Below are 72,089 nucleotides of genomic sequence, written 5' to 3' on the forward strand. Positions count from 1 at the left end.
AAATTCCGTCATGATCGCGCCGTTATTCTCGTCTTTCATCAGACCGGGTACTTTCTTGTTGGCGCGCGGCATACCGTAAGCGTTGTCCTCGGAGTAGTCGCTCGTGTCGAATTTGGATATATCGCGTTTCATATCCCGATACGCGTCCTCGCAGTGCAGAAAGTATATCAGACTGTCGGTATCGGTATACATAATTTTGCAATTGTCGCGGTAGAGAGGCGCCATGTACTCGTAGTGAAACTCGTACAAGCAGGTCTTGGGTATGTCGAGGATGCACATACCCACGTAGATCGGCTTGTCAAATTTCACTTCGAGTTTTCGCAACTCTACGGCCATCAGATCCTCCGAGAACACGCTTCGGCTGTGGAAATTTGGTCTGGCGATCATAGCCTCCGCTCCGTACCGACCCTCTTACTGTGTAAAAAGCCGTACATCCGTGTGATTTCGCACATTCTCCATGGTTTTGCCAAAAACCGCGTTGTTCATCAATTTGTACAAATTTTTTTCGAAATCATTTTTTGCTCGTATCCAAAATTGTGTATTTAATTCTATGTATCTGCGGAGCCATCAAGATTGCACGAATTGCAGTACGCGGTGAATCTTTGCAACTCGCAGACCATGTTGCACGCATTGCTGCAGATTACGGTAGTGAATGACATAACGCTGCTTATCGTACAGCGTTGCGAGTAACTTGAGCTCCCGCTTGCCGGGCGGCTTATCGCGCGTCGGGCAGAACGGCAGGTCGGCGTGCGCGTCGTGAAGATTCACCGGATACTCGAGATCGACTTCCAGCACGTAACCGGTAGCCGAATCGGATGCAACGGACATTACGTCGAAGCTCGCGACATCATCGACCCATCGAAATTTGGCGTAGGGCAACGGTTGACACATCGCCCAGCCGTACAAGTTGTTTACATCAAAGTACATTAAGTACGATGACGGTTCCGATGAATCGTACGATGACATGTATTTGTTGTTGGCGGCTGCGTATCGGTTAGAGCATTGGCTGAGACCGCAGCGTATACCGCGCTCGACAAACAGCACCATATCGATGTCCGTGAGCAACTCGAATTTTACGCGCGTGTACTTCATCATAGCATCCCACGTGTACCCCGGTAAAGTGTAATAATGAGCGGGATTTAAACCATAACTTTTAATACACATGTTTCGGAAATTTTCGAAAATATCCGCCAACAAAAGAACGTCTGTTTTCAAATACAAATTGCTGTATTGACCTAGATCTTCGATCGAAAAAGTTTGCCAGACGTTTGTCGCGTGCGCGTAATCGCTCTCGGATACCGTTTCTCCGGTGAGCGAGCTGTAAAACGATTCGCGCGATAGTAGGTTTGTGTCCCGGAGCTTGTCGACGCTGTCGACGTACTCGTAAGGAAACACGCCTTTCCGAGTAAACAGATTGAAATTTTCCGCGGATAAATGTTTGAATTCCGATCGTGAAATTTTTAATTCATCTACAGTTAAATAAGATGCCAATTTGTCGAGACTCGTACTGAGAAATCGGAACGAATCGATGAATCGTAATTTGATGCAAATTTTGTAATTTTGATCCTCGGTATCTTTAACATTTTTTGTAAATGAAATGTAACGTTCTTTCGTCAGCGGTAACAATTCGACGTTGCCTTCGAAAGCATTGGCAACGTCTTTGATTATAAAATGCGCGTCGTAACCGGATAAATTGTGAAATATCACCGGGATAACGTCGGAGTCTATGTAATTTAGATTGCACGACGAGTGCGCGGCACCGCGATAACGCCCGGTCAGATGACAATGATCGCGCACCCGCGTGTCGTACGCTGTTAAGGGTTTCTCGCACACGTGACACGTTACGGCGTTACGGAATTCCTCCGATTCCTCCCGCGTAAGATCCGCCATGGGGACGACGCACAGTGGTGCAAACGCACAATTTTCTATTCAAAATCGGCTACAGGTGGTATTTCTTAACCGATTTAGATGTTTCTTTCACAGAAATACTCAGAAATAAATTCTAAAGAAAACTGTGAAAGCCGATTTTTTATTTTTTTTGTTTGTGCAAAAATATTTAAACAAATAAAGTGATAAATTGATACTTTTCAACTAAATTATTTTTTGTATGACAAACAACAACTTGAATAACTCCAGTATCGATGAAAACCAATGCTATCTTATCAAAACAATAGAAATAAATCATTAAATTTTCAACTTAATTTTTATAAACAAATGTTTTAAACAAGTTATCGATCGAAACGCATTCTCTCTGAAATAAATAATTTTTTAACTTAATTAATTGAAAAATTACCACTAAAATGACGTTTATGACAAAACTTTATCGTAAACTAACAATTCCTATTGTTATAAACAATTAAATAAACAAATAATCATTTTGCGACATCTTACTACAGATAACTTTTCATATTTGAAGTATTTGTTCCGATAGTACTGATCATTAAAGCGAAACGCGAAAACGTAACATGTTACACGAAACATGTTACATGAAATATGCTTTTAAACTTTTGAGTCGGCTTCTAACTGATAATTTTTAATAAGCATTATAATTTCGGCATCGATATCATTTTCTGGCTTTTTCCAGTGTTTCCTTAAAGACGCAATATAAAGATCAGACGATACGAGCAATTTGTGTATGAGATCTTCATTTGTGGCCAATCGAGAGTATTTCCGAGTGTGAAATTCTCTGAAGCGTTTAAAGTCTTTGTTTCGAGCTTCAGCAGCTTCTTCGGAATATTGTCCAATTGGTAGCAAAAAATTTTCCATTACTTTTGTACCATGCATAAGTATTTTATGGACAGTTGAAGGCATGAAGTACCATGAATAAAGCTGGACATACAATTCTGCAGTGTCAAGAGTAAATTTATCAAAAAATGACGATGGTACTTTGGTGTTACTTGCAAGTATTCTCAAAATTTGACCAAATCTTCTGATGAGCTCTACATTTACTCCTGTTATTCTGGCAGATAAATCAGGATCCGAAAAGAATCTTCGTGCAACGTTTCCGTTATTGGTGTTCCCAGTTCCGTGATTTGGTTTATCAATGAGTAAACCAAGCTCTTCTCTAAATTTCGTGCAAATCCTTTCTTTTGCTTCATTTTTTAATCGCTTTTCCTCGTCAGTGACTGCATATCGTTTACAGAATGATAAGCGATAGCCAATGTGTAAAATGCATTCCATAAATCTTATCCATGCATGTAACGTGGAGAGACCAAATTCAAAATGGGAAGTATTTTCTCTTTTTTCTTTAACACGTTCAAGATGGTTCATTTCGCTCGGCTTAGCACCACAAATGTAGCAACTTGCAGATGACGAACAATCGGAGAGTGCTTGGCAGACTTTCCCATCCACCATTGTTAATTTCATGTCTACATGAACCATGAACGTGGCATGGAAGACATTCACTTTCGTTGGATGCAACATCTCTATTTGGTCTTTTATAAGTTGCATTTCACTCTTTGTTCGATCCTTTGTTTCTTTAGCGAATATGTAAGAAATTGGAATACAACGTTTTGGAGATGCAGGTTGAGGATTGCTCCAGATAATTGTGGATTTTTCACGTTCTTTCAAGCAAAGTGGCACCATGGAGATGGTGAAAACTGTTTCATCTATGGAATCTGCATCTGAAAACTTTTGGTTGTATCTCTTTTGGTCTGATGCTCCATCGCAACCATATTTCAAGGTGAAATCTAAATTATAAATTTTTGCACGATCATCAAGATCAGGGAGACGTAATGTGGGATCTTTAAAAAGTCTCAAAATAGTATGATCAATCAGCGATTGGAGATTGATGCGCACTTCTGTTTCAGACGTGACTATCTGCGAAGGATAGCATTCTTTCTTTGCTTCCAGTACCTTGTGATATGAAGGATAAATGTCAGCATTTCTACATTTCGCTTGCTTCTGAATAATTTCATATTGGTACTTCGATAACTTCACGTCTTCTATCAGCGCTACAGCTTCTTCTGCAGTATATGGAGAATACGATCCATTATCATGATTATCTTTAGACTCGTCCTCATCTTCTTTTAAAAGATTTTTTATAGCATTTGCCAATTTCCTCCTTCCATTAATTCGTAGCATATAAAGAAATGCTTCCTGAACTTCAATATTTGAATAATTTTCTTGTATTGAAATCAGTTTTCGCCTCTTTGTCGTAAGAGAAAGTTCTTGGAAATCGCTCGAACAAGATTTCCTTCCAGCAGTTGGCTTTTTCTCAGAACGATCGACAACAAAGTCTGAATCTAGCCATGTTTTGAAGCGTTTTTCAAACTTGCTCCTTACATACAAAGATTCTTTCTAGCTGTACTGTAAAATAGTTGTAATGGTATAATGATGATACAATTTTAATTTGGCAGTACTTATTGTAAGTATTATTGAGTTATTTATTAATAATTATTAATTAATAATTACAACTTGATAATAGCACTATTAAATCCTATGTTGCCAGATCATTGCTAGATTTAAATTGTTGTGAATGTACAATGCTAGCCGCTCCTTTCTGGTGACTCGTTTCTGGCGATTCGTTTCTGTTTTGACAGATGCGTGACGGATCGTGGTTCTGCAGTTGTCTTTGTGCTCCTCATTAATTTTGCTGTCATTATTTGCTACTTGGTTATTATTTTGTTTAATTTCGTTTTGCATTTCTGTCGTTATATATTTTCGTTATAAAGATTCCGATTACTATTGTTTGTTTAATAAATCTCTTTTATTAATTAATTAATAGAGCTTTATTGATTATAAACAATAGACTCTTTCAGGATTTCAAAAAGGGATCTTTGCAATTTTCTCATCGAAAATGGATATAATGATCTCGAAAAATTAGTGTCTCATTTGCGAAGTGAGTATGCTATTAATGCTGAATTCATCAAGATAATCAATCAGCATTTGAAGCAATTTTTTTTCTCTACTTTTCAAAAGAAGTGGAAAGAATCTTTGTATGTAAGGAGCAAATTTGAAAAACGCTTCAAAACATGGCTAGATTCAGACTTTGTTGTCGATCGTTCTGAGAAAAAGCCAACTGCTGGAAGGAAATCTTGTTCGAGCGATTTCCAAGAACTTTCTCTTACGACAAAGAGGCGAAAACTGATTTCAATACAAGAAAATTATTCAAATATTGAAGTTCAGGAAGCATTTCTTTATATGCTACGAATTAATGGAAGGAGGAAATTGGCAAATGCTATAAAAAATCTTTTAAAAGAAGATGAGGACGAGTCTAAAGATAATCATGATAATGGATCGTATTCTCCATATACTGCAGAAGAAGCTGTAGCGCTGATAGAAGACGTGAAGTTATCGAAGTACCAATATGAAATTATTCAGAAGCAAGCGAAATGTAGAAATGCTGACATTTATCCTTCATATCACAAGGTACTGGAAGCAAAGAAAGAATGCTATCCTTCGCAGATAGTCACGTCTGAAACAGAAGTGCGCATCAATCTCCAATCGCTGATTGATCATACTATTTTGAGACTTTTTAAAGATTCCACATTACGTCTCCCTGATCTTGATGATCGTGCAAAAATTTATAATTTAGATTTCACCTTGAAATATGGTTGCGATGGAGCATCAGACCAAAAGAGATATAACCAAAAGTTTTCAGATGCAGATTCCATAGATGAAACAGTTTTCACCATCTCCATGGTGCCACTTTGCTTGAAAGAACGTGAAAAATCCACAATTATCTGGAGCAATCCTCAACCTGCATCTCCAAAACGTTGTATTCCAATTTCTTACATATTCGCTAAAGAAACAAAGGATCGAACAAAGAGTGAAATGCAACTTATAAAAGACCAAATAGAGATGTTACATCCAACGAAAGTGAATGTCTTCCATGCCACGTTCATGGTTCATGTAGACATGAAATTAACAATGGTGGATGGGAAAGTCTGCCAAGCACTCTCCGATTGTTCGTCATCTGCAAGTTGCTACATTTGTGGTGCTAAGCCGAGCGAAATGAACCATCTTGAACGTGTTAAAGAAAAAAGAGAAAATACTTCCCATTTTGAATTTGGTCTCTCCACGTTACATGCATGGATAAGATTTATGGAATGCATTTTACACATTGGCTATCGCTTATCATTCTGTAAACGATATGCAGTCACTGACGAGGAAAAGCGATTAAAAAATGAAGCAAAAGAAAGGATTTGCACGAAATTTAGAGAAGAGCTTGGTTTACTCATTGATAAACCAAATCACGGAACTGGGAACACCAATAACGGAAACGTTGCACGAAGATTCTTTTCGGATCCTGATTTATCTGCCAGAATAACAGGAGTAAATGTAGAGCTCATCAGAAGATTTGGTCAAATTTTGAGAATACTTGCAAGTAACACCAAAGTACCATCGTCATTTTTTGATAAATTTACTCTTGACACTGCAGAATTGTATGTCCAGCTTTATTCATGGTACTTCATGCCTTCAACTGTCCATAAAATACTTATGCATGGTACAAAAGTAATGGAAAATTTTTTGCTACCAATTGGACAATATTCCGAAGAAGCTGCTGAAGCTCGAAACAAAGACTTTAAACGCTTCAGAGAATTTCACACTCGGAAATACTCTCGATTGGCCACAAATGAAGATCTCATACACAAATTGCTCGTATCGTCTGATCTTTATATTGCGTCTTTAAGGAAACACTGGAAAAAGCCAGAAAATGATATCGATGCCGAAATTATAATGCTTATTAAAAATTATCAGTTAGAAGCCGACTCAAAAGTTTAAAAGCATATTTCATGTAACATGTTTCGTGTAACATGTTACGTTTTCGCGTTTCGCTTTAATGATCAGTACTATCGGAACAAATACTTCAAATATGAAAAGTTATCTGTAGTAAGATGTCGCAAAATGATTATTTGTTTATTTAATTGTTTATAACAATAGGAATTGTTAGTTTACGATAAAGTTTTGTCATAAACGTCATTTTAGTGGTAATTTTTCAATTAATTAAGTTAAAAAATTATTTATTTCAGAGAGAATGCGTTTCGATCGATAACTTGTTTAAAACATTTGTTTATAAAAATTAAGTTGAAAATTTAATGATTTATTTCTATTGTTTTGATAAGATAGCATTGGTTTTCATCGATACTGGAGTTATTCAAGTTGTTGTTTGTCATACAAAAAATAATTTAGTTGAAAAGTATCAATTTATCACTTTATTTGTTTAAATATTTTTGCACAAACAAAAAAAATAAAAAATCGGCTTTCACAGTTTTCTTTAGAATTTATTTCTGAGTATTTCTGTGAAAGAAACATCTAAATCGGTTAAGAAATACCACCTGTAGCCGATTTTGAATAGAAAATTGTGCGTTTGCACCACTGTGCGACGGTGGTGCAGATCGCTTTCACGCGGTGCGTCAAATCGTGCAGTTCGTTGACGAACCACGTTGTGCAATCATCACCGCGATATGACTTAAAACTAGAGAGCGAATTATCGTAAGCGCAACTTACATAATATCCTACGCTAAAGGCTCTGTGATGTTGGTAGGCGTAAGTAGTATTGTCCTGATCCTCCTTTTTCTCGAGCGTACATTCGAGATCGGCGTACACTACAAACGGAACCCGCTCCTTTCGATTGTAATTCCAGAACGTCAGCCACATGTCGTTCTCGCTGGGGAGAACGACGGCGCAGTCGTTCATTTTCCCGCAGTCGACGCTGTGGACTGACAACTTCTCCCGTGTATAAAAGTAGTGTAGACACCTGTAATAATTTATTTGATTAAAACTATGAATAAAAATATTGATTTATTTTATACGCATCTTTTTACTTACCGATCGCAAATGTACTTTTTACATTTGTGCATGCTCAGTTGTGAGCTCACCAACCGCGGCAGGTTCTTTATGCACGCAAAGTGTGCATCGTTGTTTTTACACACGTAGAGCAGGTTGACGTGCTTCTCCTTTTTGTCATCGGCGAGCCGCAGAGGGACGATTTTGGAGTCTTGGGTGGTAAAGACGTTGACGGAGATGGCGTTTAGTTTCTCGAACTTTGATATTTGTGGCAGCGTCACGGGGAACTCTATGCCGCACAGGTTGAGCACCGTTGAGTAATGTGGGTATTCTATCGTTCTTTCCGGATGTTTTTCCGCTGGATATAAAGCGGCGACGACTGCCCACGCGAAACACGCATTGTCCGTCGATTGCACGTTGACCACCGCCCTTTTTAGCATAATTTGCCACGGTAACTTGATGTGGCATCCCGCGTGCAGAGGATTGAACTTGTTCACATTGACGGTGAGATTCAGAATACGCGACAACGCCCATCCGCTATCGCGTTCCTGAAACTCCTCCAGAGCCGCCAGAATATCATCCTCCACGTGCCGCGTGTACCACTCGTTGAGATCGAATGTGGGAAACAACTCGCAATTTTTGGTGGCGATGGTCTTCACGGCAGTCTTGTCGCCCGCGACGAATTCCCCGTTGAACGCGGTGTTAATCTTGACGCTGTTGTGTTCCGCCATGACGCCCTGGATCCGCTCGATAACCGTATTTTTTACATTTTCAAAAAATTCACGAGGATCTATATAGTTTTGATTGATAATCGCACCGGTCAGCACACGGTTCCTAAACGCCGTCTCGATCTTCTTCCACGTGTAGCCCTTCTTCTCGTATCCACCGTATCCGGCACCGACGGGCACGAAACGCTCGTGCAGGGCGTCTCTCACACCCTCCAGACGCGCAATTTGCGCCACCAGAGAGTTGACTACTCCGGTGCGTTGCCTCTTGCGACATTGTTCCTTGAGAGAATCGAGGTACTCGTTGCACTCGTAGTCCCATGGAAGGAACTCTCCCGTCGTTTTGATATTCGCTGCTCGTACGGTAAGATCGCGCTCCTTCTCCATTTTGAACAACTGTCATTAGTCGTTTTTTTTTTCTCACTCGCTTTATATATACCCGTTTGTTGCACACGACACCAACTATAAGCATAACAATGATGCATTCCAACAACATGGCGCTGTCTACAATTTGTATAAACAATCCTTATCTTTTCTCTTCCGAGAATTATTGTAATATGATATTCCCACCACTCCGAATTTACCCCCTCTCCTCCAAACATGATGACGCAATTTAAACAGGCGCTCTACTTTGATGCGCGCGTTGTAGGATAAGTCGGTATAGCGGATAAGATGACACGAAAAAATAATAAAAAATTTTAATTACAGTTGAAATAATATTTATTAATATGTATTGTTACAACTCCGCAAAGACCTGAGTCACCAGTTCACAATCAATTATATTATTCTTATCGAATAAATCGCTTTTGCGAATCGCCACGTGATCGGGGTCCTTCGCATTCCTCGCGATTTCTGAAAAGTGTGCGAACTTGACATCAACCGTACCGGTGATGTTGTTCAACGAATGATTGATACAGTCTACGCAATATTCAAGTGCAAACATGTTACACACGGTTCGGTTTGACATGATTAAACATAATGCTGATGTTGCCAGGCGCATTACTTTTAGGTTGTTCATTTTTCCAAAACTTAACGTGCAGTGTCCAACGGTCTGAGACGGTGCTTCGTCCGCATCATTCTTAAAGAAGCTGGCGATGATGCTCCGTTGATTCATGAGTTCTTTCCATACGCCGTATGATAGACGTAGCTCCTTACCATGATTGTCACCGAGAGCGATTTCCACACAGCTCGACGTTGAGACGTTGATTCCGATGTCGAGATACTTGTACCCAGTCTTCATCAAATAGTATCTTCTAACCAAGATCCTAGATGATTCTTTTTCCATCTTTGACATATTACTTTTTTGTTTTCTGTGAAAAAATAAATTATTAGTTTAAAAGTATAACAATTAAGTTTAAAGATGTAGCTAAAGAAACGACATACTCGTTGGGTAATTGCAGCTTCTTCGCAGTCTGCTGTTTGTTGATCTGATTATTCACGGTTGACATGGTGCAAAACATCGTTGCTAGTAAACGTCACAGCGAACTAGTAATTTTCTCAATGATTTCGAACGACTGATGGTTCCTATTCTTTTTCACTTGCTTTATATACCCGCTTGTTGTATACAAAATTGAAATCTGACAACATGGCGCCGAAAATGCTGACTTGGCTGCCTGTTGCTATGGGCTTTTGTTCTAAAATACAGCGATGACGCAATCCGTAAACCTGCACGAACCTACATACTATAAACATTGCGATGATGCATTCCGACAACATGGTGCTCTACTTTGTTGCGTAGAAAAAAAAACCAGAGGATGTAAACAGTTCTTTTTCCAATAAACAATCCTTATCTTTTCCGGGAATCCTTATCTCGCGATGCCTACAATTTGTATTAACAATCCTTATCTTCCGGGAATTATTGTAATCTGATACCCCTACCACTCCACATTTACCCCCTCTCCTCCAAAAACGATGACGTTATTACCCCCTCCACTGTTATCCAATACCCCTCTTCCCCTCTTCACCCGCACCCCCCTCATTGCCCCTGGGTTAGAACCCCCATTGCTATACTACTTTTACGGTATAAAATACACGAACTACATCGGTGATGGCGATTCAAAAACGTACAAGGGTATCATAAATGCTGCTCCTTATAGTGATACTCCTATTATTAAAAAAGAATGCATTGAACACGTCCAAAAAAGAATGGAAAGTCGCCTGCGCAAGTGCAAAAAAAAAAGGAAGGGGCTCGGCAGTAAAGGCAAGCTAACGGCAAAAATGATCGATAAATTAACAGTTTATTACGGTTTAGCAATACGACGACATTGTGAATCAGTAAAAGATATGTATAACGCGATTTGGGCAACATATGATCATTATAGCTCTACAGATGAAAAACCGTGTCATAGTAGATGTCCGACTGGAGTTGAGTCATGGTGTACTTGGCAGCGCGCTTCGGCGAAAAGAGAGCTGGCTTTATTTAAACATTATAAACCTTTACCTCCAGATGTTTTGACTGCAATCAAGCCTATTTATGAAGATCTTAGTAAGGATACTTTACTAGAAAGATGTCTTGGCGGGCTTAACCAAAACAATAACGAGAGTTATAACCAACTGATCTGGAAAATTAGCCCAAAAATTATTCCAAGTGGCTCAATTACTGTCGAATTAGCCGCATATATCGCTGCCTGTGTATTTAATGAGGGATCAATAACATTACTACAGATGCTACAATCCATGGGAGTAAGCAGCGGCCCTAATGCCCATCAATATGTGACTATACAGGACGCAAACCGTACAGAACTAGCAAACTGTCGCGCGCAACAGAGTACTCGGGAGGAAAGAATACGTCGTCGGCAACAACAAACTGACATTTTAGAAGCAACAACTTCGGCAGAGGATACATTTTATGGTCCTGGAATAGATGACTCTGTGTAAGTTGAAAAATAAATGTTTTAATTTAGTGTAAACTATACTTGAAACTTTAAACGCGTTTTTCTCAAAACTATGTTTTCAAAATCGGTGACCACGATATCTCAAAAACCGCTGCACCGATCGATCTGAAATTTTGCATGCTTTTTTTAGACATGTAAATCTAATCCTTAATCGTAGGATTTTTTTTTCCAATGCGTACTTTGTTTTTAAAGGACGAAAAAGTCCGATTTTTTTTTACAAAAATCGATTCTTCAACTTTAAATAGCCGCCATTTTGTTGCTATTTAATTTTTCGGCATATCGAACGATTAAGGACTAGATAAATTCATATATTAACTAAATTTTTTGGATTTTTTTATTTCAGATAACCTGGTTCGGAATGGCAGTGGTCACCGCAAAACGCGTTTTAAAAAACAGCTTCATGGATATTGTCTATAACTTTTTTATTTATTAATATTTTTGCATAAAAAAAATATGAAAACTTCATCAAAGTAGACTCTTTTGAACACAAAAACTTTCGTACAGAAATATGCATATATTTTCTAGAAAAAATTCACAAAAATTCGTATTTTTTCGGCCTCGCAAGTAGATATAACCCCTTAAGCGGCCGGTGGGTGCATCTAGTTGTTGCAGCCATTTCAGGGACTGGTGATTCGTAAGTACGGTGAACCGATACCCCTTCAGATAGCCACGTATTCGGCGGATGTCCCAGACTACGGCAAAGCACTCTAACTCAGTGACGCTGTAATTTCGCTCGGCGCCATTGAGCGTACGGCTGGCGTATGCAATTACGCGCTCCCCGTCGTTGAGCTGTTGGGTCAGCACGGCTCCGAGACCGTGTGAGCTTGCGTCGGTCTGGAGCAGAAACGGTCTGGTAAAATCCGGACAGGCCAGTACTGGGGCCGACGTGAGAGCCTCCTTGAGGCGGAGGAATGAGTCGTTCTCTGCGTCCTCCCATGCTTATCGGGCGTTCTTTTTCGTGAGCCGTGTGATCGGGGCGGCCAAGGTTGAAAAGTTCGGTATGAACCGTCGGTACCACGATGCCATGCCCAGGAATTGCCGAATCTTGCGTACGGTAGTGGGAGCGGGCCATCTCGTGATGGCGGTCACCTTCTCGGGATCGGTACGGATACCCCGCCGGTCGACGATGTGACCGAGGTACCGGAGGCTGTCCCGACAGAAATGACAATTGTCGGGGTTTAGCCATAGTTGGGCTTCTCGTAGCCGGCGAAAGACTTCCGCAAGATGCCGAAAGTGTTCCTCGAAGGTGCGGCTCGCGACGACAATGTCGTCTAGATACACTAGGACGTGGGGCTCTAATTCCGGCCCCAAGACCGAGTCTAGTAATTGCTGGAACGTGGCGGGCGCCGAGTGTAAGCCGAAAGGCGTTACCCTAAATTGGAATAAGCCCTTCCCGGGTACGGTGAAGGCAGTAGCCGGGCGACTTTCCGGCGTCAGTGGTATCTGCCAATACCCGCTTTTGAGATCTAACGTGGAGAGGTATCGGGACCCTCGGAGCTTGTCTAATGTGGCCGCTATGTGCGGCAACGGATAGGCGTCTGTCGGAGGCGGCGTTGGAGCTTGCGGAAGTCGATGCAAAATCGGTGGGTCCCGTCTTTCTTTCTGACCACCACTGGAGAGCTCCATGCACTACTAGAGGGCTCGATGACGCCCTCTGCTAGCATCTTTTCGATCTCTTAGTCGATGACGGCCTGCATGGCCGGATTCCGAGGCCGATATCTTTGTTTGATCGGTGCTACGGGTTTGAGGCGGATGCGGTGTGCTACTTGGTCGGCCCCTTTATTGCCTCGAACGCTGGTAATTCGCCGTTTAAAAATTCGCTCAGGCGAGCCTCTTCGTCGGGCGTGCGGCCGTTGAGGCCGGCGGTGATGACGCCGTTGGTTGAGGTTGGTCCTGGTCCTTGGTGGCGGAGGGGGCAGGGTGAGCCCCATCTTGGCCCAAAGGTCGATCCCGATCAGGACTGGGCTGCCCAGGTGTGGTAATACTGAGAAGCGGTGGTGATAGGTCCGCTCCTAGAGCATCGGTGATAGATTCTCCCCTATCGGTAGTATGATAGTTTCGGTGATGGGGACGCAGGTCCCGTCGGCCAGATTGACCTGGTCGCTGGTTGGTTCCGAGTGGTGCGAACCCCTTTCGCATTGTCTGGCTGTGTCGGGGTCGATGAATGACAGCTCGGATCCGAAATCAAGCAGTGCCCATCGGGTATGGCCCAGGATCCTAACTCGAAGATGCAATCGGGGATTGTAACTTAAGGGGAGTCGGGCTGGACGACGGCCGCGACGTCCCCGGCCCGTTCCGCGTTTCCCGACGGCGGGTGGCAATCCCGCGTAAGCACCCCATCTTTCCCACAGCGGGAACAGAATTTCTTTGCTGGGCGCTTGCAGTCCTGACGGGTATGCCCCCGTTGTTTGCAGCGCCAGCAGCACTCGGACCGACTGTAGGCGGCGGCGGCAACGGCGGGTTTGGCGTCAGGCAATGGTCCTGGGCGGGAGTCGGTGCGGCGCCGGTTAATCGCCTCAAACTGGGCGGCCTTTACGCTTAGCTCGCTTATATTGGTCGTCTCCGTGAGTTGGAGATACAGCTGGTAATCGGGTTTCATGTTTTCATAGAGCTGCTCTACTTGATCCCGAGGAGAATAACCCCCGGCCCGGCGCATCATCGTTAGCAATGCGGTGGCGTAGGATTGGAAGAGCTCTTTCAAGCGCTGGTGACGGTCCTGTACGTCACGCTTTAGTTGCCGCTGATACCCCGGGGGTAAATAATGCGTCTTAAGGTGATCGCGGAATTCGGTCCACGTGGCCCAAGCGCCGCAATTGTTCCTGTACCACAGGAGTGCGTCGCCTCGTAACAGTTCCGGGAGCCCCAGCAGCAACTGATCCTCCCGATAGCCGTATCCGTGTCGTAGCTCCTCAACCCGTTCGAGGAAAGCGAGAGGATCTCTCCCATCGAAGTGTAGGCCCCACTTCCGGATTTGATTCATGACCTTGGCGGGGTTCATTACGGTCGGTTCGGGTGCGGTGGACGGGCCGGCGGTAGGGTTACTAGCATCTAGCGGCATGCTGCTACTTGAATCGGACGGGGCGGTACTGCGGGTCGCAAATAACGCGGGGTTCTGGTTGACAAAGCGTCGGAGTCGCTTCCGTAATTCGTCGAGGGTACCTTCGGTCCGTAACCCGTGGGCGGACAATTCCTCGATCGCGTGTCGTTTGGATAAGTAATCAATCCACCGGGGCATCGAATTTTATACCAGCCTGGATTTCCAACAGTCAGGTCCCTGTTCGGGCTCGCCGGAGTCAGGGTTCGAGAGAAGGGGAAGTCCAGACTGATGTAACTCGAGCGGATATAATTCAGAAACTTTATTGTCCAATACTTAACTTATATTTATATATACATTGATCGCGTGGTTGTGTGAATCGCGTCGCGAGAGGATAGGCGGAAACCTTTACAATTCGCGTGCGGGGGTACTAGCTTTTACGCGTCTGAATACCGGCAATACTCCGATCGCGGAGAGGGAGCAACCGCTCTTCGTCGGCGGAAGCGGTGGAGAGTCGAACGCCGAGAGCATCCTGGCTTCGAAGAGGGAGCAACCTTTCTTCGTCGACGGAAGTGGTGGAAGGCCGAACACCAAGAGCACCCTGGCTTCGAAGAGGGAGCAACCTCTCTTCGTCGGCGGGAATAGCGGAAAGTCGAACGCCGGGAGCACCCTGGCTTCGAAGAGGGAGCAACCTCTCTTCGTCGACAGAAGTAGCGGAAGGCCGAACACCGGGAGCACCCTGACTTCGAAGAGGGAGCAACCTCTCTTCGTCGGCGGGAATAGCGGAAAGTCGAACGCCGGGAGCACCCTGGCTTCGAAGAGAAAGCAACCTCTCTTCGTCGACGGAAGTGGCGGAAGGCCGAACACCGGGAGACCCCTGGCTTCGGAGAGGGAGCAACCTCTCTTCGTCGGCGGGAAGTAGCGGAAGGCCAAACACCGGGAGCACCCTGGCTTCGAAGAGGGAGCAACCTCTCTTCGTCGGCGGGAATGGAGATGCGGTTGACTGCCTCGGGAGCTCCCTGAGGCAGTGCTTAGGCAGGATTTCGGATCGGGACAGGTGTCGTTATGTTGGCCGAGCCGGCTTATATACCCGGCTCGGGCCTTCCACTCGCGAGTATCGGTCGCGCAGTGGGAGCGGTCCCCACGCTGGGGCGTCGCATGGGCGCGAGCGCTCGTGGGTATCATAGGCGTCGGGCCTATGTTCGTACGGTCGGGTACTTTAGGGACGGTGTGTGCAACGCATCGTCACAATATATATTGTTAGAAGAATAAATTATTATTAATATTATAAACTTTTAATATTCTCATTCTTATTGTTTACTCATTTCTTTCTTTCTCCTATCTCAAGCAGTAACTTGACACGCGCCTTTGTCACGCAGTAAGATAGGTCTGTAGGATAAAACGGATAAAACGAGGCATAGGAAAAATATACGAGGAGTTGGGATAATAAAAAATATAATTTAAAATATAATTAAAAAATATATTTTAGATATTTACAAAATTTGATTAAATAAAATATAATTAGTAAAAAAACAAAAAGCATTTAAAAAAAAAATATTCCGCCGTCCATATAATGGTGGATAACCAGCGTTCCCTGTAACAAATAGAATGGAGTTACACAAAATTAGATGATAATTATTGAATAAATTAATTTATGATTGAATTAAATAGATGATAAAAACATGACAACATATGCGTACCGCTTAAAATTTATAGAAAATTAAACAGTACTTACTGGTGGTGGAGTCTCCTATGGACTTAGCGGACTGTCGGGTTGGATATCCGGCACTTGTTTGAGCCATTCGCGTACTCGCTCTTGTCGCGAGATCCTCCCCGCACTAGCCCGCCATAGGGCCAAATTGTCCTCCGTCAACTCCTCCACCCAGAAAAGGATATCATCCTCCCAAAAGCAGAAACGCTTCACGCAATGCGCTGCTGCGCATCTGATTCGCGGTCTACTGCAATTATCAATGTGCTATGGTCCATGTCTGCTTAATGACTAACTCTAAGGAGCAAACGTTGTGGCAAACACCCTTCCTATAAGTTTCTTGGAAGGTTTATCTGTTGCTTTATATTGCGTGAACTGTTTCTCTCAGCAGTGTAATAAGAGTTGACCCAGCGAATCGAGATAGAATACTCTTCTAAGTATCAAATATTGCAAATTTCAACACTTTTATTATTATTAAAGTTTTTTGAGTCAAGTCCTCTTTCAATTTATTAATGTTATGTACAATTAGAATACATTACTTGTAGAGTACTGTGTACGATATTGTAATATGATTCGCTCGCTCACTTATCTCGCAGTAGGATAGGTCAGTATAGTGGATAGGGTGAGAAAGGTATATAGTCGAGATAATAAAAAATAATTTAATTTATAATTGAAATAATATTTATTAAACAGATGCATCTAATAAATACATTATAATGGTGAAAATATTTTAACAATAAAGCATGTGATATGCTAGAATTATTGCGATCCAAAGACCTGAGCTAACAGCTCACAATCGATTATATCATTCTTATCGAACGATTCGCTCTCATGTATCACCGCGATGGGGTCCTTCGCACCGCTCGCGATTTTTCGAAAGTGTGTAGCCGGAGTCCCACGGCGTGTAGAGGCTCGCCGAGCCTACGGCGAGACGAGTCAAAGTAGCCGCGGTCTACGGCGCGTAGAGGCTCGCCGAGCTACAGCGAGCCGAGCCAAATATGACAAACCACGCGCCGTGGGACCGGGGTGGGCTCGCTATTGCTCGCTATTGCTCGCGGCTCGCGGCTTGTTCTTCCCGTTGATTGTCGGTAAATTGATCGCGAGTCAAAGGACTTGCAGAGTCACGAATCAACAAGCCGCGTCGTTGCACCATTTATTTGTCAGTACTCGCGTGAACTTGTCCATTTCTAGGCAATTATTAATTATTTAGTTTGCACTATTGAAAAATATTACTGATTTCGGCCAATAGACGGCGCCAGCTTCCGGCAGCTGAAGCATTGATTATCATCGATGCTGCGCGATGATCAATTCTGCGCGAGCGCAAATCCGCGCAAATATCACGGAATTAGGGAAGGCTTTCGAACATGCGAGAACCTTCGCCCAAAAACTCGTTGCTCCGATGATCCATAATCACTCTCTAACGAGCCATCGAGAAGTCCAGTAAATCGTAAATCGTAAATAGAAAAGAGAGTCAGTGTCGAGTCGTGTGCCGGGCATTTAGAATTAAAAAACTGTATTAATACTAAGTACGTATAAGTTATTATATTCAATTATTTCTTGGAGTTTTAGTTTATTTTATTACAGCCTGTCGATCTTTTTCAGAAGTCGTGTCGAAAATATTGTCGACAATATACGGGAACGTACAAGAGGTCGAGCCGTGTGTGCACAACGGTTTTATTTCAAATAAGTTCAACCGTTTGTTCTTTTACATAAACTTTATTTCTGTCGAGTCTTTTAAATAAAATTTAAAAGGAAAACTGTCTTTTACTATGGAGTGGTCAAATGAGAAAACTATCGAGTTTTTAGAATTATACGAAAAAGAAACATTATTATGGAATCCGAAACATATTTCACATAAAGATCGAAATGCAGTTAACGACTCTTGGAAAAAAATAGAAGCAATATTAAATATATCGGTAAAAGAATTAAAAAAGAAGAAGAATGTATTATTAGCAACGTATAGAAAATTAGCCAGAAAAGTACAAGATTCTACAAAGACAGGTAGTGGAGCCTCGGACGTTTTTAAACCAAATTGGTTTGCATACGAAAATATGGCAAAATTTTTACATAGTATTTATACACCAGCAACAACTATAAATTCAGAGGTATGTAATAGTTATAAAAAATAAAAGATACATATTACACAATCAAATATTCTTACATACAAATAATTTTCTAGTTCAAAATATAATATGTAGATTATATGAAATAAATTATAAATAAAGAAATTTATTTGAGACAAGAAAATTTAACGGACAAAAAATTATTTTTTTATTGAATTATAATCGATTATTATTTTTATTTTCACGCATTTATTCTTATTTCTTACATATATACGGAGAAAATTTTATATCAAAAATTACTATGTACGGCATTAACCACGGATCATGAAGCCGCGGACCGAAAATTTTTACTATGTTTCACATGTGAAAAACATAGTAAAAATTTTTATAATTCCTTTATAATCCGCAGCTACTACCGTACATAGTAATTTTTGATATAAAATTTTCTCTGTGTATGTAAATGTCATTAAAATTTAATAAAAATTTTTTTTTAATTACATTTGATCTTATCATGGTACCTTACCATTTGTTACAAAATATTCTGCAAATTCTTCCCTAATCGATTTTGCTTCAAATCCCGATTTTCTAGCTATTTTTTGTGAAGATACAAATAAAGTCATATTATTATTATTTTGTCGCCATTGTCCTGGAACAATTTGTCCATCTTTTTCGGAATCAAACATATTTGTATTAGCGTATGTTAAACTTGAGGTTCTACTTCGGCGTAAAAAATTATGCAATAAAGCGCAAGTCATAATTATCTTTGAAACCTTTTTGGGTTCAAGTAATATCGGTTTTCTAAAAACACGAAAAACAGATGACATTATTCCGAAAACATTTTCCACTATTCGGCGTGCACGCGAACAACGATAATTAAAAATTCTTTTTAAACTGCCTTTTTCATAAATTCCGGAAAATGGTTTCATTATATTTGGGTTAAGGGGAAATGCATCGTCTGCTACAATAACATAAGGCAATGGCATTGTTCTGGAAGGAAGAGGCATCTGTGCGGGTAGCAATAGATCATTTTTCTCGAGCTGTTTAAATAAGATAGTGTTTCGAAAAACACCACCATTGCTAATTCTTCCCTGACATCCTATGTCGACAAATGTAAAATAATAATTAGCGTCAACTAATGCCATTAAAACAATGCTAAATGTGCCTTTGTAATTAAAATATTCTGATCCGCTATGTATTGGTGATTCTACAATAATATGTTTTCCGTCCAAAGCTCCGATACAATAAGGAAAATTCCATTTTGTTTCAAAATCTGCTGCTATCTTTAACCATCTTTCTTCACTTGTAGGCATCTAAATAAAAATAAATAAAAAATAAAATTTTCTTTAATTATGATTTTTTAATAAATATACATTATTCTTTTATCGATTTTTATCATTCTATATATAAACGCGATTTAAATAAAAAAGTTCAATTCTTTCTTATGCTTCTTATGCTTTTTTATTGTAGGAAATGCATAATATGAAATATTATATGAATGATGATGATGATGATGATGATGATGATGATGATAATGGGAACGAAGATGAAGTAGCTTGCTTAGAAGAAGATAGCGAGAAAGAAAATTTAGAAAATAAAACAAAACGTAAAACTACTATGCAAATTCCAACAGAGAAAGCAAGAAATAAAAAACAGAAATTGTCAAAGACGGACCCTATCAAACATCAAATGACTGAAGCTTTTAAAATATTGAAAACAGTAGCTAAAAAACACAAAAAAACAGAACCTCTTGAAAAAGACCAATGCGCTCTATACGCCGATCTACTTTGTTCAAAATTAAGAAGTTTCGATGAAAATCTTCGAGAAATTGCGATGTTAGAAATTTATAATTTATTATTTCGCTTAAAAAAACAAAATATGTCGTCACAACAACAACCGCATTATCAATATAATATCACTCCGGGTTATGCACAAAATTATTCACAACCTTTACATTCAACTACAACTAATATTCCATTCAATTACGAACAACATGATTCCCCAAATTTTTCACAAATTCCGAATTCACAATCTTCAGAACAATATAATCCGCAAACTTTTACTTCAACGCCTTCATTATTTCATTCCCTTACAGACCTATAATTAATTCTACATTTCCGTTTTTTGTTTCTCCAATAAATATTGTTTCTTTGACAAATATTATTTCGAAAAAATATTTTTCAAATAATAATAAAATTTTTTTTTTTTTAATATAAAAATTTAATAAAATTATTTTATTATAACGACATATTATCTTTTTTTATTTTTTATTTATACTCTTTTTTTTTAAATCTTTTTTTATATATCTCTGACAATGCAAGTAAGATTTGTTTTCTAGTTTTATAATTTCGACATTTCATACCACGTTTATGTATGCTCATTGTAAACGGTTGAATTCTGTAACCAAAATGCGATAACCTTACGGCGTATACTTATTTTTATTATTTTCATGTTACTTTCTTTTTCGAATATTCGTTTGCTGTTATGAATTTTCACTGATAACCAAAATAAATGAACCGAAACGTCTAAATTAACTAATTGTTAACTTTTTTTTACTGAGCAACCAATACTCAGCTCTGGGCTGACAGTTATTTTTTTAATATGATAATTTGTTTATTAAAAAAGCCCAAATAGACAATTTCTTTATTTTTAATCTCTTTTTTTTTAATATTTTTTTAATTTTATGTAAATTTTATGTGACATCCATATAAATATATATATATTTTAAGAAAAAAATATAAAATATATTTAGTTACCTTTATTTCATTGTTTAATTCATTTATCAAAGCTTCGCAAACTTCTTGGACACATCTCGATACGCTTTGTTTTGATATTTTAAATAAATAGGAAAGACTTTTAAAACTATCTCCTGTAGCTAAAAATCTGAGCGTAACAGCTAATCTTTCTTTAGCTGAAATGCTTTTACGCATATTTGTATTCTGTTTCGCAATAACTGGGCCAATTCTGTTCAAAAGGTCTTCGAAATCTATTGAGGACATTCTACAGAAATTTTCAAAGTATCCTGAGGGTCAGTGATGCGATATTTCCCACAGCGGTCCCGGCTCCGCTGCCTCACACAACCTTACAGAAGCGCTACGTCACGTATCCGTGTGAGCTCGGCCGTTCAACCAATGGAAGAGAGCGAACGCTCCCTTCCACCGAGCCGACACAACAGACGATAAATGCATGCTACTTGCATGTTAAAAGCAAGCGTTTCTGATTCAGAAAAGAAATTCTGAGGCGAGTGGCTGGAATATTAGAGATCACCTGTTCGAAACCTGCTTCGTGCAACTTTTTTTTCTTTTTTCCACATTTGTTTCTAACATAGTAAATTATTAGATAATATTTTTTTGCCCAAAAAAATAATATTTTCTATTTATTATTAATATTCGCATATATTAAACTAACAATTTTAGAAATAATACAGATCTGCTATTGTTAATAGAAAAATGAAGTTATTTTACAATGTTGCAACAAAGTGCTAATTTAACATATGCGAATATTTTTAATAAAGATAAAATAATTTTTTTAGCCAAAAACATTATCTAATAATTTACTTAAAATAAATATCGAAAAAGGAAAAAAGTTACAAAATCACAGTTTTCAAACACGAGATTTTTAATATTCTTGCCATTCGCCTTACTCGTTTAACCATGCTTGTTATTTTACATTTATCAACATAAAAAATTACACGCCTGCAAAGCTTTTAATTATTTATTTTAAACTACTGCATATTAGTAAGAGTTACTGCAGTAACTACATATACATGTACTGTGGAGATTAGTGGAGGAACACAGTAGCATATTAAAACTGCAGTCAAATAGATGTAGATTGGTAATTTTATTAATACTATTAATAAGTAGTGGTCTTCCGCACCACCTTTGAGGTTCCACTTATGGCGCGTTCGATTTTTTTTTAAGTGGATCGTCGCCTGGAGCCCTATTGTACCACTTTTTTTTACACCTGTTATTTACAGGTTAAAATAATTTACAGTAGTTGACACTGTATTTTTGTATCTATATACTTACTGTACTTTGTATACTCACTGTACTTGTACTTTTGCGCGTTGCGCGTATATTGGCGAGTTGGGAAAATTACTTACTTTATAATTTTTTATAAATACAAAATATATTTTGTATTTATTATGCCTGCAATGCTTGTAAAATGTTTTATTGTTTTATTTAAAAATTATTATATGTTATTTTGATATTGACGGTCCAGCAACATCATCAATATCTGCAGCATGTAGCGTTATATTACTTTTTTTTTTCATGGGGCTACTAGCATATAATGTCTTTGCCGACATGAGAGACAAATGGTTTTCATCAATTACCATGTTTAGAACCGTTTCTTTTCTAGACTTTAAAGCCGATTTTAGAACACAAAGAGCATTTACATTGGTAACCGACAGTTTATTGCGTTTTTTTGTTTTTATATCTGATAAAACAGAAAACACTCTTTCTGAATCAGCATTCGAATTTGGAAGTGATCTAACAGCATTCAAAAAAGATTTTAAATTGGGATATTTTGCAATGTTAATAGAGTTCTGACTTTGTAAAATTTCTTTCCACATGTCATCAAAATTTAATTTTGAAAGATTTTCTTTTTTTACTTGTGTAAAATCATGATATAAAAGATACCATTCTTTCTTTAAACCATCTTCGTCAAAACCACCAAAAGTTTGAGCGATAAAAGAGACATCATTGAATGATATTTCTCTGTCACTATCCGATAAAGCTACGTTTGCTTCTAAAACTTTCAATTTAGACAAAAATTTGTCATTAATTGGTAATCTTTTACTAATTTCTTCTGCAGCAGTGACGCAAAATTGCAAACAATTCTTTCGGACATGTGCAACTATGTCTGTGTGTCCTTCTTTCATTAATTTATCGAGATATTCCTCACATTCGAATCCTAAATTTACTTCATTTAGAGATTTTTGATTCTCTTGTTGAGAAAATTGAATATTATTACATACATTTTTTAACAATTCTGGTTTCAAAAAGTATTCACAGATTGTGGTTAGAAATTTTACTGATTTTGGTTGCAATAAATGAACTCTAGTTTCCGCTGCTTGAAAAAATGCATTAAATGAATTAAAAGTATTTAAAATATGTTCTAAAAATAAAAAATATGCTTTTACATCATGACGTTGCATTATAAGCATTAAATTTTCTGCAGACTTTGATTTTTCTGTCAACACCATATCAGTAAGAAAAAGCTTGAGAGAATCCCAAGATTCAAGAATTCTTTCAATACATGAATGGTGAGAAAGCCACCGTGTATCGGACAATCGTAAAATTTTGCGACTTGTTTCCAAAAAGCAATCACTAAATTCTCTATAAATAGCCAAACGCTTGGGACTACTGTTAATATAACTTGAAATCTTTTTTACAAATTCTTCGCAATATTCTGGTATTTTAGCACATGCAGAATGTGCAACCAATGCAGCGGAATGACATGGACATGAAATAGTTAATAAATGTTTACAAGTTTCTTCCAACTTTCTTTTAAATGATATATATTTTCCTGTCATAACAGGCGCATTGTCGCATGACAAAGCAATAATATTTGAAAATGGGATCATTAATTTCAACATCTCAGTTTTAAATGCATTAAATATTTTGTCCGCACTGCTACTTTTTGCGTCGATATTAATTAATTTTACTAATTGCGTGCTAATATCTAATGTTTTAGGATCAACAAATCGGTCAAGAAACGTCATCCATTTTTCATTACAAATATCAGACGTTTCATCTATAAAAATGGAAAATTTAGTATTTTGAATGCTGTTCACCACACGGTCCGTTTCAATCGGACATAAAACGTTAGAAATAATATTTGTACATTTCTTTCGACTCATACACATTTTTTGTAATATGCAAGAATCTTTTCCTATTTCTTGGAAAAAATTAAGAATATCTTTCGCAGTTTGAAATGGAATATTTCTATCAGCGATTAACGCAGCATATCGAATTTCTGCTGATTTTCTTTGCTCTTCAAAAGATAAATCTTCAAAAGATAAAAGCGATTCGTCTCTCATGTCGACATCTTCATTTGATATTTTTCTTTGTAATTTACATTGTTCGTTGTGTCCTTTGGAATTTTCATGACGATAGACGTGCGATATATCACCCATATAAGATTTATTACAAAATGTGCAAAAAAATAAACGCTCGTCATGTGACACTTTGCGTAACCATGGCTTAAATAGCTCTATATCTAACCATTGTTGCTGAAATTTAAAGTTGCTGGATTGTCGTGATATTTTTGTTCTCGGACTTACATCATTATCTGATAACGATGATAAATTTTCTTTAATTTTATTCTTATGACACGTAGAATCCGCATGTCTTGCAACATGCGATGTGGAGCATGACATATTTTTATCGCATATAGTACAATAAAAAAGGTTTTCATCTGATGATACTTTGCGTATCCAAGATTTAAAACGATCATCATGAAGCCAAGATTCCGAAAAGCTTCGCTTACGTGTATTTTTTGATTTATCACCCATTTTTCAATTAAGTGAAAAATAGATAAAAACAGTAAATTCGAGAACAATAGAGAAAATAAATAATAATTCGAAAGACTTACAGTCGGGATCCTTGCAACGCGAGTCAACTGTCTGAATACGAAAATGTGACAAACACATATATAATATGTTTACTTGCCAGTATAAGGTGACAGAATTAATTCTTCAAGACGCCAGTTTCGTTTCAACAGCAGCACGCAGTGGAACAATGTCCCGTAAGTAGAGAATAAAATTATAATTATTCGTATTAGAAAAATATTTTATATATGTGTTTATATATAAGAACCAAGATTTTCAATCGACCGTAACCGACGGTAACTATTAAAAAGTGAACAATGTGTTATGATATTAGGCATTATATATTATTGATGTGTACAGAGTCGACCGCGAGACGTAAACGCGAGTGAGTAAACGCAAAACAGACGGACTTGAAACAGACGGAAGAAGTGTGTTAAGATTGTTAGCTATTTAGATAGAGAAATAAAATATGTAGAGAAATTATTAAAAATTTAATTACTTATAACATTAAATATTTTATACATTTATTTTCAGTAATTTCTCTATATTCGGTCTATATTCTCTATATACGGTCAAAAATTTATATAACTTAACTTTATTAACTTAACTTAATTTATATAACTTAACTATATTTATATAATTTAACTTGACTTTTATTTTTATTTTAATTTTATTTTAATTTTATATTTTATTTATATATTTATTCTTTTTATTTTTGCAGAAGATTTGGAGCAAAAAATCGCTGCACAGCAGCAACAATTAGATCGAATGATGGCAAACCAACAGCAGCTGCAGTACCACCTAATGTACTTGCAGCAGCAGCAGCAGCAGCAGCAACATCAAAAAGAGTTGCAAGAACAATTGAATGAAAACGGTATTTGTCTATTTATACTAAAAGTGTTTTATATTTAGATTAGATTCGTTAAAATTAATATTTCTGTCTTATAATAATAATTTGAACAATAATTTATAGTGTAATAATAACCGGCAATAAATAATACAATTTTGCACTTTTTAATTACTTATGTTTATTTTTCAGATACAAACGAAGAACAGGACGAGCGGACCGCTGACCAGGGTGGCCGAGGTGACCGAGGTGGCCAGGACAGCCGAGGTGGCCGAAGGGACCGTGGTGGCCAAAGTGACCGTGGAGGTCGAGGGGGCCGAAGGGGCCGAGGGGGCCGAAGGGGCCGAGGGGGTCGAGGAGGTCGAGGGGATAGAGGAGGTCGAGGGGGTAGAGGAGGCCGAGGAGGCCGAGGGGGCCGAGGAGGCCGAGGGGGCCGAGGAGGCCGAGGGGGCCGAGGAGGCCGAGGGGGCCGAGGAGGCCGAGGAGGCCGAGGTGGCCGAGGTGGCCGAGAAGGCCTAGGAAATATTATTTATAAAAATATTTATAAAAATTGTACTTTTTATTAAAAAATAAAAAATAATTTTTGCAAATTATGTTTTTATTTTTATACAAGATGTCCCATTTTAAATAATCCACTTAAATATCTCTGAAATACCGCGTTAAAACAAAAAATTTTTTAAATAAAAGTTGTAGGATTTGGAGGGGGAAAGAAGATAGGGATATTAGTTTGATCTTGAATGGAAGCGTTTCTAATATTTAAAGGTCATCTTTATTTTTTCAAATGAAAGGACACTAATTTTTTTTATATAAATCGATTTCTCGTAATATTTGTCGTAAAAAGCTATAAGACTAGGATGGCCAAAAATTGAATGGTTTACAAAATATTTTATACTTTAATTTGACATAATTTTACATAAACTATAAAATATCTCGTTAAATATTCATTTTTCAATTATCTTACATCAACACTTTTATGCACAAAATAATGAGAGGAATCAATTGGTATAAAAAAAACACATAGTTGTCTTTAAGAAAAAATCTAGCAGAGCTATATTTAAGCTATATTTAGCAGATATGATATAATATACTTTCTTCTTAAATATATATACTTTTTTCTTAAAGTCAACTATGTGTTTTTTTTACACCAATTGATTCCTCTCATTATTTTGTGCATAAAAGTGTTGAAGTAAGATAATTGAAAAATGAATATTTAACGAGATATTTTATAGTTTATGTAAAATTATGTCAAATTAAAGTATAAAATATCTTGTAAACCATTCAATTTTTGGCCATCCTAGTTTTATAACTTTTTACGACAAATATTATGAGAAATTGATTTATATAAAAAAATTAAAGTGGTTCCATTTAAAAAAATAAAAATGACCTTCAAATCTCAGAAGCGCTTCCATCCAAGGTCAAACAAATATCCCTATATTTTTTCCCTCTCCAAATCCTACAACTTTTATTTAAAAAATTTTATTATTTAACTCGGTGTTTCTGAGATATTTGAGTGGATTGTTTAAAATGGGACACCTTGTATTTCTCATTACTCTTGATAGCATTGCAGGCATAATAAATACAAAATATAGTTTGTATTTATAAAAAATTATAAAGTAAGTAATTTTCCCAACTCGCCAATATACGCGCAACGCGCAAAAGTACAAGTACAGTGAGTATACAAAGTACAGTAAGTATATAGATACAAAAATACAGTGTCAACTACTGTAAATTATTTTAACCTGTAAATAACAGGTGTAAAAAAAAGTGGTACAATAGGGCTCCAGGCGACGATCCACTTAAAAAAAAATCGAACGCGCCATAAGTGGAACCTCAAAGGTGGTGCGGAAGACCACTACTTATTAATAGTATTAATAAAATTACCAATCTACATCTATTTGACTGCAGTTTTAATATGCTACTGTGTTCCTCCACTAATCTCCACAGTACATGTATATGTAGTTACTGCAGTAACTCTTGCTAATATGCAGTAGTTTAAAATAAATAATTAAAAGCTTTGCAGGCGTGTAATTTTTTATGTGGATAAATGTAAAATAACAAGCATGGCTAAACGAGTAAGGCGAATGGCAAGAATATTAAAAATCTCGTGTTTGAAAACTGTGATTTTGTAACTTTTTTTCCTTTTTCGATATTTATTTTAAGTAAATTATTAGATAATGTTTTTGGCTAAAAAAAATTATTTTATCTTTATTAAAAATATTCGCATATGTTAAATTAGCACTTTGTTGCAACATTGTAAAATAACTTCATTTTTCTATTAACAATAGCAGATCTGTATTATTTCTAAAATTGTTAGTTTAATATATGCGAATATTAATAATAAATAGAAAATATTATTTTTTTGGGCAAAAAAATATTATCTAATAATTTACTATGTTAGAAACAAATGTGGAAAAAAGAAAAAAAAGTTGCACGAAGCAGGTTTCGAACAGGTGATCTCTAATATTCCAGCCACTCGCCTCAGAATTTCTTTTCTGAATCAGAAACGCTTGCTTTTAACATGCAAGTAGCATGCATTTATCGTCTGTTGTGTCGGCTCGGTGGAAGGGAGCGTTCGCTCTCTTCCATTGGTTGAACGGCCGAGCTCACACGGATACGTGACGTAGCGCTTCTGTAAGGTTGTGTGAGGCAGCGGAGCCGGGACCGCTGTGGGAAATATCGCATCACTGCTGAGGGTTCTCTTCTTAAATTATCAAGCATATCTATCGCACTATATCTACAAAATATGTTTATTAATGCAATAATATCCATTTCATTATTATAAAATAATAAATTAATCGTGCACGCACACACACACACACACACACACACACACGCGCGCGCGCGCGCATATATATATATATATATTACCTATCTCGATTTCTATTAAGAGACGATAACCACCATCGTCTTTTGCGTTTTTGACGACTTTTTAAAGTGACTCCACTTAAAATAATATACATCGCTGCACATGTAATTATTTCCTCTTTTTCCATTTTTCTAACCACAGATTTTTACTAACTGAAACCAAGACGAGTCACGCGCTGGAGCCTATGTGGCTTGTTAAAGCTCGTTTGACAATGCACGAGCCAAACTTGTAAACAAACATAAGCGAGCCACGAGCCGAACTTGTAACGAACATAGGCGAGCCACGAGCCGAGCCTCTGACGAACCTAGGCGAGCTACGAGCCATAGCGAATCACCCCGATCCCACGGCGCGTGGTTCGTCATATTTGGCTCGGCGAGCCGTGGCTCGGCAAGCCTCTACGCGCCGTGGGACCCCGGCTTGTGAACTTGGTGTCGACCATACCAGTGACGTTGTTCAACGATTGAGCGATACGATCCACACAATACTCGAGAACGATCATGTTACATACGGTGTTGTGTGACATTGCTAAACACACCGTTGATGTTTCCAGACGCAGCACTTTTAGATTATTTATCTTTCCAAACCGTAGCGTGACATGTTCGATGGTTTGAGATGATGCGTGTGCTTTGTCTTCATCATTGTTAAAGAAATGGTGGATGGCGTGTCGTTGGTCCAGGAGGATCTTCCACATGTTATATGTAAAATGTATAGCACAAAAATTCATAAATGATAAGGTCTGGCCAAGTTCCAAAAAAGACACTCCAATATGTTTATATTTTAATAATTATCTAAATTTTTAATATATCACCAACATGAAAAGTAACTGATATGTTATTCAAGGTGCAAATTCAAAATAAACATACATAAAATATTCATAAAATGTATAAATAAAACTGATCAAAATTTGATTGAAAAAAATTTAATTAAAATAACAAACTTGGCGCTGCCACACCGAATAACATGTTAACTTACATAGGCCGGTATTCATAGTCCGTTCTTATATTTAAGATTGTCTTAAGCACGGACTTATATTCGCTCTCTTCGTCACACATAGATTGTGTCTGACAAAGAGAGCGAATATAAGTTCGTGCTTAAGACGATCTTGAATATAAGAACGGACTATGAATACCGCCCATAATGTCAATTAATTACATGATGTCAATTAATCATTCTATATATTATATTATTACTCATTTTCATTGTTTCATAATACTTTGAGGTGTAAAGAGAAGTGGAGGGGCGGAGGGGCCTCTCGACGGGGGTAAAGGGGGGATGCCGTGAAGAGCTGCGCTGGGGAGGGGGAGGCGATTAAAGGGGAGGGGCAAAGCCCGTTAGCAGCGCCAAGTTTTTTTATATTTTTTAATAAATATTTTGTTATTTTAATTAAATTTTTTTCAATCAAATTTTGATCAGTTTTATTTATACATTTTATGAATATTTTATGTATGTTTATTTTGAATTTGCACCTTGAATAACATATCAGTTACTTTTCATGTTGGTGATATATTAAAAATTTAGATAATTATTAAAATATAAACATATTGGAGTGTCTTTTTTGGAACTTGGCCAGACCTTATCATTTATGAATTTTTGTGCTATATCACCTACTTTTTTATAAATGTACAAAATTAATTATGTGACAGAATTGAGATTATTTTTCAATGATTTTTGCACATTTTAGATGTAACATTTATATTAAGTGTTACACTTACATTCTGTGAAATAAATGTTTTATTTCGAATATTCAAACTAAACTATTTTTTGTTGTACATGTCTTCGGTTTGACTGCCCCATTGATATAAAGCCATGGATAGCTGATATAAAGTATCTTTGGTTTGATATCACAGTTTTGTTAAAATTTTTACATAATATGCGAAAAAAAACTGATATCAAATCAAAGACATGTTAAACATAAAATAATATAGTTAAAATATTCGAAATGACACTTATTATGTTTCACATAACGTAACTGTAATATCAAACGCAAGACTTATGTAATTAGTTATTTTCTAATATTACTAATAAAACATCTGTTTCATATGACTTAAATGCTATATAAAACACAAGACGTGTTATAATGTAAAATAGTTTAGTTAATATATAATTAAGTTAACATAAAAATGTACAGAAATGTACAAAATTAATTATGTGACAAAATTTAAATTATTTTTCAATTATTTTTCTACATTTTGAATGTAACATTTATATTAACTTAATAACATATTAACTAAATTATTTTACATTATAAGTTTTGCGACTGGATCGATGTCGACGTCGATGAGATGTTCTTCGTTCATTAATACTAATAAAATTCTATTACATGGCAGTTTATTTGTTAATAAAATATTAACAAGATTAAAGGATATAATTTTCTTTTTTATACTGCAGAAGTTCTTTTTAATACTCTTCGAGTTATTTTATATCTTAATCTGACATATTTTGATATAAAATTAAAATTAAAATATCTCTGAAAATATTAAGTTATGGATAATCTTAGCGTAATACTTTTATGATTAGAATAATGAGAAGTAGTAAAAAAAACACATAATTGTTAAAAAAAGTACATTGTAAATTACATACTTTTTCTTCAAAATAACAATGGGTTTTTTTACACGTATTGATTCGTTTTATTATTCTGCGCATAAAAATATTACGGTAAGATTATCGATAACTAAATATTTTAAGAAATTTTAGATTTTATATCAAAATATGTCATATCTCTCTCTCTCTTTTTCATGTTTGCGAAATTTTCGTAGTGCAACTTGGGGAAGTCGAATTCATTGACCCTTGGCACCTAGTGCAAGAAATGCAAGTAGCGCAACTCGGGGTACTCGAGTTCGTCAACTCTTGGACCTGGTGCAAGGAATTCCCGTAGCGCAACTCGGGGAAGTCGAATTCGTCGACCCTTTACACCTAGAGCGAAGAAATCCCGTAGCGCAACTCAGGGTAGTCGAATTCGTCGACCCTTGGGACCTGGCGCGAGGAATTCCCGTAGTGCAATTCCCGAAAATAGAATTCGTTGACCCTTGGCACCTGGTGCGAAAAATTCCTGTAGCGCAACTCGCAAAAGTCGAAGTCGTCGACCCTTGACACCTGATGCGAGGAATTCCCGTAGCGCAACTCGGGGAAGTCGAATTCGTCGACCCTTGACATCTGGTGCAAGGAATTTCCGTAGCACAACTCGGGGAAGTCGAAATCGTCGACTCCTGGCACCTGGTGCGAGAAATTCCCGTAAATTTTAATGATAATGATAATACCCTGGGTCTCGTAAATTCTTCATCCCCTGCGGACAGAGGAGAAGAATAAGGAGACGACGTTTCTTAATTTTTGCATTACCATCATCACTTTTTGACCGCTTGTATCTCCGGAACGGCTAGACCAATTTAAATTTTTTTTGGCTCAAATTAGTCGTGGCGATGCCGCCTTTAAGGATATACTATGTATTTTTATAAAATTTTTTTATATTTTAGTTGCTACAAACCCCCGAAAAGTCGACTTTGTGCGCGCAGGATAAGAGACTTAGTAGTGTCATTTTCTGAACTTTGCCAGAGACTCTTTTCCTGACTAAAGGCGTAATCACACTATAGGTTGCGAGCTCGGTTACGATTATGGTTACTGTTAAGCATTGAAAATCAACCAATCAGTGAGAAGCAGTTTGCCGGTTAGGTTACAGGTTATAATTTAGAGCCGAATCTATTTTTCAATCTTAACGTTGCAATCGTAGCCAATAAGATAACCTAATCTAAACTAATGTACTGTTTTTGTGACAACTTAGTGAATGTAATTTTGTAAAAATGCCACCAAAAAAGGACATATGGTCAAGTGAAGCCGAGCAATTATTAATAGATCTAATAAAAGTGTAACACGCACAAAGTACGCACTTCATGCGTGTTACTAGGCCCATTGCGCGCCGGGCCACGTACCGTACCGCGCCCGAGCCGCCGCACCGCACACCGCAGATCGAGCCGCCGATCCGGCTACCGAGTGGGGCGCGGCAGTATAAAAGGCCGTTACTCCGAGCAATCGACACCGTTCCCGGTCTGCTGTGAGCACGCAGCAGACGTTCCCCGCTGGACTCAGGGCGCACTCTGACCCGGCATTTCCTAAGCCTGCTGTGAGCTCGCAGCAAGCACTCCGAGTTGGAATCAGGGCGCACTCTGATCCAGCACCTCCGAACACCGTCTGCTGTGTGCACGCAGTGGACACTCCGAGCCGGACTCAGGGCGCTCTCTGACCCGGCCCTATCACCTGGTTCCGATCTTGGCCCCGCTCCGTTCCGATCCTCACTTTACGCGTCCTCCACGTCGGGCATCCGCGCCCAAATCGTTATTTTGATTTACCAGCGCCGCTCATTCTTGTTATCCGCGCCGCTTCACTTCGTTTTGTTATTACCAGCGCTACTCATTTCTGAGCTCATAGCGACACCTACCCTCGTTTCTTTTTCCGCTTAACGCTTTCTTTTTTTTTTACCAGCGCCGCTCATTCTTGTTATCCGCGCCGCTTCACTTCGTTTTGTTATTACCAGCGCTGCTCATTTCTGAGCTCATAGCGACACCTGCCCTCGTCTCTTTTTCCGCTTAACTCTTTCTTTTATAACAGCGCCGCTCATTCTTGCGATCCGCGCCGCTTTACTTTTTCATTTATAACAGCGCCGCTCATTCTTGCGATCCGCGCCGCTTTACTTTTTCATTTGTATCAGCGCCGCTCATTCTGGCTAACCGAGCCGCTTCACTTTCCGTTTTTGCCAGCACCGCTTAGTCCAGGCTTTTGCGTTTCATGGCTATGGCTTACTTCTTTCTTGTATATATGTAGATAAGTAATAACAGAATATATTCAGTTACGTTGATAATTACTGACTGGTTATTTGGAGTCTCACCCAACCGTATCCCCGAATCCTGGCACCGGCGAGCTTGTCCGCGCTAGTCACTTAAGGCAGATAAAACCGCAACGTTACATGGCGCCCGAACAGGGACCGTAGGGAAAGAGACTCCAGGTAACAATCAAGTAACTTAATGTCCACGTGGGTCTACTTGTTAACCAAGGCCCAGTTGCAACAGTATCTAGACCGACTTAATCTCGATAGTACCGGGAAAATAGACGATCTTCGAAAACGACTATCGACCTTCGTTAAGGCAAACCCTGGCATAAAAATGCCACCGATTCACCCTAAAGAAGCCGAGGCAGGCCCCCGAGAAGAAGGAGAGGCACCACCCACGCTCAACCTGTTAGAGAGGACAAAGATTCTGAACCAAATTCGAAAGTGGGGACAGCATTTCGAGGGGAAGGACCCCCTGGGTTTCATAGAGCGAGTGGAGGAATTGGGACAAGAGTATGGATACGAAAAGGCGCACCTACTCCTGGGTCTGCCCGAGATGTTGCGGGGCACCGCCTTATTATGGTATCGCAATAATAAGGCATACTGGACCCATTGGCTGGAGTTCAGACAGGCCTTTATAGCCCATTACCTGCCGCCGGGGTACCACCGGCAACTAAGGCGCGAGATCCAGGCCAGACAACAAAAGCCAGGGGAATCCTTCGCGGATTTCATTACGGCCGTACAAACAATGATGCGCCGATCCGGCGGATACTCTCGGGAGGATCAGGTGGAGCACATATATGAGGCAATGAACCCAGATTACCAGCTGTACATCCCACGAGAGAGCGTGACCAGTCTGGAGGAACTCAGTGCCAAGGTGGCCTCGCTAAACCAGATTCAAGCAAGGAGAAACAAACAGTCGGCACCGACCGCCAATAACCGTGTCGCCGCCGCTACCTATGACAGGCGGGAATGCTGCTGGCGGTGTAAACAAAGAGGACACACCCGCCGGGATTGCCGACGACCGCAACAGAAGTTCTGCTCCCAATGTGGAAAAGATGGCGTGTTGACCAGGGATTGTCACCCGCCGCCGGGAAACGCCACACGGGCCGGAGCAGTAGCGGCCACCGACCGGCCCGAATCCGAATAGAGTACCGCCCACGACCGTACATTTACCTTCGGATGGGAGGACAAACCATCCCGGCACTGATCGATACCGGCTCCGAAATCTCGCTAATTCGAACCGAAACCGCCCGGCAATTAAGAGGCTGCCCTAGCTTGCCCTACCGAGGCAGGATCCGCCTAGCAGAGGGCTCAAGAGTAGCCATCAAACAAACCATAGAGGCACGAGTCACCATACCGGGAAGAACAGTGACACATCAGTTCGCCGTGCTCCCAGATCTGAGCACCCCGGTTCTCATAGGGACAGACCTTTGGGCAAAACTACGGATGGCAATACTGCCCCCACCACTGCAGGCCAGCCGATCAACTCCGGAGGCGCCCATAGGCGGCATCACTCATCTCTCGGACCAGCCCGCCGACGACGAGGCGGTCCGCCTCCAGAGATTCCTGGCTCGAGAGCTTCCTAAGTTCGACCAAGTCAAGGGCCCGACCGACCGAACCGCCCACCGCATCCGGCTCCGGAACGATACACCAATTAAACAGAGATATCGACCCAGGAACCCCGCAATGCAGTTTATCATCGACCGGGAAGTAGAACGAATGGAGAGAGAAGGTATCATTGAGCCCTCGACTAGCGCATGGAGCTCGCCAGTAGTGATGGTCCGGAAGAAGGACGGGGGACACCGCTTCTGCATTGATTACCGCAAATTAAACGCGGTAACCGAAAAGGACGCCTATCCCCTACCCCACATCCCAGCCACGCTAGACAAGCTGAGGGGAGCCCGTTACCTAACCACGCTAGACCTAAAGGACGGCTACTGGCAGGTCCCGCTAACGGAAGACAGTCGACCGCTCACCGCATTTACCGTTCCGGGCCGAGGACTCCGTCAATTTAAAGTCATGCCATTCGGCTTGCATTCCGCCCCCGCCACATTTCAACGGCTACTGGACTCCGTATTGGGACCGGAGCTCGAACCTCACGTCCTGGTATACCTCGATGATATCATCATTACCAGCCAGACATTCGATGATCATCTACGACACCTGCGTGAAGTGTTTCGCCGATTGCGAGAGGCAAGGTTACGGCTGAACCCAGAGAAGTGCCACTTCTGCCGAAACAGCCTCAAATACCTGGGACACATAGTGGACAGAAGGGGCATCCAAACAGATCCCGACAAAGTCAGCGCCATCGTCAACTGGCCTACGCCAACCACGGTCCGGATGGTCCGACAGTTTCTAGGCATAGCCTCGTGGTACCGCCGTTTCATCGCCAACTTCCCATCCATTGCCGCGCCACTTATCCGGCTCACTCGAAAGAACATACGATGGAAATGGGCCATGGAGGAGGAAGAAGCCTTCCACCGGCTAAAACAAGCTCTCACTACCACACCAGTGCTCGCCTGCCCAGATTTCACTCGACCGTTCATATTACAAACAGACGCCAGTACGATAGGTCTCGGAGCCGTATTAACGCAACAACACACCGAGGGAGAACGAGTGATAGCATACGCCAGTCGCACGCTAAACCACGCCGAAAAGAATTACAGCGCCACCGAGCTCGAGTGCCTAGCGGTCGTGTGGGGGATACGCCGCATGAGAGACTACTTGGAAGGCTACAAATTCACTGTTCTAACCGACCACCAATCACTGAAATGGCTGCAGCGGTTAGAGTCCCCGACTGGTCGACTGGGACGCTGGATACTGGAGTTGCAACAATACGATTTCGAGATCAAATACCGCAAGGGCACGCAAAACCAACTAGCCGACGCCCTGTCCAGGGGACCCGAGGTAAACACTGTTGATCAGACTAGGCCATGTCGATGGTACGCCCGCATCAGGAGGGCTGTGGAGGTCGAACCGAATCAGTACCCCGATTATAAGATTCAGGAGGGCACGTTCTACCGCCACCTACTACACAGCCTAGATTTCCGCGACATTCCAGCTAACGAACAGTGGAAACAGTGCGTTCCATCCCATCAACGACTGGTTTTACTGCAGCGTTCGCACAACGATCCCGCAGCCGGACACTTAGGGACCGCCAAAACCATCGCTCGAGTGGCACGACGATATTATTGGCCAGGAATGTTCCGGGAAATCGCCGCTTACGTACGGAACTGCGCAACCTGTCTCGCGCATAAAGTAAGCCAACAACGACCCGCAGGGAACCTACACTCCACTCCGGTCACCGTACCGTGGCAACAGGTATCCGTCGACCTAATAGGACCATTACCGCGGTCGCATCAAGGGCACACATGGCTACTGACCGCACAAGATAGGTTTAGCAAGTGGGTGGAAATGACGCCCTTACGCCGAGCCACGGCCCCAGCAGTCGTGCGCGAAATAACCCAGAGGCTGATCTACCGACATGGGACACCCCAGGAGATTACATCAGATAACGGCACCCAGTTCACATCACGGGAATTCCGGGACCTATTAGAAGCATTCGGCATTCGACACCGCAAGACACCAGCCTACGCACCCCACTGTAACCCTGTGGAAAGAGCGAACCGAACCATCAAGACGATGATCGCTCAATATGTGGGGCACGATCATCGCGACTGGGACAAGCGTATACACGCCCTACAGTTCGCCTACAACACCGCACGCCATGAAGTCACAGGCTATACCCCGGCATTCCTCAATTATGGCCGAGAATTAGCCGCACCCCACTTCGAGGACCGAGATTCGACTCCAACGGAAGGCAGGAGTCCCGAGGAAAACCACCGTCAGCTACAAGAGGCCTTTGAGGTCGTCCGCATTCAACTAGCCAGGGCGTTCCACCGACAGGAAAAATATTATAACCTGCGACGGCGAAGTTGGCGCCCGGAAATCGGAGACCAAGTATGGAAACGCGACCGACCACTTTCCGCTAAAGCCGACGCATTTAACGCAAAAATCGCGCCGAAATTTATCGGCCCTTTGACCGTGCGGAGAATAATATCACCGGTCATTGTAGATTTACGGAACCCAGCGAATAATAAATGGTATCGGCACGTGCATATACAAGACCTAAAATCGTCAGCGGCTAAGGACGACAACACGGCCGAAATCACGATAAAAACGCCTCGGAATGCCGAACAGGCGTCACCCCCCCCACCACCGAACCACCGTCGCGATCGCCGATACGCGGCGCGCCCGCGTATATGAAACCGCCCATAAGCCCCACACACAGTACTAATCGCAATGTCTTCCCAAGCAGAGATAGTACGAGATCTCTTCGGAGAGATCTCCAGTTCGGATGAAGACGTACCCGCATGTGCGGCCGTCGCACTTGTGCCAAATATCCCGGCCATCGGCACCCGAATCCAACGGTCGGACACCGAGCAACGACGGAAAATGGCATGGCTGACATCGCCGCCGCCGATCCGACCACGCCGTCGGAGCAATGTCGAGCTACGGGCCTTACAATCCGCCGCCGGCCCTCGATCATCAACGACGACGACGATGACGATTCTGCGAGAGGCCGCCACAACCCCGCCTTCAGCGCGAACCGGCCGATCGACCACCCCGCGAGGAGCCACCCTGGCCCCGACCCGGACACCGCGCCGGCGCTTGACCACCCGGACGCCCGCAACCAACGCTTCTGATCCTCCGGCAGCAACAACGGCCGACCAGCACCACCCGGGGGAGAGTCCACCGCCGGTAGATGTTCAACTGCCCGACGGCACGCGGACCCAAGTGCCGTATTGGGCCGCCCACCGCAGCCGTAAATACCACCTAACCACCCCCGCCGGAAGATGGCTGGTGCGATTCAACGACTGCGGGCAACTACGGTCGGCGCATATAATCGCGGCAACCGTCGCGACTCCTCTCAAAAAAGGGAAGTGATGTAACACGCACAAAGTACGCACTTCATGCGTGTTACTAGGCCCATTGCGCGCCGGGCCACGTACCGTACCGCGCCCGAGCCGCCGCACCGCACACCGCAGATCGAGCCGCCGATCCGGCTACCGAGTGGGGCGCGGCAGTATAAAAGGCCGTTACTCCGAGCAATCGACACCGTTCCCGGTCTGCTGTGAGCACGCAGCAGACGTTCCCCGCTGGACTCAGGGCGCACTCTGACCCGGCATTTCCTAAGCCTGCTGTGAGCTCGCAGCAAGCACTCCGAGTTGGAATCAGGGCGCACTCTGATCCAGCACCTCCGAACACCGTCTGCTGTGTGCACGCAGTGGACACTCCGAGCCGGACTCAGGGCGCTCTCTGACCCGGCCCTATCACCTGGTTCCGATCTTGGCCCCGCTCCGTTCCGATCCTCACTTTACGCGTCCTCCACGTCGGGCATCCGCGCCCAAATCGTTATTTTGATTTACCAGCGCCGCTCATTCTTGTTATCCGCGCCGCTTCACTTCGTTTTGTTATTACCAGCGCTACTCATTTCTGAGCTCATAGCGACACCTACCCTCGTTTCTTTTTCCGCTTAACTCTTTCTTTTATAACAGCGCCGCTCATTCTTGCGATCCGCGCCGCTTTACTTTTTCATTTATAACAGCGCCGCTCATTCTTGCGATCCGCGCCGCTTTACTTTTTCATTTGTATCAGCGCCGCTCATTCTGGCTAACCGAGCCGCTTCACTTTCCGTTTTTGCCAGCACCGCTTAGTCCAGGCTTTTGCGTTTCATGGCTATGGCTTACTTCTTTCTTGTATATATGTAGATAAGTAATAACAGAATATATTCAGTTACGTTGATAATTACTGACTGGTTATTTGGAGTCTCACCCAACCGTATCCCCGAATCCTGGCACCGGCGAGCTTGTCCGCGCTAGTCACTTAAGGCAGATAAAACCGCAACGTTACAAAAGCAAGACCGATTTTATGGGATATAACGCAAAATAATTACCGGAGAAACGATTTAAAAGAATTGCAATGGGAAGAAATTAGTAAAAGGATGGGTACACATTATACAAGTAAGTAAAACGCAGTTTTTTTTTAACTGTTGTCCAGACACAGCTTGAAACTTTATTTTATACTGTACATACAAAAACACTTCAGATAAAAATGCATCATTGGCATGAATTTTCACTCGCAATTGATTTGTCCCTAAAAAATGTAATATTCAATTAATTAGTAACATAAAATATAATTTATTTCATATTTTTATTTTCTTATAGTTGAGCATGTAAAAAAACGGTGGAATAACATGAGAGGTACATTTCTTGATAATGACAAAAAAAGAAGAGACTCAAAAAAAAGTGGTAGTGGCTCTGAGGAAATTTTTAAGCCGAGATGGCCTTTATATACAAAACTTGAATTTTTAAAAAAATCAATCTCGTGTTCACCAAGTGTATCCAATTTATTACCTACAGTACGTTTATCATCTCAATTTGAAAATGAAAAAGAAAATCAGGATCCCACTCTTCAAACTGATAACATTGAAAATCCATCTCAACAAACTTGCATTATTGACAAAGAAATGCAATATTATTTTGATGAAAATTCGAAAGTAATAAGTTATAATTTAAATTGATTATGAATATAAATTGATTATAAACTCTTTACATTATTTATTCATAAATAATATAAACAATATAAACAACTAAATTAATCATTATTCTTTTTTTTTATTTTTTAGACGTTTACATTAATTCCTCAAGATATCCAATATTCTGAATCTTCGCAGAATTCTTTCAAATCTTCACAAGTTATTCCCAGATAACAAAATCCGCGCATTATAAGCTCATGGTGTGTGCACACGTGCGGATTACTCGCATGGCGGTGATGTCACTGAAACAGACAGATGCGCGCTCAATAAGAGGCGATATCGCTCGCACGCATGAGCTTGCATGAGCTCGGACAAACATGCGACCTTCATGCGTGCGAGCAAAATGAGCTTCTAATGAGGTTTAAAATATCGCATTAATATATTTATATTTTAATATTTTGGGGAAAATATAAGAAAATAAATACGTATACATTTTTTTATTTATTTTGTATAAAATATTGAACATATTATATAAAATATGTATATAAAATAAAATGTAATACAGTAATTCACTTTTAACGTGAGATAGACTACATACAAAAAAATAATGAAATAATACAATCAAAAGAATAAGCGCAATACAAAGCTCGCTAAACTAGAATACCTGTATAAAATATAAATAAATACCGCGAATATAACAATAATAACATATGTAAGATTTGCAAAGTATTAAAATTGAAGTTTAGAAATGTAACCATTCTGAAAATTAAATGCTTAAACATAAAAGATGAAAATAAAAGATGTAAATGATTACAATATGTATCTAAGGGCCTAACTCGTAATCAGTCTCATCTTCAGAGTCTTCGATGAGTTCGTCATCAATAGATTCATCTTGACACGGCACATCAGTAGTAGCAACAGTAGTTTTTTTTAGCTTCTTTCGATGCCGTTGTTTTATAGAACGTAGTACCTCCTGCATATTTGTCTTAAACTCGAACTTATTGTCCGGGCCGTTAAATAATGTGCACTTTTGAGCAGCAACTAAGAAACATAAATAAAAGTTATTGAGAGATCCGTTATGTGGTAATATTTGTTTGACTTGAATGATCTTGGCAATATTGTGGTAAATTATAATTTCTTACAAAACACAACTTTTATCAGAATTATCTTCAAGTAGCCTTGAATATTCAAAACTCATACTTATGAAAGTTTTTAGCTTAAAAGACCTGTAAATAAGTATTTAAAAAACGCTTTTACTTTAAATAAAAAAATAAACAATGAAAAATGGAGAGAGTTCCTAATTGAACAATTCTAGGTGATATAACATTGACAAGGTCGCGTTCATATAGGTCAAACCATTACTACCACATGATATATATCAGTATATAAGTATATATAAACAGTACTCACAATATAAAACGTTCATAAGCTTCGTATTTCCTAATTTTGTCGATCCCGCAATACCGGGCCACGTAAACTTACAAATTAAATCGTCCGTCATGATCTCTTTTAGTGAGCAATGTAAAAAGTCTCTCAGTTTTGATCCGCCTAATCCCAGCAAGTGACGATACTGAAATAAAACATAAATATCTTATTATATTATATAATTTCACTATTATACAGGCAATACATAATAATCCAGATAGCATATTGCATGAAAAAATAATTTATTTTTATGTCAATTCTGAGTTTTTATATGTAATAATACATATGGAATTTATTATATAATAAATTCTATATGTATTATTATATAATAAATTCCATATGTATTAAAGAAAAAACTCAGAACTACTGATATAAAAATAAATTGTTTTTCATACAGAGTATATCTAAGATATTAAGCAATAAAAAAGCATTTAATTTTAATAATATTATTTAATAATATTTAACATTATATTAAATAATATTTTAAATGTCTAATATTCGAAAAATCTTGTGATGTTTTATTATGAACGAGATTAATGTTTTATTATGTCTAAAATTGAGTTTTACACGTATAATTTCGGAAAAGTACTCACTAGCTTTTTACGCTCTGTTTTCTTATTATCGCTTTCCATTTCTATAAAATCTTCTAATCTCTGCATTGGAAAGCCCTCAAGTGGTTCATATAATGTTTTCGTGGCATTATTGTCACCGTCCTCACTTATCATCCGTATCACCTCCTTCAGCATTTCTTTTATTTGAACTTGACCTTCTTTCATTTGAACTTGATCTTCTTTAATTTCAACTAAGCTTTCAATTATTATTCTGTTTTGTTCTTCAAGCTCGCTGCAAATGTATTGAAATAAGTATATCTTTTATACAAAAATGTGTATTATGTATGTGTATTAATAAAAAAAATAATGAAAATATACTTACGTCAATCTGTGAAGTGTGTCTTTGCACTTGTAATGTATGCATTTCTCTTGTGAATTTTCTTGTAAAGCTGTCGAAGAAACAGGCGAAGTTCTATTTGGACTGCTCCTTATAGAAGAATCTTTTTTATCACACACATGTATTTCTTTTCTTTTAGAAAACAAAATAAAAGCAGTGCTATAATATAATCAATAAAAAACAAAGAACCGATTGTTCAAGCCCGGAAATATGAGGTTGTAATACTGCCATAAAATATTTTTGTCTTGTTAATTTTTTCATTTTTATCATTATTTTGTCCACTTTTTACATTTTATCAGAATACAACATTTCATCAGGTTTTTAAATTGTGAATTTGTTACCTTGAGAATAGCCAAAACATATAGATACGGCCAAAACGTTTGAAATAAATGTTATTAACAAGACAAAAATATTTTATTAAAGTACTACAACCTCCTATTTCGAGAAATCAACGGCTGTTTTTATTGAATATTAATATCAAAAATATTAAATTCTTTAATGAACACAATCATTGCATTAAGCTGCATTCCCACTGAGCGCGTCGCGTCACGCGTCACCAATCAAAACACACATTTCATATATGTTGTATAATACATATTATACATAATATTATGTATAATATGTATTATACAACATATATGAAATATGTGTTTTGATTGGTGACGCGTGACGCGACGCACTCAGTGGGAATTCAGCCTTAGTATTTTGTTTACTTACAGAAGTCTGATAGGAGCTTTTAAAATTGTCACGTCCCCTTTGTTCGAAGTGATTATATTCTCTTTTTCTATTTCGTCAAAGTTTTCTTGAGTACTTGTTAAAAAAAGAGGAAAGTTTATTCCTGGATACTCGACAGATTTTAAATTGCTCCATCCCAAAGAATTTCTTCCAATATCTTTTTCTTTTTCTCTGAAAAAACAAAAGAGAAAGAACAGTATTATATTTCAAATGCAATCAAATCATTGTACATTATGTTTACAAAAAATATTTAAGTTTTAAACATTTAGAAATTTAGAAGTTCATGCAATATTACAAAAATTATATAAAATTTCTTTATAAAAACAATCATTTAATTAGTATTACTTTTACTTACAAAGATTCGATGGCAGCGTTTGAAATTATCACGTTGTTTCCTTTGTTTAAAGTAATTATATTCTCCGAAAACGTTTTATTTCTATCTTGAGTGTTGGATTCTTTAACTAATTGGCGTAATCTATCGATCTCCTTTTCCATAGTTTGGCCCCTGAGTTTTTTTCGGCGCTTTGACATTTCGTCCGAGGATGACGTCATTAACTTTTTTGGTCTTGTCAGTGAACGGCCACTGCTGGATGTTTTTAAATATTTGTTGTTTTTTAACATTTTTTCTTCTTTCTCCATATTTTATTTTGATAACTACAAAATATGCCATAATGTATTACTGTTATAGATTTCAGAAAATTTGAAATTGCTTTCATAAAAAATTGCATTTATTCCCATTAAATCTGCTATTGTGTATTTGTATAAACTTTGATTGCATTCATATTGTTTAATGTTGCGGCAATATCAGAGGTGTAATTAGTGTTACACAGATCCATTTATTTTTAATAGTGCATTCTTCTGTGCCTTCTTCAGAGCTCCATTTCGGCATCCTGTATATTTTGCCTTTTACATCGTTTAAGTTTATTGTCTCAAGTGTATTTAATAAATTTGAACACTGGAAAACACCTGCCAAATCAGATGTTAAACCAACGTCGTATACGTAAACCTGTGTTCGGAATTTTCTGACGATAAAACTAATATTTCCTTCTATTTGTACTATGTTTTCTATAACGCAGATTTCTGAATTATTCAAAATACAGCAATTGTCACGACGGGAAGTAGAAAATGTTATATCCCCAACTTGTAATTTTCGAAATTGTTGACAACGACAGGCTAGCATATGATGTAGAAGAGGTCCCTCTACGTGAACTTTAGATCCACAAATTTTTATTGTATTATCGGCCGGAGGCAGAACAAGGGCATTTAGTTCACACATCCTAGCGTAAAACTGCTGAAGAGGCATATGTGGTTTTCGTATGTATTTTCGAAATTGTGGCATGTTATTCTCATAACAAAAGGCACTGTATGATTCCAACGGCCCCAATCGCATAACATCGTTAACTACATGCAACAGACCATGCACATTGTACGAGATAAATTGTTCTCCGTACAGTTTCTCACACATCTTGACGTAACTCTCCAGTGCCGCATGGCAATAAATATATATTTCATCAGAGATATTTTGGAAACTGAGAAGGCGCATCACACAATGTAATAAAAGGAAATGTTCATAATATTCAATATGTATAACATTTTGCAGCACAGCCGGAGCAGTATACAGTAAAACTTGTCTAAATTTAGTGCCTTTGAAATGTTGAAACATGGAGAACTTATTCGGACGACGATTGAATTCCGTAGGGCAGTATTCTTTAAGTTGCATCATTCTTGAATCAAGAATGTCTAGTTTCCTTTTGTTTAATTTCTGACGCCCGTATTTTCCGTGGACGTGAACGTGTAGAACTTTTTTTACTACTCCAATGTAAATAAGGTGTAAAGGCTCGAATGGAACTTGTGTTACTAGTCCTACCACAGGCTCTAAAGGGCTTTGGCCTTTATGGTGGTCTTCGTCTACCATATCTTTATATTCTTGATCAGTTCTTAATGGATGATGAATCCCCGGAAAAACCATAGTTCCCCGAAAAAATATTGCTTCGCTACGAAGACCTTCGACCTTACATTTGGAACACGCATTTGACGACATGTGCCCATAATGATTTAATGCAAATGCTCTTGCCGGTGCATCGGCAATAAAACAACGAATGATTAATGGTAACCGTCGATCGTTTATAATAATACCACCTTCATCTCGAATGTCGATAATTTCTTTAACAAATTGTTCAAAAAATTCAAATGCATTAGATGGTTTTCCTGATCCTTTAAAAACTCCTGCTATTATAGGCCGTTTATCGGGGTAATTGTAAGTTCTATACTCTCTGAATAGGCCAAATTTGAGCAGTACCATTGTTGTGGATTTGTGCACCGTCGGTACTGAAATCAATTTCTATTGTCTCTTGCAGCATATCTCCAGGAAGACTTTCTAATTTTTTTTTAAGTGTACATTTGACACCTAAATGAAAATATTCTCCTCCAGAAATTTTTTTAATGTGCATTAGTAGGCGTTTGTAGTAATGTTCTTGTGTCGTTGGGTAAATATCTTAGGTTAAAAGGAAAGTTTCGCATTGTTTTCAGTAGTATATTTCCTTGTTTATGATTTAAATTTCCTGTTAAGAAAGCGTTTGCCAATGCTCTTTTCTTCAACTCGTCCAGATTTTGTAGGTTATTGTCATTTTCATCTTCCGAAGAATTTGAAGACATGTTATATTCTGCTATTAGATTATCCTGAACTTCAACGTTATCAGCATCTCTTCCTTTTTCTTCGTTTTCATCATTTTCAGCGGAAGTGCCTTCACTATCTTCTATTCTTTCCTCATTGATAGAAGAGTCCTCATTGTAAACAATACATCTCTCATCATTGTGAATATCGTTATCAAATACAGATGGACCAGGATCTTCTGCCGCTTCATTCTCTGAAGCATCAGACGATGTAGAGTTCGAACTATTCAAATCATGTGCTACGGATTCTGAGTATCTTGAATGACCTTGTATAATAGATAACCGCCTTCTTTTCTGACTTGCACTTAGTTGAAGAAATGGTTTAAATTTTGTTGACATCCTTTTCTAAGCGTCGTTCGTAGTTGGTATAATACAGTCAGAAAAATAATTAAAAATGCAATAATTCATTACAATATTTGTGATTAACATTATTAATCATTAATAATACAGATATCAGCCAATTAAAGATAAAATTAAAGTTTACAATTAAATTTTTTATGTTACATCAATTAAAATTAATTAAGAGAAAAAAGAGCCACGTTGAGGTTGACCGTGCAAAATTATATTATATCTACTAAGAGACTTACTAAAATTGCACACAAATCTACTGTATAATTTCTCTCCGTAAAGAAAAGCAACAATATTGATATGGTATAAATTGTCTTGTATAAATTGTTTTATACAAATTGCAATGATATATATACTGTGCACAATAAGTTAAGATAGGTAATATTTCTCTCAGTGAAGAAAAGCATCATTCTTTGCTCTGTAAACAATTTATACCTCTCATTTATACCATATATATATATATATATATATATATATATATATATATATATATATATATATATATAATATGCCTGTATGTGAATTTTGAATCGGGCGGGTTGGGCGCTATATTAATTTTTAGTTTCTTGTAGGTTCTGTGGTAAGATAGGTGACGCTGCAAACACGGTTAATACAAAATACACGGGAGTTGATCAGCCCTGTGGCTGAATGATCAGCCAAAACGTTTGACATCAACGATGCCCTAATAATATTGGTTACCATGGATACTGATACTTCTATCCATAGACATAGTAAGTATAGACTGAGCATCCTTTGTATAAGCCACGGACTTGAAGGACGGAGCATTATGGGATATTATGGACGCGGGGAGTGAAGCACTGGTGCGGGGGGGTTTGACTTCTAAACCCATAGAACTTATAGTAAATGGAAGAGGAATAGCGTATCTAAACAATGGGTGGAAAGTGTGAGCAACATCTAAGAGACAGAAGATGTATTTCTGTCCTGCTCAGTGACTTTTCTTCTCTCTGCGCATGTGCCAAGCGAGACGCGGTATTTTAATTGTCGAGTTCTCTGTAACCTCTGCTTTAAAAAATATGAAATAATTGCAAACTATCATATTAAAAAGGAAAAACCATTTAATAAGATATAAGAACAAAAATAGATAACGACACAAAGAATACATAAAAATAAATACAATATGAGATATAATGTTGAAAGAAATATATGATATATGTATATATATAATGGAATTATCAAGAAACTTATAAAAAAGTACTTATAATAGATAATTTATTGATGATAAAAATGTATTATTTTCGAATACTTGTGGCGTATGTATTGTTTTTTTTCAGCATCACTTGAGAATTTTGCTTCGTGATATAGACGTATTTTAACATATATTTCAATGATACATTTTATCAACTGTATCTTATGATTATCAAAAATATCTTGATTTCTTATATGTTCAAACATAGCATCGTGCGTAAAACTATAATCAATCACAGCATTAAAGACTTTTAACGCTAAAAAATCTTTAATATTTTTTTTAATAAAAATAATATGGTTATTCTGTCTTATAATTTTTTCGCACGCGCTTGTAATTTTTATTACATCTTCCGAGGGAATTGTCAATTTTCCTCTATTTTTAAATGTAATTAAATTTGAGGTATTATTCGTAGATGTTAAAAAAGAGGCACATGTCTCACATATTTTTTTATCATGGGTCATTTTTTTTACTACGAATCCACTGATATATTTTACAACATCTTCTACGTACGAACTAAGAGACCATAACGAAGCTAAATAATCATGGTCAAACATGTCGATAGCAAAAATTGTTTCAGAATCATATGATTCGGTGTATATTGGTTCAGACTCTGAACTTCAGAGTATTTTTTTGTTGTTGAAGGTGCGTACAATATATGAATATCGTTAATTAGGCAATTTCCTTTTTCCGACGCACTAATTTCATGCCTGACCATCAACCTTTTGTATGCTGCTTCAAACTGTTGAGCGTTAGGATTGTTATTGAACCCTCCCCGACTTCTCAGAGCGCTAAAAAATGTTTCCAAATGATCTTGATTAAGTTTAAATGTTAATAAATAATTTAATTTTAATTGTTTTAAAACATTCCACAATTGAAATATATTTTTTAAACAGATAATAAATCCTAGAAAGCCAGTTTTTCTACTACTTCTTAGAATAGATTGATTTTGTACATTTTTTAAATCGCTTATATATTCTATAATTTTATCAACATGAGCTTTTAACTCGTCATAGTTTTTATTCGTTAAAGGTACTTTATAACTCGTTCCTCTTGAAAACTGACTACGCACGTTCAAGATATCAAAAGCGTTATTAAACACCGAGCAAAATTCAGCCGTTTTTTCTGGAGAATGGAATTGCTTATAATTACTTGTGTGCACATATTTGAGGGCAAAACAAACACTTTCACTCAGTGTTTGAGCAGCTAGCTTAACATTCATTCTATTGTTTTGATAGAAAATGTGTTTTTTTGTTAATTTTGTACCAGCACGCAACCCTTCTTCTTCCTCCAGCTTTTGCAGGAGCACAATATCCTGCCAATGGATATCTGCATTTTTACTTTTCATAATTTTTTGATCACCCAAAGTATTTCGAACTAATTTTAACATATGACATGGATCAAAAAAACAAAAGATTTTTTTTTCGTTACAGGATTGATAAAATATGGCTTAAAAGCAGTTCCTAATTCAAAATTTGCACCTAAATATTTGCACATATTTATGTTAACGCTAGCTCCATCAAAAGTTACGAAATGCACTTCTACTCCTGTCATTTCTATCAACTCCAGGCATTTTTCTAATAAACTGGCTCTCTCAGCTCCATTTAACGAGTTCAGTAAGAAATATCCTACAGGAATTTTCCAGTGGCCGTTGATCGCGACAAGCATGAAAACTAGGGCGTTTGTTGCTTTAAGTGAATGATCTACATGAAAAGCGTCATTATGATCAACTCCGAAATCAATAAGTCCATAGTATCTTTGTCCGTCATAAGTTACTTGTTGTCGAATCGCTATTTCGTCTATTACGATATTACAAATAATCGGATTATCACTTTTTTCAACTTGACACTTTAGAGCTTCAAATGCTTCTGCAGTAAATCCAGGGCGTCCATTCAATACTGAATACCATTTTCGAATTGTAGAGGGTTCAGGTAAAAGATTACAGAAACTCTTTCGTACGTAATTGTAAGCTTTTGAAGAATAAAAGTTTAACGTAAGAGTAAATGCTCTTAATTCAGGTAAATATTTTTTTTTCTTAGTTTGCTTGCGTTTAAAGATTTCTCGCATTGGGTCAGGTAATTGTGTCTGAAAAAAATCAACGTGTATACGTGATTACATTATTTTATTACGCTTGTGCACTGAAAATTAATCTTATTACTATATACAATTTTTTCAAAGGTTGTATTCATAGTCCATTTTTATTCTTAGATTATCTTAAATACTGTCTTAAGATACTAATATGACTTTTTAATCGATTCATAGCATTTTAAGATCATATTTAAAACAATCTTAAATATAAGAACGGATTATGAATACTGTCCAAAATGTACCATTAAGCAATCGACAGCATTATCTGATATGAAATTCTTCTTCTTGAGGTGATCTATTAAGTCTTTTATAGTTTTAAGACGCTTTTTCAATCTACCAGTAGTTTGTTGTAATGTTAAAATTTGTCTTCTTTGTTTCTTTACTACCAGCTTTGCTAAATTAAAAGCTCTCTTAGCTCTTCGTGGTGTAGCTAAATGTGGTATCTTAATATCACCAATATAACGTGGTTCATTATAACGTGGAGAGTTTGGAGGAGTTACATTTATCAATGAAACTACATCAATGGTACCTGATAAATAATAATAATTAGTGAAACTATTTTCTCATGTAATGAATAATTAAAGCTTGCATCAGATTATGCAACTTGTTGCAGCAATTCACAAGCGATCTAATAAATTACTAGTATACACTATAGGTCTGTTCTTTATAGCTGAACTGGCTGTACTAGTTCAGAGTTTATCTTTTTCCTTCCACATTGGAAGGAGAAAGATAAACTCTGAACTAGTGCAGCCAGTTTAGCTATAAAAAACAGACCTTATGTGTTGTATGGTTCATTTTTAGTAATTTACTAAATCACTTGCGAATTGCTGCAACAAGATGCATAGTCCAATGCAGATTTAAGATTTTACTTGTGAATATGAAATGTTAAAGTGATACTTCATAAATCATGACACATTTAAAAAACTCACTGTGATGAATTTCTTCTTCATCTGGAATTAGTTCATTCAAATTTTCATCAGCTATATGTTGAATTGAAGTATATGCTTCCTCTTCACAGATATTTACCATTTTGTTCCGTTTTATATCAATTTCCTCATGTTTGCAATCTTTATCATTATGGCTCCTAAAATTATGTTTTATATATATAACTAAATCAAATAATTTGTTTTACATAATACAGTTTGTCTTTTCATGTACATATCTTTTTCTACTTTTGATATAGTAAATAGATGGTATGCTTCTATTTTTTAAAACTTTATTTTTTGTTGTGAGAAGATAATCTTTTTCTGTGAAGTGATTTGAGCATAAAAAAGTGGAAGTTTTGAGAACAACTTCATCAAAATTACAAAATTTTAGCCATTCTGGTCTTATTTGCACATTATTTGGAAATCTGCAAAAATTGGAATGTAATTTTATTTAACCTAAAATATCATGCAAGCATAAAACACATGTATTTATTAGAAGCTGTTATTATTAATATTAGAAGCTGTGAAATACATTTACTTACTTGTGATAAGATATGGCCGGAGCACAGACTTTTGCATAAAGCATAACGCATAAGCATAAGGAAATTGATTGGTCCATTTCCTTATGCATTTGCTTATGCTTATATATAGACCAATCAATTTCCTTATGCTTATGCGTTATGCTTTATGTAAAAGCTTGTGCTCTCGGCTATACTGTTTTGTCACGATTACCACATAAAACACAATATCGAACCATTTTACATTTAAAATTAACGATCTCGTACACAGAAAACAACAAATCACAAAAAACTGTGAAAATTGATGAAAATATTACGATCATGTGTTGTTCTAAAATCTGAAATTTTGATTGGTGGAACTTGGTCATGCGCATAGAGAAGAATAGTCATTGAGTAGGACAAAAAGATACTTCTGTCCTTTAGATCTTGCTCACAGCTCGTCACCCCGTATTCCTCTTCCATTTACTATAAGTTCTATGGCTAGAACTCGGTCCGAGATCTCGGACCGAGGGAAAGTTACTAGAACTCGGATCATGTACACACTGAACTTGGATGCAAAACTCGAATAAGAAGCTCGAACGAAAAAATGCGTTGCGTCCCATTTTTCGGTACGAGTTATTGCGAGTTGTTAGATTTTACTAGTTTCTTTTACTATCTGTCAAGACAAAATATAAGATACTTATAGTGATACGAGATACTGGGGGCTTGTTCGTTTTAGCTACACTGGGGCTGCTCTGGGTCTGCTCTACACAGGATAATACAGGACAGATAAATAGTTTGTCCTGTATTATCTTGTTTAGAGCAAACCCAGAGCTGCCCCAGTGCAACTAAAACGAACAGGCCCTGGGTGTTTACGATAATTCAAGTTCGAGTTAGTTTCACTAGGACCGACAATGAGATATACATAACCATCTAGAACCTTTATGATTCATGACAACTCAACGCTGTCTTGTATTGCTTGAGTTAAATTCATTGAATTTGTTGAGTTTAATAAATATAATTATATACATATATATATAATTATATCTATTAAAGAGGTATACCAACATACATACCAACATTATTTGTTTCTTTCATAGACTGATTTGCAGTTAACCTTTTTTTATTACAATAAAATTTGCTCTATAAACTCAACAAATTCAATTAATTTAACTCAAGCAATACAAGACAGCGTTGAGTTGTCATAAATCATAAAGATTCTAGATGGTTATGTCTATCTCATTTTTCGGTCCTAGTGAAACTAACTCGAACTTGAATTATCGTAAACACCCACTGTGAACAATATAAATAATATTTTAGTAAGTAATTATAGAATTGAAAAAATAAGAGAAATATAATTCTTAAATAAAATAAATTAATAAGATTAATAATTAATAAGATTTACATAAGTAGTTATTATTAGTTTTAATGCAGATTAAATTAGACATTAAAAATATATTATAACCTATATATACATATTATTTTTCAAGAAAAGTATAATAATATATAAAATTGATTTTCAGAAAAAACTTTTTTTATAATAAAAAATGGATAATAAGGAAAATGTTAAAATTTTATTAATGTTATATCAACAACATTCTTGTTTATATGTTACAAAAAGTGTTGATTATCATAATCGTATGAAACGAGATCAAGCTTTACAGATAATCTGTAATTAGTACAAAGAATTAACGGGACAACCACTAACAACTGAAATTGCAAAAAAAAAATTAACAATTTAAGATCACAATATCTGGACCATCTAAATAAAATAAAACATTCGAAATCAAGCAGTGCATCACTTGATGATATCTATAAACCAACTTGGCAATATAACATAGATCAGAAAATCATCGTAAAGAATCGTAACTCGATTACAACGCTAACTATATTCAGCCAAGTATAAATATTATTGTTCGAGGACTCGGACCGAGATCTCGGATTGAGTTCTAGCATCGTGGACACAAGGCTTAATAGACATTTATGATGGATTTATATCGTCATTTATCATGGAAATAATATGGATTTCTAATAGAAATCTACCCAATATCCATCGTAGAGATAGATGTAGTATGGAGTTATGGAGATTATATGGACGTCCATTGGATATTATGTTCCGTGTGGGATCAGATCAAATTATATATACACTACGCGTCAAAATTAAGAGATATAAAATTTCGGGTCGATTTTTGGGTGTTTTTTGAGCGGCTGCATCTCCGCGAAAAATGGACAAAAAAAAATATTTTAAAAAAGCGTTTTGAAGCTTGAGGGTGCCGTCACATACAGCCCGTAATCTGTAATCCGCACCGGAAGTCCGTAAAAGTTACTAGGTATTTCGTCCGTAACGTTACGTATTTTTTATCTCCTTGTGTCCCGTGGAGCCGTAAATACAGATGTACGGTAGTACTATTTTTTATTTAACAGATTATAATTGTTTATTTGTGTTTTATTCATAAGAAAACTACAGAATATATTATGATTTTAACAAAAGTTGCAATTAAATCGTCAAATTTAGTTAAATAAATAAAATTAGAAAAAGCATTACTAGTAATAACTAGTAACTTGCAGTAATTTTTACGGAAATTTCATGGAATTACGGCTCCATGGGACACAAGGAGATAAAAACACACGTAACGTTACAGACGAAATACCTAGTAACTTTTGCGGACTTCCGGTGCGGATTACGGATTACGGGCTGTATGTGACGACACCCTGAATCTTCTAGTTTCTGAATCTTCGAAGAAAACTCCCGTATCATCATTTTTAACTGAGTTAGGCTGGCGTCACATAGAACCCGTAATCCGTAATCCGCACCGGAAGTCCGCAAAAGTTACTAGGGATTGCGTCCGTAACGTTACGTATGTTTTTTCTCCTTGTGTCCCATGGAGCCGTAAATACACACGTAACGGTATTACTATTTTTTATTTAACAAATTATAATTGTTTATTTGTATTTTATTCATAAGAAAACTACAGAATATATTATAATTTTAACAAAAATTTTAATTAAATCGTCAAATTTAGTTAAATAAATAAAATTAAAAAAAGCATTACTAGTAATAACTAGTAACTTTTAGTAACTTTTACGGAAATTTCATGGAATTACGGCTCCATGGGACACAAGGAGATAAAACACACGTAACGTTACGGACGCAATCCCTAGTAACTTTTGCGGACTTTCGGTGCGGATTACGGATTACGGGTTCTATGTGACGCCGGCCTTATTCTCCATTGAACGGACCAATCCGGAAATGAAAAAAATTTCCCCAAATTGGGCAACGTGCATGGACCAGAAAAATTTTTTTTGTCAAAAATCGATTCCACGACGTTAAAGCTCACACAATTCTTAACAATTTGTTTTTTTAGTGAATGCTGTGCGATTTTTTTTGACCGAGTTATTGGCGGTTAAAGCAAAATTGGTACCTTCAACTTTAAACATCCGTAGCTCCGGAACAAATTGTCGTACAACATTTACCATGGGCTTTTTGGAAAGTTCAAAGTCTTCCCTATAAGACGCTCTCTTCAGAATTTCGATCTAACATTTTTTTTATTTCGATATATCGATTGTAAAAACGTGTTAAAAATCGCGTTTTTCTCTTTTTTCATTCACCTGGGCGGCACTTGAAAAATGATTGAAACCTCTTAGTGTCCACGTTTTATTTTAGTTAAAGGTATGCCCAGTAACCACGCAAAATCCCGAGAGCGCTGGATTTTTCTTTCCTAGTGTTCTGAAGTTCGTAAGTTACGTTAACGTACAAAAATGACTAAAAATCCTTTATTTCGCCCCAAAAATGCCAATAACGCAAAAATTCGAAACATTTTCCATCTGATCATTGATCCTTGCTTGGTTATTTCCACGATAAGAAGTCAAATTTCCGATATGATTTTCAATACAATAACACGGCAGATTACCGTCGGCATTAGCGTTACCCAAAGCGTACCACGAGGAGGTTGTTGATCGGATTTACGCTTCGCGCGCGCGTGCGTGCGGATCTTCGCAATAGACGTGCTAGGACTCCTGCGGTGGTTGATGTACACTTCACCTCTTTCTCAGACGAGCTTACGACTTTTCATTGCGAGTTTTTAACTCACTTCTCGGCTGTATTTTCGCGAAGATGCCACGGCGTTATCTAACGGATACCGACGTATCACGAATCTTGACGCTTCTGGATGAAGGTCACTCACAAACAATTATTGCCAACAAGATGGGAGTTCGCCATTCTGCCGAAAGCGAGCTATAGCTCTGTTCTTATTAGCTTAATATCTGATACAATCCCCATAGGAGATTCAAAATATTAAACTAATTTTTGAAACTGGACGGAGGAGCGTGCTCCAGCTCTGCCGCATGTCGACCCAAAATTGCAGTAATTTCGAGATTTGGCCTAATAAATTTATTAAAACATAAGTATTTTTTTTGTCACAATAAAGTAAACATATAAATATTATATTGCAGTGATGAGCAACCCTTGTTCTGCAGTGTGCCAAAATTGAAAACCTAATATTCCATACGGGCCGCAACGAACGCAATATTAAATACTTAAATATATCAATAAAAAAAATTCAATTTATAGGGTGGAATCCGTTATTTTCGACAATAAAACTTTTTAAAATTTGATTCACTTTTTATTAGTAATACTTTTAAAAAAGCATTGAGAGTCGTCGCGAGATGTTAGTGCGAAATTATTTAATTTTTCTTATATACTAATTTTTCTAATAAATTAATTTCTTTAAGAAAAATTAAATAATTTTGCACTAACATCCCACGATAGCTCTCAATGCCTTTCTATTATATTATTTGATAGTTATCATATATGAGCCTTCCATTATATGTGTTATTTGTGTTTTTAATACTTTTAATTATGTATACACAGGTATATGTATATATGTATATTTTTTTTATCAGAAGGAATTAAATATGTAGCTGCTGTTTAATTAATAAGATATTTGGCTCTGTTTCTCATCAACAAGTTTTTCAATATTGGGAGGTATGTTTGCTAAAATTTTTACACTTCAGCTAAATAAAGTGCAACGTTTCAGCAAGCCGCAAGTAAGTATTTAATATTGCTCATCACTGTTGAGTATATTGCATACCTCATTTACTACCTTTTAATAAGCGAAACGAGCAATGTAAATTAATGAAGCATTTAAATACCGCTATTCCATTTAAATTGACGGCAAGTCCTGCTCGATTTCTGCCGACAATTTGACATCAAATTGTACTACGCAGATCCTGTTCGATTTCTGCCGCCAATCTGATATCAAACTGCATTGCGTAGGTTCTGCTCGATTTCTGCCGACAATCTGCTGTCAGCTTATGTCGACAGATTCTGTCGGCAGAACAGAAGCTTAATGCAGTTGATGCCAATCTGCTGCAATATTCTGCTCGAATCTGTTCGCAAACTGTCGGCAGACTGCTAACATTTTGCTGACTGGGTCATTACATGCGGATTGAATTTTTTTTTAATGTTCGGCATATCTGTCTATTTGAGAGTAGTTTAGTAGTAAAAACATTTATCTGGCAAGTGGAAAACTTGGATTCGATTCCCGACTTACAATAATTCATAATGAATTAAGAAGTTTATGAATTTTTTGCTGTATTTTTGCTGTCATTAGCTGATAAAACAGATCCTGCTTCATTTCTGCTGTGTTTCTGCTGCCACATCGTGACGGCAAATCATACTCGATTTCTGCTGTCACACTGTGTTGGCACATCGTTCTGGCAAAAACAAAACTTTTACTAAGAACGCAGCGGAGCGGAATCTGCTGTAAATTCATGATTAATTTTGCTGGTATTTTGCTGGCATACTACTAGCATTTTACTGATGCTGAGTATGTTTGCTTTATATAAATAATATACAAAGAGTTATTTTAGAATTTTATTTTGAAACATACTTATATGTATAAACAAATTTCAAGATTGCTGAACATTATAAATTGTATATTTACAACTCGATCCGAGCTACAAGTATTGTGTAACGATCGTCATGCGCAATTGTATACAGCTAAGTTCAAAAAACTCAATAGAGAATTGAATATTTATTGAGTAAATATAGACACAAATAGTTTTTATATTGGTTGAAAGATAGTTGAAAGATTTATATAATTGATATAAAGTTGCCTTTTTATTTTTCAAATGTTATAATTTAACAAGTATAATATTTGATATATATTTAAAAAATTAATTTATTTTTGTTATAAGGCAACAATTGCTCGAGATACGTCCATATGAGACCAATAATTGATCATTGACAATTGAGATTTTAGATCCTATTTATTGATCAATAATTGAGAATTATAGAGTGATATTTATGAATTTTTCACTTATTATTTTAGATTTGATCAAAAATTGAGAAATATTGTTCTCATGGAGTAAATCTGGAGTATTACAGCTTCTCCATGATTTGTTACTATAAATGTAGAAAGATATATGTGTTGCATACATACACCATATCGGCCAAAAGTTTGGACACATCAGGGATAACATTTAATAACAAGATGCACTGGATGTTCGGATTTTCCGTTGACAGGTAACGATATGTCGGTTAGAGTAATCTGCTTTGTGCAAATGTTAACTTCAATTCTTATCTCTAGATTTATAATTTTGTTAGCTATGCCCTAAAAGCCATCCTAAATAACAAATAAGGTAAATTACTAATACTTACAAAGTATGATTAAGCATTAATTGAAATATTTCACCACTTACCTAATTTATAGGTATGATGACAGTTAATATTGTTGAAAAATTTATTTATACTGAGAGCGGTTGTTACACAACAGTCGAGTCATCTTGATTGTGTGCAGTGAGGCAACGTTGAAGTTAGGTGGTATATGCATAGAAGAGAAATGCAAAAAAGGTACTTTTTGATACCAGAACCAAAATAAACATTCTCTCCAGTTGAATATAATAAATTAAGAAAACAATTGTTATTTTATTATACGGAAATCATATTAGCAGAGCCTAAATCGCTTTCGAAATGTATGAAATGTAAAAAATATGAAATGTACCTCAACTTTTATCCGGTACTATACTTTTTAATAATATATATGTATTACAACTGAAAAGATAATGATCATATACAAGTGTAGGCGTATAAAAATAATTTCTTTTTGTATCGTAAAATTATATTTTTTATTGTCTCATTGCAGAAGTTAAGCAAAAGTTTGCATTTCGAAAATAACTCATTAAGGACTTGATAGGCCCATAAGAGAGATAGAAATACAGTGAAGTATAGCTTGCATATATTTTAGACTTGACTCGTGTCAGGTTGGAAGTATTGTCGTGCAACTGCGCTTAATACAATTTCCGCACTGTACACACCTGTAATTGTCGAAAAAAATAACTTTTTTAACGTGTTTCATATTTACTTAGTTTAACTTTAAGCTTTCTTTGTGCAATAAACTTGTAAAATATTATCAAGTTGTTTCGTGATTACTTACTTATATTTGCACGTAGAACGTCAGAAAGAAGATGAAGATCGTTCTCATGGGTTACGATAATATAACTCAATTTCCCAGCATTCATTTCTTGTATCTGCGCGATCGATCTACGCGACTTTTCCATTGTGCCTCCTGCACTTTCTATTATTTCCGCGATTGCCGAAAGAGATGGTATCACACTTGGTGTTACATAAAATATTTTTCCCTATATGAAAATAAAGTAAAAATGGAAAGACGTTAGAAACGACCATAATTTTTGTTTACAATTAGAAATGGAATATTATACTAATATTTTTATATACAATTAAAATTTTCTCTGTATATCTAATTTATTACCGTAAGTACTGTTCCTCGATTGGGACTCGCTAAAGCTTTCTCAATATTGCAATTAAAGTTTTTCTCGAATTCTGGATCACCGAGCATGTATGCACTTTCGTCCACAAAGGTATTTTTTGTAGAGCAATCAAGTAACCATTGCAAACTGACAATAAATTTACATCGTGATAAACAACATAATAGTTTTACAGTTCGTAACGGTGTTAACATTATAAGATGAGTAGCATCTCGCCAACTAGCAGCCAAAGCACCTCCTAATTCTCGAATTCTCTGAAAATTGTATAGACTTTAGTACAAAATCATATACATAGTGTAGCAATGTGTAATTGAAATTTCTGTATTACACATAAATAAATAAATATAATTAATACCTTGGCATGCTTTCTGGGGTTTATGCCAGAAAATAGTATTCTCGGCTGTTTCTCGAGTGGTGGAGGGTCAGGATTGCTAACAACAATCGGTTCATCCAGACCCAAAAGATGAGGATCTTTATTTAACAATGGCCCATCTAATCGTGGCTTTTTGTATTTTCTGATTGAATTTGGAGTCTGGTCAACTTGTTTTATTTTGTTGTATGATTCTTGAGTAATGTTTATTGGCATTTTCCAAGCACCTAAAAAAGACGCATAGAATGTAACTTCACACGGAACTATATCATGTATAATATATGCAGTCATGTGCAAATAATGAGAGAGTAAGAGAGAGGGGAGAGGGAGGAGAGAAAGAGAGAGAGAGAGAGAGAGAGAGAGAGAGAAAGAGAGAGAGAGAGAGACTTTTTTTAACCTTTAAAATGTATATAATGTATATAATGTATAAGTGTATATTATACCCATAAGATGAGCCACTAGTGAATAATCTAGTCTGAAAGGATTACTCAGACTAAACTGTTGATACTTTGGAGCCTCAAACTGATGCAAAGCATTCATTTGTCCGCAAAGCAAGTCTGACAACCACTGTGCGTTCACAACGGTAGTTTGCCATTCGCGTGCTTTTTTATACTTCTGTCCATCAGACCTAAAGTTTATTTAGATATGTATTCATCTTATGACATTACAAATCGAAATATGTAACAATATAGATGAATAATCAATGAAAAATCAATTTAAAATATAGTTAAGTTATAGACAAAAATATTGATCAAATACCTTCTAGAAACAAGATGAGTATTGTGTTTAGAGAAGTAGTTTGTATACTTGGCACCCAAAGTTTCCAACATATATTGGACATTTGCTCGTTCTTCTCCTTCGAATCCGGATAGCGATATAATTTGCTTAGCACAAGGAAGTTCGGTTAAACTGAATGGCGTGGGAAAGTGCAGAGGATGCCAAGGTGGTTTCACGTGTTGCATACTAACAATATCAGAAAGCCAATGCGCGCTGACGCAACGCTTTCCTTCGCGTAACGCTTGCACCACTATCGGATGTTTTTGCGTAATAGCTAACACGTGCGTCGCACGGGTGCAATATTGTGACTCTACTTCGCCACCGTGTCTCTCAATAATTTGTTTCCAAATTAATACTTGATTTGGACGCTGCACATCGTATTCGACAATGACGAAAATGCATCCTAACATGAATAGACCTGACGGCACTGAAAATACAAATATTCTCCCGTAAGTAAATATTGTCGGTCATATAATATAACAGATATAAATGTAAAATTGGAACAACTCGACATTGTTAAACTTGAGAATACAATTACATATACAATTTATTTCTATTAATGTTATAATGATAACAGTAATAGTAAAAAATAGACACGTACATGCCAATTGTGGATTGTGACCAAAAAATTCGAATTTTTGTGTCATGACTGGCGTATATTGCATCTTTATAGATGCTCCTGATGATGCACTGTTTGTTATATTTCCCAGAGTTCTCCTTTGATAAGCCAAGAGTTGCGGATCTTGCGAAGGAGGAGGCGGAGGTCTGTGCTGCGCAGTCATCAATCTTAATTGGCCAGCTGCGCTACCTTCAGTAGCACCACTTTGTAATCTGTTAGTTAGCATGTTAGCCAATGCAGTTTTTGTTTTAGCATTTACGACGAGTTGCTGATCCGGCGGAATCTGCGCGTTATTCGATAGAGACGTTAATGATGGTTCCTGTTGCGCGCCTTGCTGTTGTTGCTGTTGCTGCTGTTGTTGCTGTTGCAAATGTTGCAACTGCTGCAATCTGGCCATATGTTGCTGCTTTATATGCAACTGCGCTAGTTGCTGAGTTGTTAATTGTCCCTGTTGGAATGTCTGTCCTGTTTGTGATGTTTGCAGACCCTGAACAGTCTGACCAGTTGGTACAATGACCTGATTGGAAGAATTTATCGGAGTTAACGCTGGTGGTTGTACCCCAGGATGCACTGGTTTCTGTCCAGAATTTTGCGCAAGTTGCGGTCCCATCATCTGCGGTCGAGCCTGTTGAACCCATTGTAGACTGCCTGGTTGTACCGGTTTACCAGAACTCCTTATAACAGCAATGTGCGGACCTTGTTGTGCCTGACGACCCTGCATTTGTCTCTGCAATATCTGTAAATTCCGCTGTTTCTGAATTTTCTGGATAAACTGAGCTCGTTGTTGCGGGTCCATTTGTTGCAACTGTTGATGCGTCTGCGCGTCCAAATGAATCAATTGTCTAGGAAGTTGAGACGGCTGCTGGTTCCATTGACCTCCGGATCTCTGAGGACCGATCTGTTGTTGCTGTCTCTGCAATTGTAAATGATATTGTTGTTGCTGCCATTGCGAGTCTCGTTGCACGATAAATCCTTGCTGATTCGGTCCGATTAATTGTTGATTCTGTGGCTGTTGTTGCAGCTGGCCATCTCTTATAACAAACTGTTGGGTACTCTGTGGCGCAGATTGTTGCAATTGCTGTGAAATCTGTTGTATCTTTTGCTGCTGTTGTTGTTGCTGCTGCTGTTGCAACAAAATGAGTTGTCTTTGCTCAGGAGTAAGTTGTTGCGGTGGAGTTTGCTGCTGGGTCAATTGATGTTGGCTTGAAATTTGTTGTTGTTGAGATGGTAGTTGCTGCATTACTATTTGCTGTTGAGTCGCTAATTGCACTTGTGGCTGTTGCTGTGTCAAATGTGACTGTTGCGTTTGTAATTGTTGTTGCTGAATAATTTGATGTTGATTAAGTTGCTTTTGCTGCGATGTTAATAGTTGTTGTTGCGTAGTTAACTGATGTTGCGGTAGCTGCGAGTTTATTTGTTGCTGTTGCGTAATCATTGATGGTTGTTGCCCTATTAACTGCTGCTGTTGTGCTGATTGTACCTGAGGGGATTGCTGTTGATTCAGGAGTTGTTGATTGTATGACGGCTGTTGTTGTTGATGCGTGAGTTGTTGTTGCGTCAATTGCTGTTGTTGCTGTTGTATCAATTGGTGTTGCATGTTTATTTGTTGTTGTTGCGGGGATAATTCTTGCTGTTGTGTTGACACAGCTTTCATCTGTTGAGAAATGTTATTTTGTTGAGATGCTTGTGAAAGCCAATTGGCTTGACTTACAACATTCTGATCGGAAGCCGATGGAACAACTGTGGAAATGCTTAAATTAGTCGAGGAAACTGATCGTGGCAGTTGCGGTTGTACATTCACAGTATTCTGTCCATTCGTAGAATAAGGAACGGTCACTGTGTTAGTTGTACCAAGATTTTGCGAAGCACTCGACGATACAGGCGGACTTGGCTGATTCCACGGCATGCGTTGTTTGAGTTGTTCTAACATGGCCTTAGTCCTGTCCTGCTCCTCTTGCGTAATGCTATTATCAGTGTCTTCGTCCATAAAACCAGTGATCATAGCTGTCGAACTATTTGGAGACACTAGCAGTCTGGGATGGTATTCCACTTCGCTAATGAGAGTACCTTTCTTGCAACATTCTACTATCCAATCAGGCGTTACGATATTGATGTGATGTTTCATGGCAGTTTCATACTTTACTCCGCTTGCTTTTCCCGTAATCAAATGAGTGCAATATCGATCTAATTGTAGCTGACATTTGCCGCCTTGAAACGTTATCATTGCCCAGAGAGACTTACTGTCTGCTCGATTTATCTGAGATAAACACACGCATATATTTGAAAATAATTGATTCTCTTCTGGTGAAAAATATTGCGTTCTGTTTAATAAATTCATTAAGAAAATGTACTTTGGAACGAAAATATAATAAAAACAGCTAATTCTCATCAACTTTTCTTAAATTCTTTAAATGAAAGATTTTAATTATCATCAATGCTTAGTAACGCTAAACATTTTACTCTTTAAAAAAATGTAAGAATTAAGAAATTTTAGTGCTTACCAATACTTAAATCGTGCGGAATTCTTTGTGTAAATAAAATATTAATATTAAAAATATATATTTTTATAAAAGGATACGGTAGAAGTTTGTTACATTTAACAGAATACAAGATCCAATTTTGTGTAACTGCTGGAATTTCATACAAATCCTTTGCTGCAGAAATATCACTTTCAGATGCTTCATAACCTGCTATCAAGTGTGTAACAAAATCACTAAAATAATTGGTTCTTTCAGCCCGACCTTCTTGCAGCAAATTCAAAATCTGTAAATAGTTCAAGAATATTGTATTTAATTAATAAACAATATTTTTTGATGCTATTACTTCTCTAATTGTATCATATTGCAGTTTTATCAAAATGTATAAACAAAATACATATATTGCTCATAGCAAAATTAATTATCTAATTAAATATTTTGTAGTATGTTAAAATTATTAGTGTAGTGTGTATAACTATTAGCATTTACAACATGCATTGCTTAATATCCCTCTTGTTTGTATTTATTAATTTAAATATCTGGATTATTCATATCAATAATCATAGCCACATAAATGCCTTTAAAAGATGAATGATAACTATGACATGTGAATATATCCAATACTATAACTTCAAAAATTTTTAAACTAGTTGTTACAAGAAAAAAAACGAATTTGTTAACATAGGTGTTAAATATAAATCTTTATCTGATTTTAGAGTGTTTGATAGAAAAAATGACAATGATTGTCACTGTAACATCTTTTAAATCACAACTTTCGTTAATAATCAATATGTAATCAGTTTCAAAATAAAAAGTTGAAAATCATAATTTTTGAGAATATCGATAACTGCGATGCAACAAATTTTGCGATTATTCGATCCTTCAATCTATCAGTAACATGAAAACGCAGGAAATGAGCAAGTATCGCACCTTGGGATCGCCTTTACCGCTGACGTAGTATTTAACGTTGGCAAACAGAGCACCGTCAAGCTTCAAGTCATCCAAACCAGCCCGTATGTCGCCCATCTTGCCAATTTCGATAATACTTGCTACAAAAACTTATGTTTTCCACATTCCAATAGCACGCAAAATCGTGAGCTAAATATGATTTTACAGTATTTAACGACAAAAGTTTGTCGCGACGCTTTTGTTATTATTATGACTGTAGGTTATGTACCAAGCTTTGGAGCGCTACATCAGCGTTTGACTACGTCTGACCGTGCGCCTGCGTTAAGGGTCAAGAGTGAACAAGAGTCCGGACTGGATTTTGGTGACCTCATGCGGGAAAACTAAGAAACTCCGGACAAGGACAGACACTTCCTTGTCTCTCTGTAAATGCTCTGTCGAGATGCGAGATTAGTTGAAAATGCTTTCGAGATTCTTGCGGAAAAAGATAGTAGCATAGTAAGGCTAGCGAGCGCCCGCTTATCATACATTTCTAGTTTGCGTATGCATATATATATATATATATATATATATATATATATATATATATATATATATATGTATATAAATTGTTGATCAAGAGACACGGTAGTGTCTCGCGCCAAGTTCACGCGCAGCGCAAGACCGACCATGTATCTTTAAATATTACGTGTATATTAAAATAACTTATATTGATTCACAATAATAATAAAATATACACAAGAGTAGAATTTATTATCAATAAAATACAGATACCTAAGACTTGCAAACTCATTGCTTTTTTACTTAGTCTATTGCGTACAAAATAATCAAAGCATAACATTGATTGAAAAAATTCTTTTGCCACAATTTTAGCTCCGGTAAAAAATTTTTCATACATAATTAGACAAAAATAGTACATATCTAATTATACAAAATTATATACCGAATTTGTCCATACATAAATAGATACACCTATATATACCCTAACAGCACACGATATTCTGCGTATCATCCCATTTTCATACTCATTCTACTGTGATTATCCGTTAAATACTGAGATCAATCCTATAATATTTTTTGCAGTATTATTCGGTTTTCTTTCGCACACGTATAATCTCAGGTTTGACTCAAACGTACGGAAGTGATACGTACGCACTTCTATCGCGCGCGTATAATCTCAGGTTTGACGAAACCAGCACTAACCTGCGCCATTTACATATGTAATTCCTTTCCCCGCTTGCCTGGCATCAAGTGACACCACGCAACACCACGTATCCGAGATTTTACTGATATTGAAGGTAATCATTTTTTCCTTTAAGTTTTATTTCACAAAATAGTGAATAAAGTGTAAGAGCTAGATAGTGTTTGTATATGATTTTTGTAATATTTTTATTATTTTTTATGTACTTGTTAAATTATTTTGCTTAAAATATTTTAAGGTTATGTTCGTAAACTTGCATTATAATTGCCTCTCACCTCTTTGGTTCTTGGTTAAATATACAATACATTTTCTTAATTATTTTTTAAACAATGTCTTAAAAAGATGATTTAACATAAAACTGTTTTCAGTTCGCAGTATCGTTCCTTTGAAGTTCTCTAGCTTAGGCTTCTAGAACTTTATTTTATATTGTAAGTTTTATGTAAATATTTTTACGCTTACAGTCGTAATTTTGAAATAAAAATATCAATTAATAAGAAATTGACTGATTAATTAACCTAATCTAAATTATCCTATACAATATATAAACGCGCGCGCGTTTCAGCACTTGGCTGTGTAAATGTGTGCATGTATATGTGATCTACTGCACCATTCCCATTTTTATCCTATCTTGATACTGTCTTTAAACTATAGATCTTCCTGCGAAATTCTATGGAAGATTGTACCGCGGACATACGATGATTCCTAGAACGTACTACGTACATCGCAGTATATTTGAGAATGTTCTGAGAATATTACAATTATACTTTTGCGATATTCTCAGATTGTTCTCAGTATCTACATGTGCTGTTAGGGTAAATAAATATAAATATATATATTTATATATGATTATATAAAGGTGTGTATGAGTAAATATACATTTTCTTTGTTTTATTTTATTGTGTTTTTATTGCGCAAACATAAAGTACATAATCATACATACATTACATCATATATATATATATAGTAAGAGTGACTTGATAAAGTCCTTTCTTAAAAATCTCTTCTTTAAATACTCCAAGCACTAATTTTCGAACTATTTGTATCACTCATAAAATGTATTTATATCTCATGTTATTTATTTTTCTCATATTATTTAGAAATACAATAAATAACATAAATTTCTTATAAATGTAAAATAGTGTTTTCTTATTTTATTTTGTTTATATTCCTCTCTTGCATGCACGTGCGCGATAAGAAAAAGGTATAGAAACTTTTAGAAAAGTAAAATATTTCTAAATCATTAAGTAAAATTAAGGAAAAAGTGACATAATTAGCCAGAATTTCTCGTTTATACAAAATCATATACAATTGCGTATGACTATATTTGAAATTTGCTTCTTACTTATATATGTTTATACATGATGCAAGACTTATACATAATCATATATTAGACTAACAGAGATTCATATATAATTATATATAAAATATTGTGGACATTATATATAAGTATGTATAAAAAGTACTTACATGTAATTCTATACTGCAGTCGCTCCATTTATATATATATATATATATATATATATATATATATATATATATAACGTTTTATATTTCGTCATGTATAATTATACATATTTTTACACAATTATGTAAAATATTGTATAAATCTATTAAATGCTACATGATTATATATGAGAAATTTTTTACCGGGTACGTATCGGAACGAACTCACGGTTAATGTAGATCGTAAATTTCAGGCGATCCCTCTGTTTAGCAATTGCCGGCTTCTAACTATGTTGGTGCTTATTCTGCCACAGTATCCTTTGTATCTGAATCGTGTCCGAATTCCTCCGTGTTGTATAGTTACACACAACGCGTCATAAATTAATGCTCGCGTGATTTAAACGACGGCTCTCAATGTCTTTCTATTATATTATTTGATAGTTATCATATATGAGCTTTTCCTATTATATGTGTTATTTGTGTTTAAATCACGCGGGTATTATGACGCGTTCGTCCTACAGAATTGTTGATTTCCTAATCTAGGAGAGATAAATGTTAGAAGCGTGGGGTCTGAGTAGTTTAATGGTCAAAACATTCGCCCGGCAAGCGGAAGACCCGAGTTCAATTCCCGGCTTAGCCACTCGCGCCCTGATATTTTTTTCTCTCTCTTCTTTTCTTTCCAATAATTCCTATCAGTACATAATGATTCTCCATATGTGAGAACAATGTACTAAACTTTTCGTATACTCTAAGTATCTCGAACCAGAGATCGGTGTACAAATTAACTGTCTTACGTAGACTAATAAATTAATTTCTTTAAGAAAATTAAATAATTTTGCACTAACATCCCACGATAGCTCTCAATGCCTTTCTATTATATTATTTGATAGTTATCATATATGAGCCTTTCCTATTATATGTGTTATTTGTGTTTAATACAATGTATTTAGAAGAAATAAAGTAAATACAATGTTTGCACTTTAGGTGCATGTGATAATTTATACGTAGAAAGAATGATAAAACTAAAAGAAGCTGTATGACGCAATCGCTTTCCGTGACTCTACTTACTAAAACAAAAACTTAATGACGCTGATGTCGCGGGGACGTAATAACGTAGGAAATTTAACCTTTCATCATTTTATGCCAGAAATGTCATATTTCATGCCAGAAATGATCTTTTCCCAGCCTTGAATAGCACCTGACTAAAAGCAAGATCTATAGAGAGAAGGTTACCTCAGTAAAACCGGTTAAGGGCGAGGGACGATGAAGTAAGGGGGGAGCTAGAAACAGCTTGAGGGCGAGGGGCGATGAAGGAAGGGGAGAGCATGATGATCTCATCGACAAACAGTAGCTGTCTGAGATAGCTTCTGTTCGCCGATGAGATCATCATTGCCCCTCTTGTCGCTCGCCCCTCTCTGCATTTGCCCCTCTTGCCGCTCGTCCCTCTTTACGCATGAGGTAACCTTCTCTCAAATTTACATCAGCGAAATAATATTATAAAATTGCAATCTTTAATACACAATCAGTTATCATCTCCTCGATATCAAAATTTATTTAAATATTCATGGTTTAAAAGTGGATATACGAATGAAAGACCAGAAACATTTAAAAATCCAGTAGAATTTAGTTTTGAACAAACATCAAGCACATGTGACATTGAAGATTGCAATGATATAGCTGTAATACAATGTTCTTGGTGAGGAAAATCATTATGTTTAAAACATTTTTTTATAGAGTATCATTATTGTAACATCTATAACGGGTGTGACTAAATTTAATATATATAGCTTTAATAACAATTTTAGTAAATTTTTCTTCCTCAAATATGTGATAACATATTGTATGTCATTTTTATATTCATTTTGCGACTATTGCACAACACAAGTGCGATATAAACGATGCGTCATGCAGCGCGACACATATAATGTGATACTTGATGACTCATTTTTGAAAGATGCGATTTCGGAACATAATAAAATCATATATGGTTGAATTCAGTGTAAAAAATGCTACAACTTTTGTCATTACAAAAATTTTGAAATTCAAAAAAATAATAACAAGGGGTGGGGGTAAATTAAAAAAAATAACATTTTTTGAAAATCCAACTACACAGTTATATAGCCCATTACAAGCCCTACAACTTCTATTTGAAACATTTTTTTATATCTCCTACGGTTTTGGCGATAGTTACACACAAAGAAAAAAACCGTTTTTTTTCAAAGGGGTGTTTCACCCCTTAAATTTGAGATAGGGCAGCTATAAAAAAATACGTGTCTCCTCAAATTGTATGTTTTACAACATATTTCAAGGAGAATCAAATCGGGGGGGGACACTTGTGAACGTTCCCTTGTTAGACTAAAAGTAGTCTGAAGTAAACTAGCGCCAGGCTACTTCTAGTCAGACATAGTATATTTCTAGCGCCTCGCTAGAAATAGTTTGACGCTGATTCGCGCCACGTCAAAACTAAATTTATTATATTAAATAGGGATACAACATGACAGTCAAGATGGGAGCTAGCTAGACATCAGGATCTAGCATGGTACTTTCTACGAGGGTACATCCCGTATTTATCAAATTTATAATTTTTTATTTTGGATCACTATTATTTGCACGATATTATCATTTGTATGTATTCAGAATAATTAATTTTTCTGAGATAGATTTAAATAATTATTTTTAGAAGTTTAGGAAGATTTTTCTTTAATAAAAAAAACTTGACTTAATATATTATAAGCTTTTCAGTCTTCAACATTAATTATATATGTAATTAATATTTCAATATTAATTATATGTAAATAATTATGTGATAAATTTTATACTACACAATTTTATACTACACACAACAACTATAAACTAAGTTTCGATTTGTATATAATCGTACTTATAAGTACGAAGAATTTCTTATGAAAAGATATTAAATAAATTATTAAAAATTTTTAATTTGTGGAAAGTCAAACATTTTGCGCGCGCGCGTGTGTGTGTGTGTGTCATACAAGATAATTTAAAAATAAGTAGAATGAAAATTTATGTGTATTATATTTGAGCACTTTGGAATCGATTTTTGCTTATTATTACCAAAAATGTTTAATTGTACATTAAAATGTAAAACATTTTTTTATAACTAAATATGAAAATCCAGACATAAAATAAATTAATTCAATTCCGGTTTGAGCCTTGACTCAAGAAAACCCCCAAGTAGTTCGTTGATACAGTACTGAAACTGTCGTGTTTAAATTTGCTGATTAAGTATTACTTGTGAGTGACTATATTTGTCAGTTTGAAAGAAAAATTATGGTTAATATCATATAAAATTCCTTGATATGTCAGGGCGAGTAAAATATCTGAAATGCATGTGTAAATTTTGTAAAATCCTTCAGAAATATTTAATTAACAGATATCATGGCAATATATGCTGCAATGCTGTGGTGCGAAACATGACGTCAATGAGGAACGTAAATAAGAACGTATTAAATATAAAAAAATAAAATAATTATATATATATATTTTTCATTATATTTAAAGTCCTGTGCAAAACATTATTATATACTAAGGAAAGTCACAAAAACAACTTTTTTGATGTCTAAATTGATTGAAAATGTCCTTTTGCAATACTTTCAGTTTTTTCTAGTAATACAAATTTTTATCTTACATTCTATTTGTGGAAACTTGCATCATTTTCCTTTTCGTTCGTGTCGGAAGTATGATCACGAGCTTATCCATTTCTGCTCTTGTAAATAAATAGACGACTGATTTGTATAATTAATGTTAATCGTTATGTAAATTAGTAGGAATTTGGAGATATATCAGTAAATATCATTCGCATGTATGCAAATAATTTAATGTGAAGCAAAAGTTTATACGCAAATGCATTATTGATTATTGTGACATAAATCAAAAATGAATGTTTGAATGTTTTGAATGTTTCTAATAATTCACGCATTTTACGAGAATATAATAAAAAAAAGAATCTTTTTAACAAATATTTTGCCGTGATACTTATATGTATAACGTCCGGAATTCTCAAAAAACAAATTAAAATTTATATTGAGAAAGAGAATTGTTTAGAAAAGTGAAATTAATTATTATTATCTCTATAAATTCGGTAAAGATTTTACCATTGGCAGTTAATTCAATACAAGCATACATAGAACATCGAGTGCTTCGATAATAAAAAATAAATACGTAAATAAAAAAACAAAAAATAAAAATAAAAAAAGAAAAAAAATATTTATTAAAAAACGCAAAAAAACTTGGCGCTGCTACACCTCAAAGTATTATAAAGCAATGAAATTAACATGTAGTTTACTATAGCAGCGCCAAGTTTTTTTGCGTAATAAATATTAAAAAAAATTTTTTTTGTTTTTATTTTTTGTTTTTTTATTTATATAAATAGTATAAAGATATAGCTCTTTCTTATTAAAATAATAATCTTGAAACAACAAGCTGATAGAGCAGGAGCTAGTTAGAATTGCTCAAATTTTCCATTTATTACCATCTTCAGTGAAAAATTTATCCGAACAATTTTTTCAATTTTCAAAAATAAACGACTGCATGTTAGCCTTTTCATGCAACAACAAATTGAACAAAATCATAAAAACTGGAAAGGACTCTTTAGACAGGATGAACCAGTATGATATTGTTTATAAGATTTCTTGTCAAGACTGTGACGCCACGTACGTAGGACAGACAAAAAGACAATTACGGACTAGAATAAAAGAACACAGAACAGATATCAATAAAAAATCAGATTCTTCCTCGGTAATTTCTTGCCACAGAATGGATTTCAATCATGACTTCAAATGGGACAAAGTCGACATACTAGACAGAGAACCGTGTTATAGCAAAAGATTAACTTCCGAAATGCTACATATAAAAAGACAAAGTACAGGACTGAATAAACAGGAGGACACGGAATTCTTACCTGACACATATCTACCAATTCTTAAAAAATTCCCCACCCTTTAATCCTCTCCATAATCTATCCCCTCTTTCCTTCCTACATTTTTGCCAGTCGAGTCCAGCTTACTGCCGTCGACGCATGTCTTACTTTTATTTGTTCGATACACATGTCTAACGGACCTGCTAAGGTATATATCTTTTTGAAAATTAATTTATTTTTCGGGTTATCTTTTTATTTTGCTTCTTCTTTTAATTTTTATTTTTAATCTGATTTTTTAAAATTTTCTTAATTGGGTTAATTTTCATTCCCAAATTTTAGTAATCTCTGACCTATTTCTTAAATCTTATTTATTATTTTTTCTATTTGCAAGTTAGATGATCCTTGGCTTCACACAGGTTTGATATGACTAGAAACAAAATGTACAATTCGTGTCATAAAAGGTATTTATACATAATTATTTTTCAAAAAATCTGTGTCTGTTAATTTCGGGCTTGGAGAACGCTCTTAACTCGTTTTGTCGTTTCACATTAACAGGATGCGTTACCTAAATCATAACTATTGTCTGAAAATGTGTCTATTCTGACTATCTTATCAACGTTTTATGACTAGCGACGACATTATTTATATTAATTTGTTACACTGAAGATGGCCATGTCTTTTAGGCCGAAACGTCTGTATTTGTAATATTTTATAATAAATGGAAAATTTAAGCAATTCTAACTAGCTCCTGCTCTATCAGCTTGTTGTTTCAAGATTTTTTATTTATGTATTTATTTTTTTATAATATATATAGTATATGTATTAATATATACAGTATAGTATATGTAAAATATGATAAAATATAGTATATAATATAGTTAATTATATATATGACAGTTTTTTTTAAAGGTTTTAATATATACGACACGTTTTTTTGAAAGGTTTAATATATACAATTGTTTTGAAAAATAAAACAATACTGTTTTGTTTTAGTTGTGACAAGAGCGTGT

General features: G+C 36.8%; 6 protein-coding genes, 1 long non-coding RNA gene and 1 pseudogene across 8 annotated transcripts in view; 3 read left to right on the plus strand and 5 right to left on the minus strand.

Annotated features, from left to right (window-relative positions):
• Positions 1 to 567: 567 nt before the first annotated feature.
• Positions 568 to 1,890, minus strand: LOC105667604 (uncharacterized). Its single transcript, XM_012359526.2, has one exon. It carries the CDS (start codon positions 1,888 to 1,890, stop codon positions 568 to 570), a length of 1,323 nt encoding a protein of 440 aa, XP_012214949.2.
• A 5,717-nt stretch (positions 1,891 to 7,607) lies between these two features.
• Positions 7,608 to 10,651, minus strand: LOC137000956 (uncharacterized). Its single transcript, XM_067358575.1, has one exon. The coding sequence runs from the start codon at positions 8,841 to 8,843 to the stop codon at positions 7,770 to 7,772; it is 1,074 nt and encodes a 357-aa protein (XP_067214676.1). The 5' UTR covers positions 8,844 to 10,651; the 3' UTR covers positions 7,608 to 7,769.
• Positions 10,652 to 15,283: 4,632 nt separating this feature from the next.
• LOC137001076 (uncharacterized) lies at positions 15,284 to 20,280 on the plus strand. Its single transcript, XM_067359079.1, has 3 exons — positions 15,284 to 17,618; positions 17,695 to 18,197; positions 19,623 to 20,280. The coding sequence occupies exons 2-3, from the start codon at positions 17,862 to 17,864 to the stop codon at positions 20,253 to 20,255; spliced, it is 969 nt and encodes a 322-aa protein (XP_067215180.1). The 5' UTR covers positions 15,284 to 17,618; positions 17,695 to 17,861; the 3' UTR covers positions 20,256 to 20,280.
• Positions 20,281 to 39,942: 19,662 nt separating this feature from the next.
• On the minus strand, positions 39,943 to 43,523 carry LOC105679575 (uncharacterized). Its single transcript, XM_067359078.1, has 7 exons — positions 43,239 to 43,523; positions 42,866 to 43,054; positions 42,134 to 42,238; positions 41,794 to 42,043; positions 41,186 to 41,345; positions 40,612 to 40,816; positions 39,943 to 40,077 (listed from the first exon to the last, which is right to left on the minus strand). The coding sequence occupies exons 1-7, from the start codon at positions 43,520 to 43,522 to the stop codon at positions 40,023 to 40,025; spliced, it is 1,248 nt and encodes a 415-aa protein (XP_067215179.1). The 5' UTR covers position 43,523; the 3' UTR covers positions 39,943 to 40,022.
• A 5,690-nt stretch (positions 43,524 to 49,213) lies between these two features.
• On the minus strand, positions 49,214 to 51,671 carry LOC137000991 (uncharacterized). 2 transcript variants are annotated; one of them, XR_010891133.1, is made up of 3 exons: positions 50,665 to 51,671; positions 50,126 to 50,547; positions 49,214 to 49,725 (listed from the first exon to the last, which is right to left on the minus strand). It is a non-coding gene; the product is annotated as an uncharacterized lncRNA (long non-coding RNA). The 2 variants fall into 2 exon arrangements; XR_010891132.1 differs by lacking the exon at positions 50,665 to 51,671 and having other exon boundaries at positions 50,126 to 50,640.
• Positions 51,672 to 54,830: 3,159 nt separating this feature from the next.
• On the plus strand, positions 54,831 to 55,009 carry LOC137001329 (U2 spliceosomal RNA; annotated as a pseudogene).
• Positions 55,010 to 56,481: 1,472 nt separating this feature from the next.
• Positions 56,482 to 63,890, minus strand: LOC105671869 (PAX transcription activation domain interacting protein). Its single transcript, XM_012366378.2, has 10 exons — positions 63,581 to 63,890; positions 62,752 to 62,936; positions 60,156 to 62,494; positions 59,537 to 59,981; positions 59,221 to 59,405; positions 58,763 to 59,004; positions 58,392 to 58,661; positions 58,056 to 58,260; positions 57,322 to 57,936; positions 56,482 to 57,245 (listed from the first exon to the last, which is right to left on the minus strand). The coding sequence occupies exons 1-9, from the start codon at positions 63,674 to 63,676 to the stop codon at positions 57,863 to 57,865; spliced, it is 4,041 nt and encodes a 1,346-aa protein (XP_012221801.1). The 5' UTR covers positions 63,677 to 63,890; the 3' UTR covers positions 56,482 to 57,245; positions 57,322 to 57,862.
• Positions 63,891 to 64,836: 946 nt separating this feature from the next.
• Positions 64,837 to 72,089, plus strand: part of LOC105671866 (serine protease gd-like) — a 46,397-nt gene continuing 39,144 nt past the window's right edge. The window contains exon 1 of the mRNA XM_067359401.1: positions 64,837 to 64,854. The gene's annotated coding sequence lies outside the window, so the exon portion shown is untranslated. The remainder of the gene's footprint in view (positions 64,855 to 72,089) is intronic.

This window comes from Linepithema humile, chromosome 7 (genome assembly GCF_040581485.1).
Source record: "Linepithema humile isolate Giens D197 chromosome 7, Lhum_UNIL_v1.0, whole genome shotgun sequence".
Classification (NCBI taxonomy): domain Eukaryota; kingdom Metazoa; phylum Arthropoda; class Insecta; order Hymenoptera; family Formicidae; genus Linepithema; species Linepithema humile.

What these genes read in the sequence shown, in the direction of transcription:
- LOC105667604 (XM_012359526.2), bottom strand. Translation starts at nt 1,890, where the DNA reads ATGGCGGATCTTACGCGGGAGGAATCGGAGGAATTCCGTAACGCCGTA.
- LOC137000956 (XM_067358575.1), bottom strand. Translation starts at nt 8,843, where the DNA reads ATGGAGAAGGAGCGCGATCTTACCGTACGAGCAGCGAATATCAAAACG.
- LOC137001076 (XM_067359079.1), top strand. Translation starts at nt 17,862, where the DNA reads ATGGAGTGGTCAAATGAGAAAACTATCGAGTTTTTAGAATTATACGAA. An exon ending in CAACAACTATAAATTCAGAG is followed by an intron (nt 18,198 to 19,622) that starts GTATGTAATAGT and finishes TTTTTATTGTAG; the next exon opens with GAAATGCATAATATGAAATA.
- LOC105679575 (XM_067359078.1), bottom strand. Translation starts at nt 43,522, where the DNA reads ATGGAGAAAGAAGAAAAAATGTTAAAAAACAACAAATATTTAAAAACA. An exon ending in AAAGCTCCTATCAGACTTCT is followed by an intron (nt 42,239 to 42,865) that starts GTAAGTAAACAA and finishes TTCTTCTATAAG; the next exon opens with GAGCAGTCCAAATAGAACTT. An exon ending in AAACAGAGCGTAAAAAGCTA is followed by an intron (nt 41,346 to 41,793) that starts GTGAGTACTTTT and finishes GTTTTATTTCAG; the next exon opens with TATCGTCACTTGCTGGGATT.
- LOC105671869 (XM_012366378.2), bottom strand. Translation starts at nt 63,676, where the DNA reads ATGGGCGACATACGGGCTGGTTTGGATGACTTGAAGCTTGACGGTGCT. An exon ending in AAATGTAACAAACTTCTACC is followed by an intron (nt 62,495 to 62,751) that starts GTATCCTTTTAT and finishes TTTATTAAACAG; the next exon opens with AACGCAATATTTTTCACCAG. An exon ending in TCACAATCCACAATTGGCAT is followed by an intron (nt 59,982 to 60,155) that starts GTACGTGTCTAT and finishes TTGTATTTTCAG; the next exon opens with TGCCGTCAGGTCTATTCATG.